We start from the raw sequence: 72089 nt of genomic DNA on the forward strand, positions 1-72089 counted from the left end.
AAAATAAGGTGAATCTTGTTTGCTCAGTAGAAGAATTTGTGAAACTAAGCTTTTATCAGTTTTTGATGTGGGGCGTGGGGGAGGGGTGGAGGGGTCTCTCGTAATGTGTTACTGCTTTCACCAGTGCTTTTACGTAAAGGGAACTTCAAAATGAAGGTCTAGAGAATCAGAGGTGCATGCACTCACTCTGTATTTATGCCATTGCAGAAGAGTTCTAAGGCCTGGCGTAATAGAATAAATAATAATTAAACTTACTCAGTTATTTTGTTGTTGTTGTTCCAGCCATCTGCGTAAAAGCCCTTCGTGTCCTGAACATGAAAAAACAAGCACAAAAAACCAGTCAGTTTGCCAAGGTCAAACACTGAGTCCATGGAGAGGTGGAAATAGAATTGCTATCTCCTGATTTGGTTTTTGCTGCTCTGTGTGGTTATGGGCTGTTCACTGTTCAGAGTTTGCTGGGTTTTGCAGGTGGTATCATGTCTTCTCTCCCTACTGCCACTGTGAAAGATGGTCAGAAGGTATCAGGCTTTCTTAAGTTTTTAATCCGCCTAACAGAAAGGTATGGTAAGGAAGACTGAGTGACTGTATTCATAATTAATGTGTTTTGGTAATAGTGAGGGATATTAGACACTAGAGAGTTGCTGCTCTTACATAATTGAGACATAAAAGCAATGTATAGGGCATGACCAGTGGGTAAATGTGGCATGAAGAAAAATGACGTGGTGCTGCAGTTGTTGTAGCTGTGTCTTTATACTACTTGAGAAATTATTCTGTATAGGTATTTATTTTGAAAATTCAAAATATTTTACCACTTTCCAAATCAGCCAGCCAGTTCTGGCTTCAGTAGTGAGTGTAAGAATTCAGAAAAGAAAAAGCTTTATTGAAAGACTGGTGTTATTCTGCATGTGTGTGTTTCTTTTCACGCTTAGTTTTGTAGTAGGTATACAGTGATGACTAGTAAAATCCTTAATAATGTAATATCTTCCAGAAGTGAGGGGGATATAGAAAAACTATTTTGGACATGTCTTTTCTGTCCAAGTATTTTTCTGGCCAAATTTTTTTCTTCTGCTGTTCAGTACTTCTTTGCCAGCACTGAGTCCTGGGGTGTTGTTTTTGGTTTGGTTGTGTTTTGGTTTTTTTTTTTTCTTTGCATTCCAGTTTTGGTGGTTTGTTGTTTTTTTTTTTTTTTTTTTTTTTTTTTTTTTTTTGTTTTTGCGTGGTTTTTTTTTTTTTTTTAGTATTGCGTGGCTTGTGTTGTTTTTGGTTTGTTTTGTTTACATGTGCATTACAAATCTCATTAAGCTATGCAGAGCAGTTAGTAAAAATGAGTGTTTGGGATCAGACTTCCTCTTTGGAAGAGGCTTGTAGCATGCTTGATGCATTGTGACAAACTTGCAGTCAGCACAGATAATACTAATTTTGAATCCTAATCATGACGTAAAAGTTTGAGGTGTCTTCATATAAGTACTAAATTTACAAGACTGGCTTCCAATATTAATTGTTTTGCTGCTGATTATGAAGGTGAATATGCCTCTTTGTTTGCAAGAGTGATAGAGCAACGTATTATGTAGAGGTAGAAAATAGGGAGTTCTCTAGATCTGAAGTAATTTTTTGCCGTAAAGGTAATCAGAAACAGGAAAGTTAAGGCATAAAAACTTATTCTGATATCAATTTTGATTATTAATACAGGTGTTGGCCAGGTTCATGTTCAGTTTTGAAGACACAGTAAATAAGATTTGTGTTTGCGGTGCTTACATTTAGATAGCAGCACTCTCAAAATACTAAGGACTGTTAAAACAAACGTGAGAACTGCGCTAAAACAAACATCAGAACTTTTTGCATTTTTATTTGCAGTGGGCAAAATACCTGTATTTCACAATAGTTACCAGCCAAAACAAAGGCGTTGTTATGAAACAATGTTTAAAAAAGTCTTATTGAGAAGTTTTACTCACAGTTAGCTTGTTGAAGTGATAAATCATACTTCAAAATGGGGCAAAGGAAAAGTGGACCAGGCTCTTATGGTCATTTGCAAGCGTTAAAGGCTTCTGCAATGTATACCATAACTTTTTTTATTGGGTCCCTTGAGCTGTAAGGATAATTGTTCTTCTTTTTGACTAGCTGCGGCACCTCCATGCAGCTTTTGAGACTGCAGTAAATACAAGACGACTGCAGAACATATGCTGAAGGTACCTGTCAAGGCAGAGTTCGAAGCAAGTCCTTGTGTGAGTCTTCCCTGAATCTAGGCTGAGTTTTCATATGGAAATGAAATATATAAGAAAGAAGTCTCTGGACATATCCCATGGTTTTCCAGTGTTTCATCCAGATAGCTTTTCTGGAGAAACTCTTCATTTTTTTTTCATTTTCTGTTGTTCAATACTTAGCCAGCAGTCAGAAAGCCTGAACTGACTCTCAGCTGTTTCATCTTGTTGCTGTATGGCACTTAAAGTTAGCGGTAGTCTGATGAGACTTGTCAGTTTGCATAGTCATGAAAGCTGTATTGCATCAGTTCAGATTTGAAAGTTTTATCTTTTTCAGTTAGAACTGTTCTTAAAAAACCCCGAAAGCAACAGACCTGTGTTTGCCAGAAGTTATTAGGCAGCGATGAGTATTACATCTGTAGAGATAAGAGACTTCTTCACTTACTGGAAGTTTCCTCTGTGCTTCTGGTGCATAGGATTCAAATTGTGGATATGGTTGTTTAAGATACTTCCTTAACATAGATTTTACTGGTGGCACTTTTGATACTTTCTCTGTTGTATTCAGTATTCTCCTACTTAATGTCCTGGTTTTAGGCAGTTCAGTGATGGTGTTACTTTTTTTTTTTAGGATGGAAGGTACTATTCTACCAGTGTCCAAATTGCTTTCCTAACTAATATTTTTTCCTTTTTGTTTTGACATTAGTTGAAAAGTGTGTATAGCCACTACTTGACATTCCTTTCCTCTGATTCCAATTTAGATCCAGCCAATTCTGCTTCCTCTTCTTGTATATACAGCATATTGAAATTATGTTGGGTTTTTTTATTTTACTTACATACTTTGTCTTATTTCCTCCTGAATTTTGTGAGCAGCCCTCAATTAGTTTTGCTTCTACATCTCTCTCTCTCTCTCTTTTTTTTTTTTTTTTTTTTTTAAGTGAGTAGTACACCAGAATACTTTCTCTCCCCTTTTTTTCTGGGAAGTTGTTGTAGAGGCCCTATTCTCTTTGTTCTTGAGCAGTCTGTGTTCACTTACCTTTACTTAAAGCAGTACTTCCAGAATACTTCCCAACAGTGTTGCTCCTTACTCTGGATCTGTCATGTTCCTTTTTCCCCCCAAATTTTTGCTGTTACTGGCCCTGAAAGGCTTGTTGTGTACTTAGAGCATCACCACCGTTATCTACAGAATGGGGAAGTCACTGTTACTACTCAACCAATGTGATAATCTAACAACTGTATGTTTTAAGTCAAGTCCAAACCCTATTCCTTGCTTTTCTGGAACTTGGAGCTTGGCCATGTCAGTGTCTTTGATTGTGAGAGGGAATATCTAGCAAGCACTGGTATGTTCCTTGTCTGCCAGATAAAGAACCGGTGAGGATTGGCGAGAAAATAGAATCTAAAGAATTCAAGAACCCCAGATATCTTTAGTAACAAAAGACAAAACATTGGTACAGAGAGATGAATAAAATTAAGTTATATGGGGAAAGCAAGAGAAGACCCTAAGTGTTAATATTGTGAAGGCAGGAAATGTATTTAGGAGGGCTAGGAAGAAGACATAGTAGAGGATCACTTTGTTTTGGAGAAGTTTCATTAGTTCTTTTCACTACCTTTTTCTCTTTTGACATGTTTTGGTCCTCTTCATCATCTTAGAAGTGTATGGTAAGCTATAACTATTTTGTTATCCTTTTGCTACTCCAGGAGGGATGGATAAAATAGAACTTCAAATGAATTCAGAGACTGCAATCTGTTGCTGGTGGCTTTGTAGACAGTATACTGAAAGCTGTGAAGAAACAAGACACTTTGTTCTCTTTGGTTCATTTTAAAAATAACAGAACCGGGAGAAAGGATTGTTTTTGAAGTGATGAAAGCAAACAAAAGAAGTCTGAGACCAGGTTTTGAAAGCTAAATTCTTTAAATAAGCATTGCCCCAAAAGGAGTGTGTGTATACAGATAAACTTCAGGTTATTGTACAGCTTTGTCATAGAACTCGAAGTAATATTTACTATACAAAAGTTTCTCCTAACATAAGATGGGTAAAAGAGCATGTGTAACTTTCTGCATAAAGTTGTAATTTTTCTTTGTCCCTGGTTCAGTGGTTGAATACAAACATTAGATTTGCTTTTCTTGGTACCTTTTCTGAACCTTAGAGAGATAGTATTCAAACTGGGGTGTTTTAACATAGGTTAAAAACTCCCAATTTGATTTAAATAGTTCTGTCCCACATTTGTTGTTCTCATCAGAGAAGAAATCTTTAGTCGTTTGTAGATTTTGTGATGCACTTGTCATGAACTTGCCTGCTGTTGTTGTATCACAAAAAAACTATGTATTTGAGAGTTTGACATCAAGATGTTCCTGAAGTAGATGTGTAACACTGGTGCACTTTTTCTTCAAAGAGTGAGCTTCAGTTTTCTCTCAGTGATTAAGCAGCTCATGTGGCCTTTTGACTAAGGTGCTCCTCCTCCCTTAATTGCGACAAAATTTGAAAAGTCAAATAGGCATGTCCTTTGGATATCAGAATTGAACGATCATTCCAGCCAGTGAGGCTGGATGTGTGCAACCTTTCTCCTTTGGTAAAAGGAACTTTCGAACATTCAGTCTTGCAACACTGGGCCATAGTTGGAGAAACAGGAAGCAAACACTTAAGCTTTGTCCCAGATCTTCATTGCTTCTTCTGTTTGTGGCCTCTTCCTTTTTTCAGCTGCTTTCTTAATTTCTGTCTTGGAAGCCAAAAGTAACTTCATGCTGTCCTCCTAAGAGTTGAGTAATTTATCAGCTTCTCCTTTGCCAAATAATCTGTGATGGATTCCAGTACATTTTCTTCTGCCTGAGACCATTTATTGCATTGTCCACTTGCTTTTGCCTTTTTGTTTCAGTCCTCTTGATTCCTTATTCTGCCTGTTTTCTACAGTGTCTACAGTTAATTGTAGCTGTTAGAAACATCTTCTTGAGGACTCTGAGCAAGAAGTGCCCTAGGTCTTGGCACAGTGTCATTCCTGTAAGTAGCCTGTATTCACCTATAACTCATACTGCTTGCAAACTTTATCTGCTGTGTGGCATGCAGGTTCAGGGGCACTAGTATACCTGAAAGGATGGACTGTGTTGGTTTTCATTACAAAACCACTCAGGATGACTGGAGCTCTCAAGACCTCTGTATACTCCATGTGTATTCTGAAGAGTGGTGCCCTGATGGTGAGTATACTTAAGGTTTGTCCCAAGGTGTGCTGGAATGGTCGATCAGATCTTCTAACTATTAAAAGTAGCATTGTTGGGTGCTTGTCACAGCATTGTTTGTGTAGTTAACAAAGATGTATTTCCTAAAGAACATTGTGCTTTGTAGTTGACAATCCCTAGGGGAAACTGGAAAATCCTTTTATTGGGGGGGAAAAAAAAGCAAACTTAAACCAAGCCAAATAAAGGCAAATCCCTTCCCACCCCCAAAACAACAAAAAAAAAACAAACCAAACCCCCCCAAAATAACCAAACCTCAGCTGGATCTGCAGCTTTAAAAAAAAAAAAATCTTGTTCTCAAAAGTTAGAAACATTTGGTAGAAAGGTCTATATTGCATAGTACCAGTGCAAAACTGCTTGGGACCCTCAAATGTAGATGCTCTGTTTTCTTATTAATTTAAATTAGCTTTCTGAAAAGCAAATACATGACTAGTAGCAATTAATTATGCTTTCCCTTACTGTTTGTAGTTAATTTTATTAGTAAGTGTTTGTATTATCATACCGCACTTGACAGCTAGCTTTCTGTGCGTACCTTCAGACAGCTGTGGCATTCTGTTGCAGCGCTCGGGTCAGCAGTGAGTGCCTGTGGCTTCCGAGCCGTGTGATTTGGAGGCTTTTTCAAGTGTCATTCCAATGTGAAACTGGCTTTGCTGACGTGTTAAAACTGAATTTTAGTTCTGAGGTGGGGTGACCCTTCAAGACTGATTGTACTGATGATGCCAATTTGCCTTGGGATTCCCTTGCATGTACAGTGTAGCCCTGGTCTATAGCAGAACCCTCCCTTGGTTCCACTAGTCTCTAAAGCACATAGTATGTGTTCTTTACTATCTACAGTATTCTTGGACCATGTGAGGTCCAGTTATTAATAAAAGCTGTGTTCATTCCTGGTGTCAACATTGGGCTCAGAAATCCTCTGAACTGAAAATAGTCATAGACAGGAGAATGTTCAGCGGAAGTACCATTTAGGCTTGTCTGGTTCTTACTTTTATTTAGCTGTCCATTAATCCTGCTGTTGGAGATGGACAAATGGATTGCTGGAGCCTTGGCCTGAATAAGAATAACCCCTAGAAGTGGGAGCAGAAGGCCCTGCAACTCTTGGTGGACTGTCTTACCTCTGCCCTTGTTCATCATCGTTGTCTCAACTTGCTTTGCAGCAGTAAAAGGGAGTGGAGGGGAACGGGCAGGCAGTAGTTTGGGATTGGGGAAGAGAATGGAATCTCTGAGTATGAAGGTAGATGATGGTCTGTGTATGTGTGTGGAGGCATCCTAATCTTTTGTCTCTTAATTCCCATGAATTTTCTACTACTTTGTTGTCTGAAGAAATTTGGGAGGTCAGAAAAGTAGATTTTGCTATCTCGGTGTTGAAGTTTTTGTCTGGTTCTTAAATTTTTTTTTTTTTTTTGCTATGGTCTAGAAACATTGAATGGCTTTTCTGTTTTACACATGTTCTTGTATTTAGCTGTAGGGAAGTTGGTCTTTCTCCCCCCAAGGGAGTTTCCTGTGTATATGTAAAAAATACAAAACAGAAGTGAAAAATACCTCAGGCTTCCAAACCTGCCACTCACATTTGACTTCTCCCACTACCCTTCTCATCATAGAAACAGTCCAACAGTTCGTCTTCTGTCCCCATAGCAATACCATCTATTTAAAGAGCTAGACACCATCATAGCTAATATGGTAGGTAACTTGGCACACAAAATTATTACAACAACCTGTGAACCACTGGGGAAGTAAAAAAAAAAATAAGTTACACAGTGATATAATTTTCTGGTGTTCATTAAATTGACACAGTGTTTTATTGGACTTTCTTCAGGCTAGTAAACATAACATATTTTGAAACCTGTTCCAAGAGGTTTATAGTAATAAAAAATATAGTATGTAGCTCATAGGGTTTTTTTCTTTAAAAATCCACTTAAGGCAGGGGCCCTGAAATTGTGTGTAACTCAAGAGTTAATGTTTTGCTTCATAATTTATTGTTGGAAATTCTGGAGACCCTCTGCTTACAATCTGACTGTAGAGCAAACAGTTGGTTTCTGTATTTCTTACGCTGGGGTGAACAGCATGTAGATAACAAATTGAAAAGATTTGTAAGATGAAATGCTGGTATTGTATTCTATATGCATGAATGCTGTTTTGACAGTATTTAAACTTTCCCATAACCATGTAAGACAAATTAAGCACTTTAGGCATTCTGAATTTTCTTAATTTGTTTAGATTGCATTTTGCATATACTATTGTCAAGTAACAGGGTGTTTTTGGTCTCCAAGTTGTTCCGTAAGCAGCAGGACCAAAGAACTTGTGTTCCTACACATTTGTGCCCTATATGGTGAGGAAAGTTTATGGGACAATATCATGAGCTCCTTCATCCCTAATGAGCAAAGCGTAGCTGTAGTATAGCTAAGGCATATGCTTACTGTCTCTCCAAATGGCATATGCAAAGTGACCAGCTGTGAAACAGTATCTAATTTCCAAGTTCTGCTTGTCTTTTTCAATGACATCAGTGTTTTGGAAATGTCCATCCAGCCTCCAGTTTTCATAAAACTCACAGCAACTTCATTGTCTTTAAAAACTCTCTTCTTTTTTTCTTCTTTTTAAACTTAGTGAGAACTGATTTATGTGTTCCAAAGTTATTGCAGGGATGGCTAATCGGCATGAGCTTCAGTTTTTAGTAAACTGGGAAACTAAAGCAGCAAAGGAGTACTAGCTGTTAGTAGAATATGAAGCTTTCCCTGTAGACATCTTAGCATGTCCATATTTTCCAGAATGCATTAATGCCTAGGAAGAGAAGATATCGTCTCTCTAAAATGCTGAATTCTAACCCGTAGCTTCCAATATAGGTCATCCTCCAGTTTTCTTTAGGATGAGACTTTCTTGTTCATTTATCTTGGCTGCACAGGCATCTGCATGTTTTAATTTAGGTGTTCAGCTTATCTAGCTGGTTGCTGAACCTTAATGATCACATTTGTCCATGATTTTCCGATTTTTCTTGGAGAGCTCAGCCTGCTCTGTTTGAAGCAGCAGAAGGAATTGCGGGAAGGAGATCTCCCTATTGATTAGTGTGTTCCATGTACTACACAGTCGACAGTCCTGTGTTGGCAATCATTTCTAAACTTGTCGAGGTATGATTGAGGTGGTGGTAGCTGCTAACTGAAATGACTTCTTAAATTTGGTTGTTTAGTACTTCAAAAAAGTTTTGACAATTTACTTTCCCTTCTGGCCTGAATGTACTTGAAAGGATGAGACAATGTTTTTAAAAGAGGTTGGGTTCAGAGCTGAGCAGTTGGGAGTCTTTGCAACACTGCTTAGACACGCTTATCATGCAGTAGAATCCTTACACAAAAATTTGTGCCAGCACAGGCACTATTCTGGGAAACTAGTGTTCTAGCAGTCACAGGTTCAAGATCATGCAGAGGTTAATTGCTGTTGGGTAAAACTTTATTTTAAAATACTAGGTCCTTAAACACTTTGAATACCTAGGTCAAATAAAATTTGTTTCAGAAACATTCTTGTTTTCAAGTTGGCTTTATAGTTTATAGTGTGCCTCATTAAGATGCAGGGAGAAGTTTTACCAGTAATTTGCATCTGTGTGGAGTTTAAACTTGACAAACCTGAAAAGCAAGCCTACTTGAATTAAGTATGATTCACACAATTTCCATTTAAAAAAATGGACAATAATAACTGCTTTGCATTTGTGCTCCATGGATTTTTTTTTTGTATGAAAAATGCCCCATAAAAGTTATTTGAGTGCAATAGGAGCATATGTAACTACGTAAGAGAACTGTAATATTATAATACCAGAAGAAAGGATGAGAAGGTGTTAGCCTGCTGACATCCCAGACACGTAATCTAATCATATGGTTGTTGTAAATGTACTGAGATAAGGAGGAGTAAAAGTGTATTTTTGGAGTGTCTGTTTAATTCTCTTGTTTAGGGATCATTGACCCATTTGCCACAACAGTTATTAAAAGTATCATCATATTTGGTGATAGGCATTGTGGAGATTATATTTCTCTAGCAATTTGTTCCTAAATATTTGAGTTTTGCAATTAAAAATAGTAGTAGTTGAAAGGCACTTCTAGCTTATATCATTTAAACAGAAATACACTTCTTGTTATACATGCACTATTTTCCACTTTTTCTTTCAATCATCAGGTATTTCTTAAATGTGAATCTGAATTTCTGTGTCTTTCCTGTGTGGGAATGCTCTATGAATTATTGCAGGGGCTGTAACTGAAGTATAAGTTAATCTCTTAGAAACATAGAAATAATGTACCTATGAATCAGTTCAACAACAACAACAAAATCCAAAGCTTTTAAATCTTTTAAAACGTTTATTGTTTTATTAAAACATAGGTTTGTCAACTGCAGAAGGAATATCACCTGATTTTACTCTGTAATTATGTGACTTTAAAGGTTTAAGAATAATTTGCTTATATAAAATGTTCCCCAGTTGGAGACCTTTAGCACAATCACAGTGAAAAAGATTGATGTTGAAGAATGGCCTCCAAATGATTTAGCTGTCCTAGAAAGTTGAAAAAGCCTTCTAATTCTCCCTCTTTTCTGGGATGTGTGTTTATTGCTGCTGTTTTTATATTCATGGGATGATGTATTCATAAGCTTAATTACAAAACAATATACTTTAGATTGGTTAATTCTAGGATACTGACAGCTCGTTTTGCAACTGCGCCCAGTTAATGTTAGTGTAACCACATAATTCCTGGGTGATGTAATAAGAAAACATCTGAAATCTAGGAAACACTGTAATTTTGTAAAACAAGTTGCTGCCAAGTACGGCTTTGTATTCACAGGTTTTGTCATAATTTTAATGTACAGAAGAGATTAATTTTATTTGCCAATTTGGAAATTACTGTTTGCATGGATACCTGCTTATGAGCTGATAACCTGTTCTCTGCTTATGTACTGATATCATTTGTGAATTGGTTTACAAGTATAGGATAAGTGGATGAGATGTAGTTGCATAGGATTAAGCTTATATAACTATAGCAGTTTCCTTTTAATTAATATAAGGAGCTGCTTTCATGTTGTATTTTGAAGGATTACGTCAATATGGAAGTTAGAGTAAGAAAGGGCATGAAAGGAGAGGGTACAGGCCTGTAATAACTTTGTTGTTTTGTTTTTTTTTTTAAAGAAATATTCTGCAGTATAAAATGTTGACTCAACTGAGTTGCTGGAGGAAGGAGATGATAGGGAATTATCCCCATTTCCTAAAGGTATTTTTTACAAGTGTAGAAATATGGTAAAGGGTTTTTAAAATGGCTCTTTAAGCTTTTACTTTGGTGGGCTAAGCACTATATATACTAGTGCTGTTATGACTTACAGTTCCCAAAACAAGATCAGTAAAGGCAATGTATGATTTATTTTTTAATTATATTATTTAAAATACAATGAAGTGGGTCTAAACTGAAGCTACCAGGTGCACCAGATTTCTAATAGTATGCTGCTACCAAAGTGGGAGGTCGCATTCTGCTCTGTTCCTGTTGATTGCATTGTGGTTGGTGCTGGCACTCTCTGGGTTGGTGACTGAATCAGTAAAATAGACTTTCTTTCCTTTTATGCCCCTCTTCCCCCAAAAGATAGTTTTTGTTCTGGGTTACTGGTTTGAATCTATCTGTGGAAAGGTCTGACAAGTGCTGGGTGGAAGTTGTGCATGTAAAGGTAGCCAGGGGGAAGCTGGCAGGCAAGACCTGTGTTTGGTGGTGACAAACCAGCTCAGCTGTCTGTGAAGCCACAGTCCAACTGTGAACCTGAGTGGCTGGGACACAGACACGTTGCTTACCCTGACCTAGCAGAGAGGTGGAAAGGGCATTTGAGACAGTGGTGACTTACACTGTCACAGCAAGACTTGTCAGAGTTGGTCTGCTTAAACCTTAGAGATGTTAGTATACTTAACTGTCATTTTGCATTAAGTTCTGACTGCATTTGGGGTGAGAGTCTTATAACTGTCCTAAGCTGAACTTTGACCAAGGATGTTAGCCTACTGGTAAGGTCCCTTAATTATGCTTAAGACTTGTTTTTTGTATGTCATTTTCCTTACTGAATTTTTCTGTGTTTTGTTTTCTTACATATAATTATTTTCCCTGAGAGTTAGAGGCTTGCTAGAGTGTAGGAGAAAGCAAGCTTAGCTGCTCCTTCTGTGTCATCTCTTTTGGCTTCTCTTAAAGTTGAATTTGCTAAGGTGACTGAACAGCTTTCTGCAACAAAACCACTGGTTTCCCTCTGTCTCCTGCTTCCCAGTGTGGTAGTGGTGTGACTGATTGATGGACTGAGTTGGCTCCCTCTGGAGGTCTGAGCTCTGCAGGTGGTGCAGAGGAAGCTGGTTGGGGAGCTTGGAGCAGGACAGTAAGCCTCTTAGAGACAGATTAGTACATTCTCCTTGTTTTTCTGCTGATAGGAGGAAGTTGCTGTAGTAATGAAGCTCCTTTGTTTATGTGGGTAGAGAGTAAGGAAAAGCACATGGAAGAGTGTTTAACCTGTTATTTTAATAGAGCAGTGGTTAGAAATTTTGAGCTGACCAATGACTATCCCAGTCAAGAACCTGTTATCTCTTTTAAGAGGTGTTCAAAAGAAATACATATTTGCCTTTATGGTTAGTGAGGTTAGGCTGGCTTTTTGAGAATCTTCCTCCTTTGCAAGTTCAGTATGGTTCTTTACCACTTCCTTGCAAAATCATTCACAATTTCTGCTTCTGTTATGTATTTTTGGCATTACAGTGAATGGTAGCAATTCAAAGAAAACAAGGAACCTTAAGTTTTTGTGCTTCGTTTTTATTCACTTTTTTTTTGTTAAGTTGCCTTCTGCACAGAAGGTGAATGCTTATCATCCAGTTAAGAATGGGAGGTATATTTAAAGAGGGGAAACTGTTCTCTGAACACTGCAGACATTCAATCATTGAAGGCAAGGTTGAGCAAATCGTCAGGTACTATAGTATAGTGGAGGGTTCCTGCATTGGCAGGAAAGTGGTCTAAAAAGTCTCATCTTGTGTCTATTTTGTGACTTGTCAAGTAATCAGGCAACAGAGGTAACAATCAGTAGGTTTATTAAAGTTGATTCCTCATGCATCTAAAAAAAAATAGTTCTTCAGACTAAATCTTATTTGCAATTATGACCAGATGTTAACTGTTAAAAGCACTGTTCTGTTACTCAATAGCTCTGGTCTTACCATATTTAGAAATTTAATTTCTGAAAAGATAACTGCTTGTTTTTTAAAAGTTCACTGGTACTTAAATTATGGTTAGTAGAGCACATAGAATCACTTTCTTAAGAAATAAAATTCAAGTTCACTTGTGAAGTATCTAATCACAGGTGATGTGCAAGGTGAGATCCAGGGGAAAATTTACTGTGCCAGATGGACAAGAAGAATCGTAATAACCGTACACTGAGCAAAGTAATTGTCAATGAAAGCTATGAATGTTGGATGTTACATGTGGAAGCATGCTTCAGACTATTTTTATGTCATTAGAAATTAGCAGTTTGCCGTTATTTTAGTAGCCAATTTTTGTGAACTATGTGTAGTTTTAGTTTTTCTTAACAGTCACTCTTTTTTGGTTTAAGTGGATGAAGGTAAAACTATTGCATAGGGAATGTGCAATAAAAGCTAAGCCAAATTATATTGTGTTTTAGGGACTGAGATTCTGTTGGCATGCTTGTTTTTCAAGCTGATAACTCTTTCAGCTGCAAAGTTAAGTGTGTGCAAATCTGCAGTTTCCACTGAACATTTGAGCCAAGGTTATTAGGGAGTCAATCAAAAAGAAATAATAGTATGTGAATGTAAAGAAATCTTAATAAATGGAGTGATTTTTGATGATGTTCTTCACATAGTACACCATTTCAACATTTTAATGGCATCCTTTAAGTTTATATCTAGGTTCTTTAGTATACTTGATATCTTTGGGCTGTTGTAGCTTCTTGCAGCAGGTTCCTGCAGCAGGAAGCGAAAGCAGGGAAAACACATCTACAGGCACTTTCTTGTTCTTTGATAAGCTGTCATTACTGACTTTTTTGCCTTACTTAGTGTGACAGAGTTGTGTGAGTTCTGTCTGGATTTACTGGACAATTTTTTCCCAAGTGTAGGTAGACTACTAAAATAAGTGAATTTGTTTACTATCTGTAAGTTGTTTAAATGTGAGCCTATTTACTGATCCGGTGCAAGCTGTATTTAAATTGCACTTGTGGTTCTGTGATTTTCTTTTTATGGCGATTGGAGAAGAGAGAGGACAATAATGAAAGGAACGTGGGAGGATGAAAGCGGGTCAGAAAAGGGAGAGGGAGTTTCTAATTGAACCAGTGACTTCCAGTGAGAGGGCGTGACTAAATGATGCAGAGCTTTTTCTATTGTATTTATGTCAGTATTATTGATATAGTGCCAAAAGTGTATATAGTGCTGTACAGTAGAAGACTTGTTTCAAAAATGTAAGATGTTCCCTGTGCTGGAGGACTTAAATTCTTTAAGTATAAACTGGAGCAGTACAGGATCATGCAGTACAAAGATGTGGTAGTGCATAGTTGGTGGCATTCACCCTGGAGCAGGTGGGTCTTTTTTTTTTTTTTTTTTCTCTTGAAGAGAGGGAATGTTTTGTGTATTGATCAAAAACTTAATGGTTTTGTGATTTCAGGGGCTGCTGTGCCCCCTACTTCCAAAGAGCCACAGTGCAGTTGGACCACCCATCATTCACTCTTTACAGAGGAGAAAAGGAATTTAGGGGTAAGAGAAGTGCTAGCATTGTTCATATCCTTTAGACATTTTTGCTTGGTGAGGTTTTAATTAATTTTATCTCCTTTTGTAGGATGGATAAGAAAGAGGGTGCATTGGATCAGTAGTATTTCAAAGCAGGTTGGCTGAGGTTGGCTCTTTGTACATTATATGTGAATGTGAAAACTGTATTTATCTTTAAAAATGGGTTAGCTTTTAGTTCAACTCCTACTCTTCAGGACAAAGTCTTTATAGCAATATTTATTACAGTAGACACACTAATGAGAATCAGGGCCTAAGTGCTGCTGGCAGGCAGAAGTGAGAGTGAGTTGATGACTGCATGTGACTCTGTTAGTGTGTCTGTGTTCATCCTGAACGATGAACCAGCCTGCAGTGTGATGGGTGATCTGGAAACTGCTATTTTGCTGACTTCATCAACTCTAGAGAATCGTGCTTATGAACACACTTGCACCTGGAGGGAGCAACAGGGGAGATCGCTGTAATTTCTTCATCAGTTTCTGTGCCTCAGGTGTGTGATAGTATAAAAAAGTGTAAGAGCCTCTCAAATGCAGCATTTATCTGTGTATTTTATGTCATGTTATATGAATTGAAGTATGTTCCTATCAAAAAAAAAAAAACAGAATACTCCTGAGATATATAAACATCAGTGCAAAGTAATGGACTTGCATAATCATAAGTGTCTCCTGCACCTTTCTTAGGACTGAATAGTGGCCACAGCAGTATTTTTATTGAGGGAGTAGCACAGCAATGACTTCTGTGGCTCTTCTGAGTGAGAGGAAATACTAGAAGACCATAAAATGTTTAGGGTATAAGTAGTCTAAGGATTTTAAAAATCCTCTTTCTAGGATGCTGCGCAGATAAAGCCACAATAGATAGCGATGCTCAGCTGTGTAGGTTGCGTCATGTTAGGCCATATGGTGTTAAGTCACAACAAACTATAAAGATCAGAGGAGAGCAACAGAAAAAATACATGTGAGACATGGGGGGGGGGGAGTACCTGAGAAAAATAAATCTCCTCATAATTTTGTGAAGAGTGAAGGTTGTGTGGAATTGTAGGCTGTGGAGCATAGCGTGGCTGAGAGAAGAATAACTTCATCACTTGTCCTTTCTTTTGACAGTATAAGCTTATTTATTTTAGTTCTTTCCTTTTAGTTTGTGTTTCTGGTGTGTTGTGAAAAGTTCAGTTTGAGCATAAATAGTATTAATTGCTTGTGTTTACTTCCATTTTAACTGAATTAATGTATCCAGTTTTGTCTCTTTAATATGTCAGAACTTGTGTTTTAAAGATGTTTTGGTTTCTTAATCATGTGTTAAACCTGTGTAGCATCACTTCTTTGAACTGTGCATTTTTACCATTGGCAAATCATAGCAATGCCCTATTTTCAGCTTCATTTAAAAAATAAAGGATATCATTGTGGAATAATTCACACTTATAGAAATCAAATGCATCAATTGTCTCCAACAGCAAACAAATATTAAAAGTGTTGTGAATCAACCAGCTATGTTTAAGGTGTATTTCATAGACCAATCATAGCAGAAACCACTGTATGAAATTTTGTGGTCTTTTTTTATATGCCAGCTTGTGCTGGATCATAAATTACCATTTTTTAATACATAGGAATTCTCTTTGTGTCTGTGAAACCACCAGATGGGATAATGTTTCCCAGCATAGATGATCTTTTCCGTTGGGAGATTTTTCTAAAATGTTTGTGAGAGAATATGGTTGTGTAGGTGAATGCAGAGAAAGATTTTCAGCATTTGCATCTTGTCTCTTCACAGAAATCAGAAAATATACTTACATTAACAGAAGGTTCTTGTGTTTTAAAATGTACATCTGCTTCTTTGTTGATGTAACATGTTATTCTAAATGTAGAAATCTGCAAAAAACAAAACCAGACTGATGTGGAGTAGCTGAGTCTTAGCATGCAGGCTGCATTATACTGCTTAACCTGTATGAAATCTTTTTAATGAATGGAAGATTAAGTGATAGCTTCTGAGAACTATTCACTGTGTCCTGTACATGAGCACTGTTGTATGTATGTTAGCTTTGATAATTTTAAGCATATTTAAAGTCCATGAATATGAAATTTCCTCAGTGCTGCTTTAGTTCCTCACTAGTTTGTCTTTGTTAAGAAAATTGGAGCTGGAAGTGGGCAGAGGATAGAGGATGAAAAGGAGAGAAAGCAGAGTCCCAGCATGCTACTTGAATCCATGTCTTTTAGCTTTCCTCAGATGATGTCTCTGTTAATGGCTGAAAGGGACTACTATTATTAATCCTCAAACTGCAAATGTGAAACTGCAAAACCTAATATTTCACTTCCCTACATCTTAGATAACATTAGTAGGCCAAGTAAATCTAGTGCGCTCACGTACTGGTGAACTTGCAGTACACCATGTTTGTTATCACAGGTTTGTGATAACTGATTCACACAGCAATTTGAAATAAATTATTTGAAAAGTATTTTTTTCTTACAGTAGAAGCAGTAGACCCAGTTATGATGAGGGTCATCTTCTGCTAAAGGCTGAATGTACATTTGAAACACTTTGTAGCTTTCCAGATATGTAGCAGTTGTTTTAAAGTTGAGGGAGAATGATAAAAAATACCTGTAAATGACTTGTCTTATTGTAATTTCTTTCTTTCTAAGGTTTTTGTCTTGCTATCCAACCCCAAACTGTTCACATTCTTTCACAAGTTTCATGACTACGTAAGAGGGTCTAGGAGAAGGTTGCATCTGACAGTTGGCTGTGTTTTTGGAACAGGGATTAAGTGAAGCAGAGAGGTTTCTTTTGCTACACTCCAAACTACAATATACCTGTAACAGTTGAAGCGGCAGTATTTCTTCCTCCCCAGTTCTGTCACACTTGATGGCTTTTGGGATACCAGCTATTTGGTAGATATTAGAAATGTTGGAACTTAACTTTAGCCTCTCACTAAACTTCATTGTCACTATATATTGTTGGAGAGCAGAGGTTGGAATTTCTTGTGTTCTTTCTTTTTGAATTGCATAGTGTATTCTGAAACTTCTCTAGAGATTTTTATATAATCTGAAATTCTTTTCATTAGACTCCTTCTGTTTCAAGCATTGTTTCCCTCAGACCTCCTCTGAGGAAGTGAAAATTTTCTTTAGTCACTCTCTTCTGTATTTCATTTAGTATTCTTAATCATCTCTATCCCCTGGTAAGCCTGTGCAAAGCAAACTGTGTTTGTCTCAAAACCCATTTATGTGACAGGGACTTGCCACTCAGTCAGTCTCCAGGTCTTATGCTGCCCTGGATTACTGATAGACATATCTTATTTCTGACAATGTTGGGAGGTTTATGCTTCAGGAGAACAAGCTGGAACAATTCCACTAAACATTTACAGGATAACTTTCTTCCAGTGAAGTTTTCTTCTGAGCACTTGTCCGGTGATTGTTTCCAGAATTCATACTAAGGTATTGCAGTCATCTCTTGTAGCTTAAAGAGTTCCTTTAATGCGTTCTGCACTGAATAGTGTGATATATGCTCTCATGTAACTGGATTAATAAGGAATTGGTTTTGTTATTCAGGAAAAATGTTAGGCCCTTGCTAGATCAGTCAAAAGCACCAAGAAGTGTGTAGGTCCAGTTGGAAATGATTTGACAGTTGAACAGTTGGGAGTGAAATTTTTCCAATGAACAGGCATTCTGTGCATTTTCAAAATCTGTCACTTGTTTCACATGTAGAAAGCATCCATTTTTCTTGAGTTTTCTCATTGTGCTGGATCTGGGTGGGATGCAGTTAACTTTTTTTCATAGCAGCTGGTATGGTGCCACACTAATGTTTTACCTGTTGCTAAACAGTGTTTGCACAGTGTCAAGGCTTTCTCTGTTTCTTGCTCTGTCCTGTGTCTGTCCCCACACGGTGACTGGGGTGTTCACAAGACTTTGGGAGGGGACACAACCAGGCAGATGACCCAAACTAGCCAGAGAGATATTGCATACCATATAGTGTTGTGCCGAGCAATAAAGTGGAGAGGAGTGGCGTTTAGAGAGGTTACCCAGCTTTTTCTTAGGAACTGGCTAGGCATCAGTCTACCTATGGGAGGTAGTGAGTGATTGGCTTGGTTTTTTTTTTTTGTTTCTCTCTTCTTACAGGTCTTCTTCTTTTGTTAAACAACTTTTATCTCGATCTAAAAGTTTTCTTGCTTTTTACTGATGCTTTTCTCTTCACCTGTCTGATTGGGTGGGGGGGAGTAAGCGGTTGTGTAGTGCTGTGCTGCCTACTGAGCTTAACCCCAACACTCACAATGATCTTTTCATGCTTATGTAAGGCAAAAGGAAAACAAAGAGATGTCAACTCAGATCTCAGCACATGGATATCTGCTACAATATGTTTTTGGATTTTTCAGGGTAAGGCAAGTATTTTGCTTTTATTTTCAGTGTTGAAATCTTTAAGACACCATTAAAACTTCTGTCACGAAAAAAGGTGACAGAGAAAGCAGTAGCTATAGTGTATTACTAGTCTTTGTATATTCTGGAGTTAAATTTAAATGGTTTGCCTTGCCACAGGCTTTTCTGGTGCTTCATCTCCCATAATGTTTTCAGGCCCATTCTTCTCACCTAGCAAGTCTTAGTTTTCCACTCATGTCTTCCGTTCTCAGTCCTCACTCTTCCTGCTATTCCTCCCCTGTTGGGCTCTCCAGCATGCTTGCTTTCTGCTAAAAATCCTGCTGTCTTAAAATTTGACAACTCCCTTTTGCTTTTTGCCTCTCTGGAGACCATTATTTACAGAAAGATCCATGCTATTTCTACTAGATGCCAAAAATTGTGTTATTCTATGGGTCAAGTAAGATAGAATTCTTAAGGCAAATTGCTAAAGTTTGCCTACACTTGAATGTTTTGGAAATATTTTTTCAGGCTTCTGTGCTCAGTTAGTAAAGGTGAAGGGAATTTCTCAGGGACTGTAAAAGGATGTTTTTGGCTGAAGGCCAATACTGGAAAAAATTGAAGTTCATATTCCAGGCAGGAGAATGCTAGAGAAGTTTAGTGACCACAATATCTTCAGTCAAAGTTGAGGATGGGACAGCATCACTGAATAATGAAACAAACCCTCTCCTCCTTTTTGTTTTTAAATAATTTTGTTATTGTAAGTGGCAAAACTGTCTTGTTTAATTTTTATTTTTTATTTTTCCTTCCAAAGTTGACTTAGCACATAGAACCACTAAAAAAAAAAATTAATCCAAAACAGTTAAGTTTATCTTATTGGTGACTGTATCACAGAAGAAAAAGTTTGATACTTTTAGTAGGGACATATAATAACTGGTAGATTTTCTTTGTCTTTGTGCTCCTTTGTAGACGCTGGAAACAGTGGAAATTCATGCTCCTGCAGCCATAGAAAACTAGTACAGAATGTATTGTATCTGAGCTAGGAATTCCAGATAGGATTTGGAATTCTGATACTTTCTGAAAACATTTGAAACTTACCCTATATGTTGTGTCATGTTTTGATCTAACCTGAGAATGTGAAATTTTGAGCACAGCTAGTTAGTGTACTTGTAAGAAGAATGTGCGCTTGTTCAGTTCCAGAGTTACCTGAGGGGCAGTAAAGAGGTACAAGGAAAAATAGTAAGTTCACTTCACATTCTGTGAATGAGGAAAAGATGTTTGATTTGAATGCCCAGCTGGGACTTGCTAAATGAAAAGAATGGACTTGAAAAGAGTGATGATTTGGGACATGATGTGGGAGAGAAGTTATGCCTACACAGTGCAAAATGTGCAAGTGAAATTAATTTATGCAAAGCGTCAGAAGACAAATGAAATACATGAAATAATAGAATACAACTAGCAGTTGGAGAAAATAGAGGACTGGGAAAAGAATTATTAGAACAAGTATAACTTGCTGCAGCAGCAAATGATTGTGGTGTGACTAATGCTCACACTCAAGTTTGCAGTGCAGTGTGTTAGGGAAATAATAACAAAATATAGTTTGCGCTGAATTCGTTTTGTGAATTGAAACTTGATTGTATGTCCAGAATTCAAATACAGAACACCTGAAACAGTGCTTAGTCTTGGATAGTAAAATAAGAGAAAACAGGAAAAGAGAACTTGGTGAGCGTTCAGATATAATGATATATAGCTTATAATTGGGATTTCAAATTATGTATTTACTTTGTTTAATAACCACCATAGGAGTAAAACCAGGATACATTTTTAGTTTCCTCTCATGTATATTTTTTCTTATCTATCAATCTGCATATTTGCAAGGTGTAAACAAAGATGAGGAATAGAAATACAGAATATAAAAGGACATTCCAGAAAAGTGAAATCCAGGGAAGACCTACGCAAGAAAAATGTTGCAGTCTGTCATCTCTGACAGGTAACCTTGAAGTGTCTGAACTGGCTCATTTTTCAATATGCCAGTCAAATACAGAAGTTTGAAATAACAGCAATCAGCTTGTACACTTTCTGTAATTTAATACAAAACCATAGATAATGTATTTCTTGCACTTTCAAATTAACATCAGAAGTATCAGTCTTTTCTTCTATGTGGTAGTTACTGATAGTTTTTTGTACTTCAGTGTGCGTTGTCTGTACAGGTATCTATATCAAGTTGCAAACATGGAGAGTAAACCAGATGAAACATTAAGTGAAATGCATGTGTTGCTTTTTTTTTTTTTTTTTTATTTTTCATGTCTTGTTTGTATATCTTGAGTTTTGCAATGTGACTGAAAATCTAGCATCCTGGATGCAGTTGCTGCTGTGGAATATATCTAGTTCATAGGGCTATACATAATGGGCTGTGCCTGCTAGTCATCCGTAATGGACGATTAAGGAAAGAATATGAAAGACAGGGTAAATGTGGACTGTTTTTTTTCCTTCTGGTAACTTCTTTACTGCTGTTAGAACATGGTTCAGGTTTTCCTGAGAACAAGGTTGTAAAAAATAGGTTGTTGTGCTTAATAGAAGCTAATGGAGTTCTGTACCAGACTTTTGAGTCCATTTGTGCTTTCAGCCTCCACAATATCCTCTAGCAATATGTTTCACAACTTAGTTATAACAGTGTTTATAGAGCAACGAATTTTTTTTTGTTCTAAAATAAAATTTTCAGATCTTAGATTTATTTCCTTATTTCTGTGTTTGTGAGAGAGAGAGAATAACCGTCTCTTTTTCACATTTTGCATGTTTTTTATTAGTCTCTTACATCTTTACATCCATTTCTCACTTTTCTCTCATGCTCTCACTCTCACTAAAGGCTAAAGAGTGTTAGCCAATTGCATATGAAAACCATTGATCATCCATATTGACTTCTGTATCTTTTATTACTCTGAGATAACATTTTTCCACTATGTTTTCAGTGAACTTCAGGCAGTTTTCACAATTATGGGTATGTGACAGAATAATACTATGACATGGTAATGTTTGTGTTTCCTGTTCCATTCTTAATCATTCTTTAATTCTAACTTTTTTGACTATTAAACTAGGGAGGTTTTTTTTTTACTGGATGTGTAAGAACGGAGTGTCAGTCAACCTTATTCATGCACATATGGGTCACATATTTAAATAAATTTATTTATAGCATTCCTGTACAGGTCACATTAATTTTTCCTAAAATATAATTTTCCCTCTGAAAATGTCTACTAATCTGAGTGGTTTGTAGGTCAAGTCTTAAGAGTTCTTAGTTCTGAAGAATGTTTATGGGATATTTGAAATTATTTTGAGGTGGTACAGGTTCATTGATACCAAGGCTAGGGTATATAACCAGCAGTCATTTGTTAAGATGACGTTATTGAGGAAAAAGTAGCTGAATTTAATTCAGAGATAGTAAAAAACTGGACTTAAGTAAATATGAATATATAGTTTCTTCGTATTCTAACTCTCCCTGTAATGTATATTGAAAGAATAATAAAAGATATGCCAAATTTAGTTTGCACCACCTCTTTGGAACGTTCATGTTGCTAAGGGTTGTATTTATATGTGTTCACAAGTAGATTTCAGTGACATCATTAACTTTATTTTGGATGGAAGAGGTGAGGGAAAGCTGGCATGTGATTTATAAAGATACTGCACTGAGCATCAGATGGTCTTGAGTTTATACCCTGTGCATCTCCAGAATGACTTCAGTGCTTTATCTTTGCCTCTGAAGAATGGGGTTTTTGGTACCTTTTCCTGTGCTGTATATTTAGGATTTGACTAAAGAAGAAGCTAGGGTTTATTTCTTCAAGTAATTGCAGCTGTTTTGTGTAGATACCTTGTTAGTAAAGCTATTTTTAAGACACCAGTTAAGTGTACATGCAAGAGGAATGTGTCTGCAGCACTGAAGTGTTCGCGTGGATAAATGTTGCCTTAGAGGAGTGTAAGATGTGTCTGGGAGGTTTTTTTATGTTAGTGCAGTTTCTGATGTACTAGCGTCCTCATCTTGGATTGGATCTGTTGGCCACAGTACAAGCACATGTGGTGTGTGCTCCCAAATAGGCACCTCTTAATTTTTTTTCACAGTGAATTAAAATGTGCAAAGGGATTGAAACAAAGACTGTAATTCTACTCAAAATCAGGCAGCTAATCTATAGGAATGTTGTTTGTCTGTAGAGTATTGCTTAAAGGTAATCTAATCAGTTGTCTAGTTGGTGAGTCACAGACAGGTGAATCCTCTGCCAGATGTAATGATGCTAGCTCCCCAGGGGAGAAGGGAATAACTACACAGATAGTACTGGGGAGGTGGGTCACCCTGTTATCCAGGGAAGATCAGAGGCACAGGGTGTGCATGGGAGACGAAGCTAGGCAGATCCTGAAAAGATAAGTGGTAGAAACAGAAAGGCTTTGGGATATAAACTTCGTGCTGCCAAACTGCAAAACTCTTTGGGTTTTATGATTACCTTTCTGCATTACAAATATGACAATGCATTGATACATGCCACAGAGAAAAAGATAAATCAAGTACGTGTCCAGTAGACCTTGAAATTTAAAATATATAAAAACAAATCTTGCAGCAAGCATTTTATTTCCATTGTTTCATTTAAAGATAAAATAAAGCCAAACAAGTGAACAGTGTATTAACAGCAACAAAATAAAATGTAAAAAGAACTTCTGTCTGGTCAGAAGAATAAATTTTAATTTCATTGTTTAAACTGAAAAATACAGTTTGTCTTCTTTATTTATTCAGCTCATCTATGTGGAGTGGACTACCAGTACTTTAGAAGAATAATTTCTCAAGTCTTGAAAAATAACTTCAAAATTTACTGAATATTCTTGTTACTGTCTTTTTAGAAGTGTTTTTCTGCTCAACTGTATAAATGGCAATAACCGTGTATTTTTGGTTTGTACATTTGTAGAATTACTCAAATAAAATTGGAATGTATCGAATCATTCCACCACCAGTTGCTGCAGAGTTCAGGACAGATACACGGCACAAACGGAAATTTCTTGTCACATCATTTAATGATCAAGTTCTTGTTGTCCCAGGGAGCCTCCAGCACCTGTTGCAGGGCAATATTAGGAGAGGGTTTTTATTAGGTTTTTTTTTTCACTATTCAGGAAGCATAAAGGGAAAGATATGCCCACTTATCAAAGAGTTTAGGTAGGAAGTCATCAAGATTTTTATGAACACTGGCATAAGAAGCAGTAAAGTCTCTTAGGCCTCAGTTTATTTTTAGGTAGAAAGGTCTTAAGCTAAGCCTGTTTGTGTTTCATTTGGTGGTTCTTGGTGGTTTTTTGTGGGGTTTTTTTTCCCTTTTTGTCCTCATTTTAGTTTGTGGGTATACTTTCTTACCAGGTTGGTTGAGCAGATGTTTATTGCAGATGTACATTGCTGGGTACAGTCTTCCCTTTTTCAGGTCTTTTACCTGACCATTTAGATTTAATCTGAGGATGTTTTTGTTAATTAAAATGTTTGTCCTGTGTAAATCCAGTGTCCTATGTAAATAAACACTTTCGTGGAAAGTCTTAACCTAGTGTAAGGAGTGTGCTCTCTCTCAAGAACAGTGTTAAAGCACTGAAAGAAATACAGCTGTCTCACTTTATAGTTAAAAAACGTTAAGTCTATGGCAGGATATTTCTGGATCATGGTTGGCTACATTCCATGAGAGAGATTTTTCTAATAATTCTGTACTGGCACGTATGAAATACGTTGTCATCCTTTTTGTAAGAAGTGATTAAGGAAAAAAGATTTCCGAGAAATTGTCATGATGGGAAGCATTCACTGGGATTTGTCAACTCAGAGATAAGTCTGTTAATTTCTGTATGTTGACAGTAAGGGCTTTTTGTTGGCACTTCTGGTCAATGCTATGACAGAGATCTCCTGGTTGTTTACATACTTGTGATATCTGAACTTTTAAAAAGTTATTCAGAGAAAAAGTAAATGTGACTTTAGCAAAGAAAGCTATCTAGTGTTCCAAATAAAAAAAAAAAAAGCTGTTGTGGGAAAAGCTGTTGCAAGGAGGTGGTTGATACTTTAATAGCAATCTATCTAAGAAATTACAAAGAAAAAACACCAAATTCCAATACATTTTCAAAAATTTTAAAGTTGGGATAGTATTTCACTGTAAAACTTTGACTAAATATTCGTGTTTTCAATTAGCAACTTCTTATTTTTTCAGGAAATTTGGAGAGCGACCTCAACCGAAACGGCTCACAAGGTAAAAATTTTAAAAATTATTTTTTTTAACAATTTTCTAGAGTTACCCGTTTCATTCTCAGAATGTTTTCCACATTAAATTGTGGCTTGCTAAGTTCTAGAATTTTCAATATCAAAACTTTTCAATCATTGTATGCAATCAGCGGTAGTAAAATTTTGAACAGTGAGTGGCTTGTTTTCAGTATGATACTCAAAATGCCTTTTTAGAAATGGTATTGACTTCACATATCAGTTATTGTAGATTTTTCAGTAGGGTGTGAAACTGCTTAGTTTTAAATCACCAGGAATGAGCCAGTTTTATTTTCTTGGGTAGAAGTGTCTTGTAAGGTCCCAAAATTCAGATATTATGTTACTGCTGTCATGCAGCAGGTAAGAGAAAAATGAACACAGTGCTGCCAAGGAGTGATCTTAACCACTTTTTGGTGAAACCTAAACAGCCGGAGATAGCATCATATAGTACCATCAAGTCAATCCATTCTGAAAAGTGTTTAGAGTGACTGGAGTGATTTCCTCCTGATCTACCGGAGAGGTCTTTATACTAGAAGCTGTTAAGTAGTCACCATGTTTTCAAACTGTTGTAACATGGTCTATGCAAATATTTATTGTTCTGTACCACAAACTGTGCTGGCTATAAGTAACTACTAAGTTTAAAATTCAGTTTGCTTGAAGTACAAAAGATGTGCAGTTTTTTTATAGTTTTGTGTGGTAATAGTGGTGTGTGAAGACATGGAAATCCATTGTCAGTCTGGCCTACTTCTGTTTTGAATAAAATTATGATGCCTTGTGTAAAGCACGGGGGCAGGGGGTATTTATATTTTGTATTGGCAGTATCTGTCTCATTGCATTTCTGGATAAGCTTCAGGTTAGCTTGTGTCATTGTTAAACTTCATTTCAATGCAAAATTGATCTATGCTCACTTAGAAGTAATTGAACAAACGTGGCTGTTTGCTGTTGGCCTACCTCTCTTCAGGGATATTTAAAGAACAAACTGTTTTCTATCCTGAGCGGTAACACCTGTTAGTATCGCCCTGACATTACTGTTAGAATTATTTTCTATGATTTAAAAAGAGCAAATAAAAATAATGGCTATTCGCTATAAAGTCTTTCAACAAAGTTTTCTATTAACTATGGTGAATCTAAACTTCCTGTGCAGGATTTTAGCTACTACTACATGTGCCGGATACTCTTTCCGGTCAGTACAGGGTAGGCATCTGGGAAAGCTTGTAAACCTTTTCTGTACTGATAGAGGCTGGAAACCAGTAACCTAACTTTTTTTCCTTTGAAGAGAAAAATGCTGAAATGGGAAAACCATCACACAAATTTGTGTGTGATTTGGTTATGTAATGCTAAAAAATGTATCTATAAACCCTCAAAGGCATTTAGTTCAATTATTGGAAAATTATTCTCTTTTAGTCCCCTTGTCTAATAATCTATCCATCATCATACAAGCTTCGTCAGAACAATACTACTTTGTTCATATTGTGCTAGTTGATTTTTAGATGTAAACTACAATAGTACTCACTTCGTGGGGAGTTTTAAGATTTGATTAAAAATGTCATGTTAGAATTGCAATGGTTATGTGTTTTCTTTATCAGTGGGAGGGGCTGGAGAAGAACATTCCTAGTTCTCCTAGGAGCTTGGATTGTACAGGTCTGCTGTAGCAACCAACCAGTAGAAAAGGCAGAATTTCTTCCTCATAAAATGCTAAAAAAAACTTTAGATAGCACCTAGCATTTTTGTGCGTGGGTTTCTGGTTTTTAGTGGGTTTTTTTAAATAGTAGTGATGTCAAAAGTTTTTAGTATGACAGATCTTCTTAATTTAGTATGACAGTACTCTGAATAGATTATTTCAGATTTTCTGATAAAACATTTTTAAACAACTTAAATGCAGCTAACATCTCATAATGAAATGTATAATAATAATTTCACAACGAATTATGTTTATGCTTTACAATATATTCTTAAACAATGATTGTATATAAAGTAACTGTGAGCTCTGAAACAGTTCTTCCATTTGCTTTATAGATAAACACCAGTTTTACCAATGTCAAATGTAAAGAAATGAAGTTAGTCCAAATTTAAAACACTAATTCAAGTATTTTCTCTGCTCTTATATCCTGCTATTTGCACAGAAGATCTAGCACACTGATCACTGTCTTATTCAGCCTTCAGAAACGCAAGAATTTACAAAACATCATTAGCAGAGCAGGATTGTTGCTGTTGTCCAACTGCCCCCACCCCCATCTACTTGCTTTACTCTGTGAAACTATTTGTGGGGATTTCTTTTGAAAAAAGTCTTGTCAACAAAATATTACTTTTTATCTTCCATCTTTTTTTACTGGAAGTGTTTGGTTTTCTGTATCTGTGCAAAGGGAATTCAACAGCTTGGTGCAGTTCACAAAACAAAACACCAAAAAAAAAAATCTCTCTTCTGTAGGGTTTCATCTGTTCATATAACTTCCTGTTAAATTCAGAATTCATTTCTCCAGTTGATGACTTTGAAGATGAGTGCATTGGTGGGCATTCAACCTGCAAAAGCTCCTCCAGGGACTTAAAAGTGTTCCTGTCAGCGCTGCAACACAGCTAAACCCTAGGGTGTTGAATTTGGCATGCTGCTTAATGAACAGTTAGATTATTATACATAAGAATGGTAGGGTGTGTTGGTCTCTTCTCTCAAGGAATTGCTGTTGGTGTATTTGAGGTAATTATAGCTTTTATGTGATGTCTGTCATTACAGTGATGAATGATAGAAATTCTGTAATTTTTTTTTTTTCACCTGATTGTATGCAGGAAGTAGAGGCTTTCTCTAGAAAGCTAGATGAAACAATAAGCTGAAAAAATTCTTTTTCTTAGTATCTTCACATCTTTATATAAAAGAAAACTTTTATATAAATGTTGTGTTGATTTAGTTAATATCTTAAACAAAATTTCAGAGCAGTTTGTCATTACCATGAAAGACTAAATTGGTTAAGGAGAAAATTGAATTAATAATGTGTTCTAATAAAATATTTGTGGCATGGTACTTTATAAATTTGGACTTTGAACATGGTATGGTGATTGGCGTTGATACGATTTTGCATCACAAGCATCTTTTTTCCTAGAAAATGTGGTAATTATAAATTACCAAAGACATCTACTGCTAGCATCATGCAAGGTAGTTGCTTCTTTTTGCTGTGTAATTGTCTTAAAACAAACTCATCTTGACCCTGTTAATGGTTGCCTTTTTTGAATTTCGTATATTTAATGGGGTGGTGTTTTGTTTTTTTTTTTTTTTTGTCCTAGAGTTGTCTTTGGATTATTATAATTATCAACAAAACCAAAAGAACTTTCGAAGCTCATTTTGTCTTCTAATTTTTAGGGAAGCAATGCGAAATTACCTAAAGGAGCGAGGTGATCAAACAGTGCTAATACTCCATGCAAAAGTTGCACAGAAATCGTATGGGAATGAAAAAAGGTAAGTCTATATTCTTTCCTGGCTTTTCTGTACAGCTCCCTGCTAGGGAAACAGTAGTGTGTAGTCTGGTGTGTAGTACATTGCAGAATTCCTCAGATTGCACTATAGTCTGAAGAAACATAAACCAAAATGTGTTGTCATAAGTCATTTAATTATCTAACAAATGCTCCAAGCCTATGACATTCAGTGTAGTGGTGCCTGTTTGTACCAACATGTTCTCTATTTGTGGGTGAAGTTTGTTCTTCCATTGAACTAAAATAGCTCTAATTTTAAACCTTCCATTTTAAATCTGGAGTAAACAAGGTGATTAATGGTGACTGTTTGTTGAGGAGTTTTTTCATGAGTAATTTCAAGTTAATATGAGAGGTAAATTGCTAGCCTCAGTAAGATATTTCTCTGAGTAAAGCTGTAATAGCTTTAAAGAGGATGACAAGTCAGTCATAACCATAATTATGATAAACATTCTCTCATAGAAATCAATATAGTACAAGTTATTATAACAGGTATTTTTCTAAGGGACAGAATCTACAGGAAGACATGATGATGCTTTTTAGGCAAAGGTGAATTTCCAGCAGTCTTCTCTGCGGTGGTTTTATTGCATGACTAGTAGAAGCGAAGAGGGTGGTCCTTCATACGCAGATTCCTAATCTTCTCATGATGAAATAGAATTTTCTTGAAGTATAAATTATACTTTTCTATCTTAAATTTAACTGAAATAAATGGAACAGTATTTGGTTAGTTTTCAGATACACTGTGCATTATTACTATTTGTTAACCACAAAAGATCATATATTCAGCACATTAATGGTTTTGAAGTTTTGACCTTTCTTTCACCACTGTTGTGCAAGTCCTGTTAAGTCATTATGTTTTTTAGTTTTATGAGATTTGAGATTTTAGTATATTAAGTATCAAAGTGTTAGAAAACATCAATGTTAGAATTAAGCCTGCAAAGTTCTCGGCTCATTGCTACCAATATAAATCACACTTGCTGATGTCTGTGAATCACAGAGACACAGACTATATTTTCAACTGTTCTTCAGTACTCTGTGACACAGTATTCTGTGTCTTTCAATATGCCTGTTTTTTTCTGTTAGCCAGTATCTCAAGTCCTTTCTTTTGGGCAATGTCCAGGTTCTGCGGCTCTATGGAATTGTTTACTCAAAGTGCTTTTTAGATTTTTCTGAAATTCTTGATGAGAATGAAATGAGAAGTCAGTGAAAGAGGAAGGAGGATGGGCACGGAAACAGACAAGTACACTGTGTATTTGCTATATAACTGTACAGCCTTCTTGCTCACTGCTGCACTTAAATGCAACAGGGTTGCAATGTAACTTTTAACCCTTTGCAGCAAACTTAACAGCTGGAAAGATTTATCATGACAATACAGGGACCTCTGATTGTATTGTCATTCAAGAGTTGCATAGTTAACTCATCACTGCAGATGAGTTAAGCATATTACTCCCAAAAAAATGAGGGGTGTGCCTGCAGATAGGAAAGTGACTTTCTAAACAGTGTGTCTGTAGCATCAGTCGGTTTGTTCTCCTGGGGCCAGAGCAGTTTGTGAGGGCAGGAACATTTTGCGAAGCTGTCCTGTGTATCATTATTTTGGAGAACAAATTGCATCAGAAGAAGGGAGAAAATAGGGATAAAAAAATAAAGAAAAACAAAAAGTAGAGAGATGTCATTTTGATTATTAGAAGTTCCATTACTGTTTGGAAAACTTACATAAGTGTTCTAAAAAATACAGGGCAAAGCTTCAAATTATTTGCTCACAGTTTCTGAAAGTTCCTGTGTGCGTTTCATAGCATTGCCATAAATTCCTATTGCCTTGAATATACCTCTATACTTCACTTGAATGCTGTTAAAGTCACTGTGGCACTTCTGTTACTAAGTACTGATAATGTTCGGTAAACTAGTCATTGATTTCTTGCTGCTTGAGAAGATTGCTAACTGGAATTAGGCATTCTTTTGCCACTTCAGATTTTGTGAGGTGCAGTTCAGTTGCCTGTATCAGTGCATTTGTTCATGAAAGGTATCTCAGATTCGCCTCGTTAAAATGGAAGCGTGTCAAGTGAGCATAGAGAGTTTCAGAGCTTTGCAGAAGATGACTAGGAATTAAAATGGTTGGATGGTTGTTATAAAATAGTATGATGGTGAAGTGATGGCCACTCTGGCATGGGTATGAAATCAAAATTTGGATTACATACTAAGATTTCATTTTTCAGTTTAAATATTTTAATTTTACTTATGTTTAATGCGCCATTTAGGCTGTGTCTGGTGTTGTTCTGGTAGTTTCCAGACTGTTAGCATCAGTTAATGATGTCCTGTTGTTATCAGTGTAAAGAAAACTGGTTACTGAATCCTTGGATCCATACGTGCTCTAAGGTCCTTAGTGAAACTCAATGATGAATTAGCTTTTTTTTTCTATTTTTTTTGAGTTTTTTTAGTTGCTTCTGTTTTATTCGTAGCAGAATGTACCCTTTGGTTCTTTATATTGCTGGACTGAGCAAAACTAGTAAAGGTTTAAGGCTACTTTGTGCAACTGGTCAATCAAGTTTTCACCATTTTTACATTAAATACCATTTCTGAAGTGAGTTGTTTTGCGTACATCTGCTTTATAGAGAGAAATGTATTTCATACCTGTTTTTATGGAGAAATTTCATGTTTTCTACAGGACTTCCTTATGGCATGGATATAATCTGGTTAATTTTTGATCCATAAAGAATAATTAAAACTTTAGCACAATAACTAACTTTCAGTGTTTTGATGAAGCTTAGTAGATGGTGAAATACTCTGTTGAAAACTCACTATAGAAGACATGGGTCTCGCCTAGAGTGGTCTTGTTTAAATGGGCCTCACTGAAATCCAATTCCAGGTTGCTGCCAGATGGATGGAGACTTTCTGGATTAATTTGAGTGCATTCTTGATATTTGTCCCTAAATAACAGTAATGAAAGGAGGCTTCTTTCTTTTTTTGATTGGAGTTGTCTTATTAGCCTTTGGGAAAACAAAGGTAATGTTGGTTAGTTTAACAAAGAAGCCTGGAGGTAAGAAGCTCAGGGATGGACTTTAGTTGAATTCAACACTTTTTGCTTAATGTTTCCTGTTGGATGGCTGTCATCTTTCAAAGGCATTCAGCTGATTGAGACTCGGGTGATGTTTAGTCCTGATGAGTGTGGGTGTTTGGCTTGTGCTTCTTGTATTGTTTCAATATTTACCATTCACTGAGACTTCTCTCCTCAGAGTCTGAACAGTGTGAACATTCAACAGTTTTGAAGTGTTTTGGATTCCAAGACATAGTTCGTCAAAGACTGTGAGCCAGATTGGTATTTATGGATTACATGCTGTTCTGAGTTTAAACACTATCACTACTGATTAGCCTGAGAAGGTCTAGCTGCATCTTGTTTTACAGCTGTTAGTGAAGCTGTAATTTCTGCTCAAATACTTCCCTTCACTGAACGGAATGTGCCTGCCCTCTGGTTAATAATCTTGTTATTGAGAGCAGAGCCTTTTCCAGGGCTTACCCCATGGCTCCACATCCTTACAACTCGAGCACCTAATGATTTTTCATTTGTTGGTTGTTATATTGAATTCTTTAGTGGATGTTGTTAGTTCTTTCAGCTCCTAAGATGGAAAGAAGACTGCCGAGTAGTTTCACACCCAGAGCAATGTGGGAAATTGACAAACACACCTCCTACCTAGACCAACTTGGAATTGACCAACAAGTACAAAGGAAAAAGTTCCCTGCTAGTGTCACCCAGAAAACCAGCTGGTAGACACCTCTAAATCCTCCTGAAGGCAAAGACTTCTGTAAGACGAACACAGGGATGACTTGGATGATTTGAAAAAGCAAACCTTTGTGAACAGAAGCCTGTGGTTTGAAAAGAGCATAGAGTGCGCCAGAACTAAGTAGCAATGACATGAACTGATTTTATTGTCCTTTCTAACCCTTGCTTCCTGGCAAGTTCAGTTAGCATAGCTTCACTACTTGAAGTACCATGTTTTCTTTCAGTATCAATTGGCCTGAAATGACTGAAGGAATATTGTTCTCTCCTTTGGTGATCGTCTGATTTAAAACAATACTTCAGGCAGTTCCGAAGACTCAACCTATTCTACTTTCAGTTTTTGCAGTCAAGACTCAGAAGCTACTAGAAATTATCTTGTTCTTCGCTTTAAGTAATTTGGAATAGAGGGGAGCATCCTTAGACAAATGTCAGCTTGGTTTTCTTTCTGTGGAGAAACATTCAGTTTTCAGTGGTCTGATGGAACAGATCTGTCGAACAGATGAGTAACAGCTTACTTCTTTTTGCTGTACTGAGTTACTGAGCCTGGAGTGTAACATGAGGTTGGTAGTACTGTGGTCTTTCCTCACTTGAGCATCGCATGAAATTGTACTGTAAGAAGGCACTATGTGGACACCCTTTACTTCGTGGGGATTGATCCTCTGACCTCTCCTGGCTAATATCAGTCCCAATGTCAGCTTCATTTAAGACTGCCTGTTGTTCTAATTACCTTGATCACAAATTCTTGGAATATGCATAGGAGGAGCATCACAGAGAGCCTCTTCTAAGAAACTAGGAGCCCACAAAAAAATGTTGTAGAGGTACATTAAATACATGAAATATTTTCAGAGACCTGGTATCCTAAAATATTATCCTTTGTATCTGCAGGTAGGAAGCACTGAATCTGCATCTTGTCATGCTGTTCTAACAAGTGTGGAATAGGTTTTGTCTAGGAAAGACATTCCTGGTTCTTATGCTTCCAGTAATGAAAGAGCTCACAGAGTTGACCCTTAACAGATCTCATCTGTTTTTCAGATCAAGTTGTTAGGTATTTACCTCACGGAAGACTGCTAATGGCATAGAGAAGAGATATTAAGAGAATATGTATAAATCCATTGAGGAAATTACATCCTACATGATTTTCCACCATTACTTCTTGTACTGAAAATTCTGAACAAGCTCAGAACCACCAACGTAATTTTGCTATAGGTCAGATTAATACTTCAGAAGAGTTTTTACCTCCTACTCAGTCTTACTTTAGTTTTGTGGTTAAAGAAAAAAGAGTGGTAGGCCCTATAAATCAAAGGTCAAAAGAAGAGTATTTTCATTTGTTCCACCAAACATTGTCCTACTTTATTTCCCATCAGTAATACTGGAAATTGTTACCTAAATTACTTTAATTATTTTGGGGAGGTGATTTTCTCTTTTCTTTATAGTTCTCTGAAAGCCAACCTCTCCCATAAACATTTTCATTCTTATTTACATCAGAAATGTTTTATTAATGAGAGAACCTGTTTCCAGCAGTGATATTATACATATCAAAGACACTTCCTTTAATTCTCTGAGAAAATTAGAAATATGAGGATACTCATGGTTTACTCACACTATATTGGATAGAAAATTTATAGTTAATCTCTTCTATACATGAGTTTCGGGGATTGTAAATATGATGTAAAAAGCCCCCAGACTGTACTTGACTGTATCTGAAGGGTCAGTAAGAGCCTGACACATAAGAAAACCCATTCAAGTTGTGAATATCCAGACTCCTGCTTCTTGTTTGGTAGTTTTAACCAAACTTAAAATTGTCTCAGCTTCAAAAGCTTCTTTGTTTGGTAGGTCATAGTTTTCCAAGGTTTTTCTCTGTGTTCTAATTTAAAAAGAGCACTTTAATTGTTGTGGCTTGTTTTCTCTTCATCAGTGGGTTTAAACCTGTATTTTATAGGTCTTCATTGCCATCTAGTGGCCATAGTTATTCAAAGGACTTGATTTAGAATAAAGCTGAAATGAAAAAGAATATGAAAACAGTTTGGTATTTTTTCCTTGTCTTCTAACTGGTAAGATAAATACAAAAAGAGTACATGAGGAAGAAAGGTAAATGTGTGATGTATGCTTTATGGCATTATACCTGCTTGGAATACAAGGGGTTTGGTTTATTTTTTGGGAACAGCTTATAATTGTTGAAAAGAAAATTAGTGGGATACATCCATTAACTCTGGAAGGATCTTGTATTCTCATTCCAGTTTGAGAGTTCAGAAGCTGACTATATATGTGGTGTGCTTTTTCTAGCAATCTGAGTTTGTTTCCAAAGGATCAGCTCTCGAATAAATGCATCTGTTACTTGAAGTTTCTTCCCAAAAAAATATAATTTCCTAACCTTGGAGTTAGTTCATAAACCCCCATTTGAAAAGTATTGTTCATAGAGGACCACCGTCATGTTTCTCCTGTCTGGGATGGCAAAGTGAAGGAGTCCTAAACAGTACTTTGGCATGGTCATTGTCCTCACTTGACCTCTTACCAGTCTAACAAAAATGTGACTCTTATCCTCTAGCTTCTTTCCAACCCGCAGACATATATTTGTGTATATCTCTATATTTTTTTTAAAATGTGATCAATTGTCTACAGTACAAATTTTCTCAATGTAATGCTAATACTGTTCTTTCTTACTTTGTTTTGGTTTTCTGTTTTCCTAAAACGTGCCAGAAGTTGCAGCAACCAGTAGATGAGCCTCAGAATAGATTTTTTTAACAGCGGTTATGGTATTTACATCTAGATGTGGGGTGATATAGGGCATATGAATTAGATTGGTCTTGTAGAAAGTACAAGTACATAAACCTTGTACTTTAATATGAATTTTCTGATCTTGCAATTGTCATTACACTGTCTCCCTCACAAACATAGGTCCTCTTAAGATCATTTTTCCTCTGGGGTAGAGAAGCATTTGAGGGAAGTTATGTCATGACATCTGTGCTGTTTGAAATAAATGCAGTTGAAAAATAGGAAATGCATTCCTGGTTTTAAGCTGAAAAATTTGTAGTAGGAAGGGGAGGATTTAACTGGCATGTAACAAACTCATGGTGTTCCCCTACTGCATGATTCAGTATGTTCATGAAGAAAGCTGTATCAGAGGTCAGGTAGAAGAAGAAAAGCAAAAGGCATAATAGCAAGCAAAAAGGGGATACACAGTGTGTGCTGTTTGATAGCATTTATCACTGCTTACTATTTCTATTCATGGTGATTTTCAAATTTCAGAACTTCTATTTGTACAGCAATAAAATTACAATAACTCTATCTAGTGTAAGATAACAGTAAATTTTAGTTTTATGATTAATGGCTGGGCTAGTGGAAGTATTCTCTTGTGCTGCTACTGTGAAAGTGTTAAACTACCTCAAAAACAAAATTTATTGTTGACAAGTTGACAGTTCCATCAGGAAACATCTGCCATGCAAATTGTCAAATTTCTGCCTGGTTCTCTGTGTTCTGCATTTTCAATTGGAAGAAAAAAAAAATCCAGAGCCTTCATATGACCCATAAGTAGCCCGAAGAATAGCATACAAAAAGTTAAAACTGATGCAATAAGCACATGAAAAAATATTAGTTGTTAAACTTGGAATAGTGTGCCTCTACAGGTGGCTTTCTGTTAATTCATAATTCATTATTTGTCAAAACTTCCATGCTTCAGAACAGTGTGAAGGCAATAAAAGGAGCAAATAATTGTTATGACAAGTCTTTGCTGAAATAGATTACCATAATGGAGGAAATATAGCATTTGTTTCTATTAGTTTAGAATTCTTAAGTTAAAAAGCAATCTGTGGGAGCAGTTTCACAAATTAATTTAATGAGCTTCTCAAGGATGCAGATCTTTTGATGTCACGTAGCAAGCTACTTTCTACAAATTCTCTTTTGTATGCGGTCTTTTTTCAAACGAGAGCACCATACTTCTGAAATATGTTCATAGATACTTAAGCTATATGCATATTGGTATATCATCAGTTCTTTTGTGTTTTAAAAAGAATGAAATTAAGTGACAATTTTTCACTGTGGATTTATTAGCAAGATATAAAGTTTGATTTTTTTTTTTCCTGCAGGTGGTAATTTTTGCTCATTATCATAACCACTAAGAAGTTTTGAATTGAGTAAAACTTGAAATTTGGTTGTTTGTTTCTCTAACAAATAATATACATAATTGGTATTCATTAACTTAAATTACCACACATCTTGGCATTTATTTGTATGGGTTCTTAATATTTACATTTTATTATGTGATTATAAACTCAAGGCTTTCATTTCATCTATTAAGAATTTCTGGTACTTAGAAAAGAATTCTATATCTGTTAAATAAAGGTAATTTTGATGAATAGGTGAGATGAAGTCTGTTAGACTTGATTTTCATACTAAAGCTGACTTCCACTAGTCGAGGCTTATATGGTGTTTAATACAAGTAATCCATTAATTCAGTTGTCCAAGACAAATTAAAAAAACAAAATCATACCGACCTACCTACCTGTGTAAGGTCAGAGTCATCTTTGGATTTCAGAAATGCCAAGTTGTGTATATAAATGTGAGTGCAAAGTACAAATGGGCTGAGAAAGCTTTGGGTACACAGTAGTTTCTGTCTCAAGAATTTTCTTGAAAGCTGTGTGTAATCTCATAATGCATTTTTAATTTTCAGGTTTTTTTGTCCTCCTCCATGTGTGTATCTTATGGGCAGTGGATGGAAGAAAAAAAAAGAGCAAATGGAGCGGGATGGTTGCACTGAGCAAGAGTCACAACCTTGCGCCTTCATTGGAATAGGAAACAGCGACCAAGAAATGCAGCAGCTGAACTTGGAAGGAAAGGTAGAAGAATTGTAGTAAACCCCTTGGATTACTGCAAAGGATGTTAATAGCTACATGGTGCATATGTCAGTGAATACCCTTGCTTATTTCTGATAACTTCTGTTACACTGTAGCAGACACTACATAAGTGGTTTTAAAAAATCCCTCAAAAATATGTGGGACAATTGAATAGGTGGATTTGGTTTGTGGGATCGTAGCAGGGTACTAACCTTTCATTTGTAGGTTGTTGATTCAGAGTCAGTAAACTGTTAGGTTATTTGGTAGGCAACAGTGGTTAACTGAAGTAAGGTTTCTGGCCCAAACTCCATGTCCCTCTCCCTGGCCTGAATGAATGGATAATCTCATCAAGGAAGTATCTTAACATCTGCTTGTAGAAGTGGTCTTTTAAGTCCCTTTGCATAAAAATACAATTAAAATATTATCTTAGTAAATTTAGTAGATTTTTTTTTTACAGTGACATAAATTCGTACAAGATCTTTTTGAAGATATTTGTGATGACTTAAACAGTTCGAATAGAGCTGGTAGCAAGTGAGTCCTCATTTTAGCTGGTTGTTTTATTAGGCAGTATTTTATAGCTACCTAGTATTTCCAGCACAGTCTACTTAGAAATGCTTCATATATTGCTGAATAGGAAATGAATAATTACAGTTCTTTTTGATTTTTTTTTTTAAGTTCCTGTTGTCACCTAGTGAAAGTAACTTTCTAGTGTTTCAAACTCCAATCATTTCTCGTCCTTTCAAGAAAAGTTTGGCTTAACACATTTTCTGCACAGGCAGACTCTTGTGCATGCCCAGTGTACTGCCTGTGTAGCCCTACTCAAATGTAATTTTTAGTAGTGCTCTTAACCACTCGGAGATGGCTTTGACACAGCTATAGTCTCTAATCGTCTGGTTTCAGGTCCTGGCAAGGGTCTTTAGAAAGATGCTAAAGTACTGAAGTCAGGTGCTAAACTTCATAAAGCTAAACAGTAGTCATAAAAGATATCCCAATGGAAGGGATGCAAAAAGCAGTTTTTGATCTGTTTTAGAAACTCTTGCATTGGTTTTCCTATTTTGTTCATAACTAAATATGCATAGTTTCTTGAACTGGATTTACTTGAAAGAAGAAACAGCAGTATGTTTTCACCTACAGAATTATTGCACTGCCAAAACATTATACATATCAGACTCAGACAAGAGAAAGCACTTCATGTTATCGGTAAAAATGTTCTATGGCAATAGTGATGACATCGGTGTGTTCCTCAGTAAACGGATCAAAGTCATCTCCAAGCCTTCTAAAAAGAAACAGTCACTGAAAAATGCAGACTGTAAGTATTTTACAGTTCTTTATGTAGCAATTCATTTTGCCTCCTACTAATTTTTTATTACGTATTCTGAGGTCTGACTACAAAGGAAATGCAATGAAATTTTCATTTTCTGTTTTTTTTTTTTCTGATATATTTCAGAACTGTACACATCAGTGTATTTTAAAGTATTCTAATATAGGTAGGTTACACTGTTGAGTTTTATGCAGTCACAGTTAATTATTTAGTAAATATAAAAGGTCTATGGAAAAAAACCTTTATTCTGAGGAGTGAATCCTTATAGACAAATGCATAAAGAATGGTCTACCTGAGCTTTCCAAGCTGTTGCGTCTCTTAAGCTACTATGATTTGTGCTTAGGATGTTTTGATCAGTGTAAAACAGATAGCTTTCAGATTGTGATAAATGAGTAGCATCATGTTATCCAAACTGCACTTCATCACATCACAGCCACCTTCTTACTGTCTCATGCCATTTTCATGTTGTTTTCATTTTTAATATGTTTTGCATGGTTCCTTTTAAGTAATTGGTTAAGAAATCTGCATGGTGATATTTCACCCAGATTTATTTGCTTACCGTGTTTTTCAGCTAAAGATATCTCCGGTGCTAATGTAATTGGGAGCATTTTTGCTTTTCCTCCAAAGATTTTGCCTGCATACCACTGGAGCACCTCAAGAGATACTCTTTTTTTTTGTTTGTTTGTTTTTCTCTTTCTCTTCACTAGTGCTTTAAAAGGCTCTTCCATCTGTGTTGGGCTGGAACCCATTCACCTATGGAATGTGGATCTCGGGGCCGCTAGCTTGCCACATGACTAAAGGCAATCTGTTGCTGTGCAGTTCACCCCCGTGGGCTCAGAGTATGCACTGTTGACTTTGTATTCAGACAGATAGTTTTGATGGACAGTGAATATGAACCAAGCATTCTTCAATAGTAAATATGAACCAAGTAGAAGAAACATGCCTATTTTGATGGCAAAATGCTAGTTGCTGATTTTTTTTAGGGGAGCAGACTTAGCATTTCTATCTCTTGAATTCTAAGTAAGTTCAGTTCTGAGAAAATTTCAAGTTGCATGGTTACAATTTTACATAGTTATGTCTGTCTTCCTGTCAATTGATTGTGATTTGTAAGAATTATTTTTCTTTATACTTAAAATATACTTCAAATGATCATTGAAAGTTGTCTGAGCATTTCACAAGGGCAAGCTAAAGCTTCTGCTCAAATAATCATTTGTTGGCGAACTGTGAACAGAAGGAGTTTTCAGCTGGCAAGCACTGGTTCATTTGGCTAAGTGGCAAAATTCTGTGAACTAGCATGCCTTTGGAGAACAGCCACTATGTATGTTATCCCACTTGTAATTTTGTGATTATTTTTGGTCTGTCACAAATATAAATATTTTCTAAATTAACCAATAGTTGAGAATTATTTATTGATTTCCAGTATTCATCAGTGTGTTTTACTGTATTTGTGACTTTTTGTTACTTTTCTATGTAGTAATGAAGTAATTCTATAATCTCAAGTCTGTATGTGTTCCTTGCAGTATGTATTGCGTCAGGGACAAAAGTGGCACTATTTAATAGACTTCGATCCCAAACAGTTAGCACCAGATATTTGCACGTAGAAGGTGGTAATTTCCATGCCAGTTCGCAACAGTGGGGAGCATTTTACATTCACCTCTGTAAGTAAAAATTAAGAAATGTATTTTTTCATCTCCCTCCCTCCATCCCCACAAAAAAAAGTCCTGCGTTTTTTCCTCCATATTAATTGCCCGTATGCAGATTTGTTTTGTTGCTGAGTGTATATTTCATGTAATAGTGTAATGTTAAATGTTCCTCTTATTGAGGAAAACAGTGGTTAAAACAAATAATGTAAAAATTCCTCTTTCATACAGTGGATGATGATGAATCGGAAGGAGAGGAATTCACAGTGAGAGACGGCTACATTCATTATGGGCAGACTGTCAAACTTGTATGCTCAGTTACTGGCATGGCACTCCCAAGACTGGTACAGTTTAATTTCTCCAATGCCGTAATGAATTTGTAGATGGCTACTTAGTGTAATTGCATAGTTGCGCTTGCATTGTTTAAAATTTTTGTCTTTGCGTGTTTCCTTTTGGTAATACATGCTTTATATGGAAAATGGCATTCATTTTAATGAAAGCATATTTTTAAATCTGCAAATTAATTCTGTAAGCAAGAACAACTTGTAAAATTAGCATAGGAAATTTTTCAGAATTCAAGCCTGCCAAAGTAAGTTAATCTGCAGCCTGTCCTTAAGAAAATGTCTATTTTAAAAACAGTAATGTAGGTCCAAGTGCAGCTGAGTACTTTAACTATTGATATTGACTAGATGAGTAAAGTCTTTGCAGCCAATAGGACTATTCCTGTTTTTTGAGTTCAGCACAGCTTTAAAAATGCTCTTCTGATTTGAATCTAAAAGCATTTCTGTGTACTTCTAAGGATACATAGTTATACCAATATCAGCTTGCAAAAGCATTTTGGACATTTATTAATACTGTCTGTTTTTAAATATGGAACATTGGAAATGCCTTTGGAATAACTTTTTTTAAAAAATACACAATTTCAGCTGTTGTCTTTGTCACAGATACAAAATTGATTATAACCAGCTAAGGTTTGAGAACAAAAAAAAAAAAAATATTGCAGGATACACAGTAATGGTTTTTATAAATAAATTCAAGTATAATTATAGATTTTGTCCCTCCTGTTTTATGCACTTGATGCCAGCCTAAAAGGAATTTTATGTAACTGGTAATAAACAGTGCTTCATATGAGATCTTCTGTGAAATTGTGGTTTGCCGGCCCAGTATGAACTTCGTACAAGGCTTTCCTAATTCCACTTTGAACTAGAAACAATTTATAGAATGCACCAACGTAAAACAAATTTTCCCTGCAGGCAGGTTTTTGTTCCCCTTCCCAGACTTATTTTACCAGGACTGTAATGAGAAATTCTCTCCCAATATCAAACTTAGCTAAAAAAGAAGATAGCCTGCTCAGAGTAAATGAGCATTTAAATATATCTCTTTTTTTTTTTTTTTTTTTCATCACATGATTTGACAGAAGAATTCAGACCTGGGTACTATCAATATGGTTCAGTACACATGGAATTCAGTAAGAGGTTCTCACTCTATCTGTGGGCTTCACATTAATATTTTCCTATTCCTGAAAGGAGATGCCACCTTTTATGATTCCAGAAACCTTTTTTGTAGCTAGAAATAGATTAGAACAAATTAGGCTAAAGGTTCCTGTTTTGTTTGCTATCCGGAACATTTTTCATGCTGCCTTACAAACTTGATTGAAGGTGATGCGATTAAAAGGTAACTTACATTTTATAGGTTAGTGCAAAGAACTTTGAAGAAACAAGTTAACCTTGAAACTTGTATTGCTAATAATGCCATTTGTTATCATTAGAAATCCCAGAGGACATGTTTGGCTTTCTGATTTTCGGCTTAGAAATCTTCAAGCACCTTGGTTGCTGCTTCTGCTGATGTTGCATAAAATGAAGTATTAAACTTTTTGTAGAAGTTGAGTTAAAATTCCAAGCTACAGATTTCCACTGTCTGTAAGGGAATAACTTTTTCAATATTTAAAAATAAATTTTAAAATAAATTAGCAAAACGGCTCTGAATTAAGTCAGCAGATATTTTTGTACTGAACTGCCAGATGTAAGGAACAATTGTTCTTTGCAGTTGTCTTTAAGTAATGTTTAATGGCCAACTATTGTTAAGATATGCTGTTATTGTTGTGTTTGCAAAACTGTACTTAAGGACATCTCAATACATTTACCACTGAGTATAGTTGGATGCTATCAATGGTGGAAGCTTCATAGAAGTCTCTTAATACTTGACCTACTGTTCTTTTGTACCAGGAAATGGAGCAAAAGTAGATTTTGCTGAAGCCTCAAGTTTTTGCCCCACTCTTATAGCAAAAAGGATAAAATACATACGCATGCAGTGCCTTGAAGCTCTAGTACTGAGTGTCACTTCAATGTTGTGTTGTTGTTTCAAAAACATTGAGAATTATGAATCTAGTGTTGGTATTAAAACAGGAGGGATGGAAATATAAAAATTACCTTTGACGTCCTTTACTAACAATATATATGTCATCTCCAATGTAATGAAGTACAGAAATTGTCCTAAATATATATGTACAATTTTCATTCACAGATAATTCGAAAAGTGGATAAACAAACAGCGTTATTGGATGCAGATGATCCAGTATCGCAGCTCCATAAATGTGCATTTTACCTTAAAGACACTGAGAGAATGTATTTGTGCCTTTCCCAGGAGAGAATAATCCAATTTCAAGTGAGTTATTTAAAAGTATTTCAATAGATGAGAAGTGTGGTTGTGAAGTTTTCCCAAATATTCCCAAAATATGTATCAATGCCAGTTTTGCAGTTGGTTTTGAATGTGAGTCTAATATTCTGTTTTGAAAAGACAGGGGATGGAAAGCAACAAACTTTATCTGTCCCTTTCCAAATCTCTTTTTTTCTTTCCCCATAAGCTTCTTCCATGTCTGTCTAGACAATTAATTCTATTTTCTCCAATGGAAGAGGTGGTAACAAACTGGGAACTTGTGCATGCAGTCATGATACTGTGGCTTAACATGTTGATGTATGGCAGTGGAGTTACACCACTTGTGTGTCTGTTTCTAGATTACAGCAAATAGGAGACAATACAGTTCATGAGTCTTATTCATGATGAACTTTGCTGAGTAGCACTTTCTTCCTCTTGACTAAGAGCATAAACATAGACAGTCATAGCAGTTGACCACAGTAATTTGTAAGCCACAGAAATGTGATTTGTCTGTAAAGACCGCAGCTGTCTCAGTCTTGAAGTATTTGTTTCTCCAGCAGGTGGAGAAAAGTATCCCTAGCAACTTACTGTAACAGGAATGAACCCCTAGGGAGAGCTGTAAAAAAAAAAATTTACAGTGTACAATTGTTCTGACAGCTAATACAATATGCTAACAAATTGTGGTTTTGGTCTTACATATATGTTAGCATGCTTTTAGCAGACCTTCAGCATGGTAATTCCCATCAGAGTAGCAGGACTGACCAAGTTCAGGCCTACATAAGTATTGCAGTTTTCTTTAAGCGTGAAGGGCAGCTCAAATAGCAAGGGGTATTGAGAGATAATGCTGTGCTCCAGGAAGATGGGCACACTGGAGAAAGACTTGGGACTTCCTTAGGAGAACAGCTGCAGCTTCTTGGGTAAGAAAGATAGAGGTAGGTAAGAGGGGTGCTAACTTTTTAAAGATTTCCCTTAGTTTAAGGCAAGGGACAAGAAGGATGGGCAAAGGGTTAGTTGACTTCTATCCTCAATTGGAACAATGGAAAGAGAATATGAGAAGCTTTGTTTATATTTCAGGAAATATATTCATGACTTGTGGCTCAGAAGGGAACAGATCTTTTGGTTCTACTCACAGCACATAGCAAAGATATGTATATCAATATACTTTCTGTAAAGGAGAATGAACCTTCATCAAGAAGAGAAAGCTATGAAATGGGTATTGTCATAACTCAGGATGAGCCTTGCTATTTGATCTTTCTCCAAGTAAGGGAGGGCTGAATGAAGAAGCAACTCCTGCTTCTCTGATGGCTGCCTTAGTTCAACATCCTGGAATTGCCTGTGTGGATACCAGGACATCCTACCACTCTTCAGTTTCTGCAGCACTCATCAATCTGACAAGAGCTCTGAACTTCCCACGTGGACAGGGCTTAGATAAAAGAACAACCCTCTATTCTGAATTCTTTTAGTGGAATAGGTACCTGCTGCTTCTCCTTGTTGAATAAAATTTGTTAACTTGCATGTGGACTGTTATCACTCTGTGTGTAAGTGAAGTCATGATGAAAGATAAACTCTTTCTGACAGTGGCAGGAGAGAAATCCCATTTTATCCATTTTTTTACTTATGGACCAGAAGACCAAGACCAGAGAAACGAGCATATATAGCTTCTTTCACCTGCCTGCTCTTAAGGATTTGCTGTTGAATACAGCTCCTGTAGGGGGAATCTAGACAGACAGTAGTCACTGTAAAAAAAAAAAAAAAAGAAAAAACATGTCACCCCAAAGTAAATTTGGGTTTTTTTTAAGTCTCTCTTGGGTGAATGGAAATAGCCCATTATAAAGATCTTGGAGGCTTAAAGCGGAGAGGCTGTAACAAGTCAGCATGAACCTACAAAAACCTTGAAATTCAGTTGCTGAAGTACCAGACAGATCTCTCTTTAAAAATGTCCATGTATTCCAGAGAATACAGAAAGAATATAAATAATGCCTTACTGGATCAGAGCATAGTCCGTATCTAACAGCAGCAATAGGAGGTGGTCCTTACAGAAGGCAGACAGACCTCATTACTTACTATATGTGGTCCAATGCAGTTGTACTCTGCCAGCATCCACACTTCTTGTATTAAGGGCTGTTAAAGGCTGCATCCCTGACTCTGTCTTTTGTTATAATTTTGTAGATCTATAGTCCATCAGTTTGATTCCTTTTGAGTGTGCTGATGATCTCTATTTCTGCAGTATTTTGTGGCAGAAAGTTCGAGGTTTCCTGTCCTCTGTGTAGTACACTTTTGCTGTGTTTGTTTTGAATGATCTAATAGTTTCACTAAGTGATTCCTGGTTACAGTTTTGCAGGATTTAGTGAGCAACAGTTCTGCATTCACCTTACCCATCAACATCTTGATTTCTTCTCTCCATATTGGAAAGTCAGTCTTTTCAGTTTCTTCTCATAAGGTCAGCAGCATCTTGGTGATTGTAGTTGCCACTTCCATACCTTCACTTTTTTCACCTTGGCTTTCATAGATGAGGAGACCAGAACTGCATACAGTATTCCAGAATTGGGTGAAGAAGGGATTTACACTGGCAAAATAATACCTGCTACCTTGTTCTCAATATTTTTTTCTGAGGGTGTCCAACATTCTGTTGCCACTTGCAGCTGCCACTGCACATTGAGCTGGTGATTTCAGAAAACTGTCAGTGGTGACTCCGGGATCCTGATTTGTAACTACTCGTTCAGTATATTATGGGGATCATTTACAGAATTTTTCTTTAGAAACCTCACTTTTATCTAAATTGAGGCTCATTACCAATTTTTGGCTTCTGTGTTCATTTTCATGTCCTTCTGGACATAAAATCCTTGCAATTTTAGCAGTATTTAACTACCTGGAAAACTTAGGATCATGCAGAAATTTGAAGACTTGACTTTACCAGCACACTGGTGAGGACATTGAATAAAACTGGTCATGGCACCAGTGTCATGGAGGGGACGGGGCTGTTGGCTTTTGTGCGTTTTGAAAGGAGAATGACTGTTAAGGTCTACCTTTTGCTTTGTGCTTTCCTTTAATTAGCTTTCTGTTAAGCCCCCCTCCCCAACTTTTTCTAACCCTTATAAATTAATTTATTTAATATCCATTAATATAGAACTTTCTTAAGGGTTTTTTGGGGGGCAGGGGTTAGTGGTGTTTGTTTTTTTTTTAAACCCAGATATATTCCTTGGATTCCTATTGCCTGTGTCCTTGCTGTGTTTACAAGTTCTTGGGGAATTCTGTCCTTTATCCGTTAATCTTGTGTAATTGTTTGTTTCCCATCCTGTTTCCATGTGAAGCCAGTCAATAAATGACGTAATAGCATGGTTTTAAGGCATTTCAATCTTCCAGTGACACCTGTTGAGAAAGTTTAGTTATAAAAGGAAAAGAAGGAAGGGGGAAAAAATACCTGAAGGTAAACTGCTGTATTTGGAAGTGATGTGGAGGAATGTTTCTCTAGAAGAGGAATTATAATCTTTCAAGGATTTCTGTGAGAAGGAGCAGGACTTTCAGAACAAATCCTGTGGCATTTGCCTTCCACTTTGTGTCAGGGATTTAGCAGATCTGAAGAAGCCAGTCCAGGATCTTGTATAGAGTCTTTCATTTTTGATATCCATGGTTTTATATGTCATGAGTTGAAGTATGTTAGTCCATGCCAACAGGAATTGTAGTAAACCTGTAGGAAAAATGTCATGCATTGAAATAGTATATAGCAGTTTCTCTTTTGGAGTTGGGCTAGTAATTTAGAAGCTCCATATGTTTCTAATAAAAATGTCAATTGGATCTTGAGCTTGGAAAGGTCTGTAGTTACTACCCTTGTTGCACACTTCCCTTCAGTCCTTTCTTACATGATCGTATCAGAATGAAGAATGCATATGAGAATGCGGCTTTCATCTTAACTTCCTTTCATCTGAGCTGGTAAATTCATACTAATTGAAGTTTAACAATTTTGAAGAGTAAAGGTTATGACTACATACCTAGATCTCATTAAACTTAATAGAAGTAAACAGAATAAAAGTAGAATTTTTGAGTCCTATCTCTTCTGTGCCTGTGTTTTACCTATATACAATTTCCTTATTGGTTGCTAGATGATGGAGTTGTTCAGAGAGGTTTTTGTTGCCATAAAAATAGTTTTCAATGTATTTCTATCTGTGTATATATGTATGTTTACTAATTTAGTAAATATTTAATAATATTTACAAGGAGACAGTGAAAGCTTTTTGACTAATTTTCAAGGTGGTTGTTTCAGCTTCTCTCCCATGTCTTTGTGCAAACACTGAAAGTAAGCTTGTATATTCCATCACTTTGTGGATGGTGAAGAACTCTAAAAAAGAAAAAAAAATCTTGGCTAAATGTAAATTGTAACTAAAGAAAAGTATTCCACTTCAGTCTGTAGCTGTTTCAGTCACTTAATTATAATTGCATTAGTAAAACAAGATCTATTTTAGAGTAGCTACTTCTAGTTGCTGTAGTGTGTTGGTTAATGGCTGTTGAATAATGTTAAAACTCTGAAAGCTGAACTAAAGTAAAACTCCAAAATACACAGAAGGTTGGAGAGGTGACAGTATCATAGGTGAGAGTTACAGTCTTCTGAGAAGTTTTAGTTTTCTGCTAGTTTTGCTGAAATGTGTGCCGCTGTTTCTCTAGGGACATTTAGTTGGAGGAAAAATATAAGGAAACATGTTTTTGAAATAATAGACATTGTTACTTGCTGAGTTGGTTTTTAGCTCTGTGACTTGGCGAATGAGTCTACGGGTCAGATTTAAAACTTTTATTTCTTTCTAAGGCCACTCCGTGCCCAAAAGAACCAAATAAAGAAATGATTAATGATGGAGCTTCTTGGACAATCATTAGCACAGATAAAGCAGAATACACATTTTATGAGGGGATGGGACCGGTCCATGCTCCAGTAACACCTGTGCCTGTTGTAGAAAGTCTCCAAGTAAGTTTTCTTTTTTTTTTAAATAAACTTCTATGTGAGATTACTTGTGTCATACTGATTTAACCTTCATGGTGCCTTTGTGGAATACTGTAGGAAAACATTCTTACTAGCTTTATAAATAGGAACATTACTTTGTGTTGAAATAATTTTTCTTACCTACATTTCAGAATACATGAGCCTATCCATCCCAGGAATATTAATATTGTTCTATACATTAAGAATTTTATTTCTTAAAATACTATGGTAGTGATATCCTTAGGACTTCTACTTCTGTTTTATTATTTAGAAATTGATTTTGGCTCTTTTAAAACAGCCAATTATAGAGCAAAGAAAGCCACACTGGAATCTTATTAAGAAAATCAGCATTCTGCTGTGGAAGAACCTGAAGCTCTCATTCATTCTCACATTCTCTGAAAGATTCTTGATTCTTTGTTCTTTGTTTTCAAAGGTTTGTTAACTTCTCTTCTAAGTGGCCACCATCAAAACTTAGAAGTTCCTTCAGTATTTCAAATTAATTGGCAGTATCTTTTTGATGTGTTCCTTCCTTATGGTTCAGTTATGTAGGTGTGTTTCTTTCAGGATTATCCAGCTACCAGAAGCAGCACTGTTTACAATTCTTGTATCCATGTGAAGAATATTTTTCTGTGGTGGTTTTTTTTTTTTTTTTTTTTTTTCTTGCCTGAAGGGGGTGTTTGTTTTTATTAATAATTTATTTTGTGGATTTTCTTCTTTTTTCTATTCACTCGCTTTCCAGTTGAACGGTGGTGGGGATGTAGCAATGTTGGAACTTACAGGACAGAACTTCACTCCAAATTTACGTGTTTGGTTTGGGGATGTGGAAGCTGAAACCATGTACAGGTACAGTATTCCTACTACTTTTATGCTGGATGCTTTGTGTATACTTTCTGCCCTGCAGAAAGGAATCTGGGAGTGCTGGTTGACAGTAGGCTTACCATGAGTCAGCAGCGTGCCCTAGCAGCCAAGAGGGCAAACTGCATCCAGGTGGTCAAAAGAGGTGGTTGTCCCGCTGTATTTGTTTGTATATATTGATGCAGCCTCACCTTGAGTACTCTGTGCAGTTCTGGGCTCCACAATTTCAGAAAGATGTTAAGGTACTTGCGTGTGTTCAGAAGAGGGCAACAAAACTGGTGAAAGGGCTGGAAGGCATGTCCTGTGAGGAGTGGCTAAGGACTCTGGGCTTGTCTAGTTTGGAGAGTGGGAGGCTGAGGGGTGACCTCATTGCTCTCTACAGCTTCCTGGGAGGCGAAATGGAGAGGGTGATGCCAATCTCTTCTTCCTGGTATTGTGTGCCAGGACACACGGGAATGGTTCAGAGCTTCATCAGGGGAGGTTCAGACTGGACAGTAGGAAACATTTTTTTACTGAGCAGGCAGTCAAACATTGCAACAGGCTTCCTAGAGAGATGGTTGATGTCCCGTGCCTGTCAGTGTTTAAGAGGCATTTGAACAATGCCCTTAATAATGTGCTTTAATTTTTGGTCAGCCCTGAAGTGGTCAGACAGTTGGACTAGATGATCGTTGTAGGCCCCTTCCAACTGAACTGTTCTGTTCTATTGTGTTCTTTAAGCTTGAGTTTTATTATGCTCGGTTGACTCTCTTGTTTTGCAGATGTGCAGAGAGCATGCTATGTGTTGTTCCAGACATTTCTGCATTTCGAGAGGGTTGGAGGTGGGTCCGTCAGCCAGTCCAGGTTCCAGTAACTTTGGTCCGTAACGATGGCATAATTTACTCCACCAGCCTTACCTTCACATACACACCGGAACCAGGGCCACGACCACACTGCAGTGCTGCTGGAGCAATCCTCAGAGCCAACTCAAGCCTCATGGCTTCCAGTGAAACAAATACAAACAGTGAGGGAAGTTACACAAACGTCAGCACAAATCCAACCAATGTCACATCATCTACAGCAACTGTAGTTTCCTAACTACTGTTGTTTGTCTGGACTTTAACTGACTTTTAAGTGCTACAAGTTCAAGAGAACTGAACAATTTTTGTGGTTTCATGGGAAAACACCTTTCTGTTTTAGCTGATATTATTTGAACCTTGTTACCTGCAAGTGCTGATCTTAAATATCGAAGCCACAATAAAAAAAAAAAAAATCTGAAACATAAGAACTTTATTGAAAATCTATTTTTCAGCTGTTTTTTTTTTATTGGGCAAGAAACAAAAAATGTGGCTGGGATACATGTTGAGCAAACTAGAAAACATGAACACAACATAGTTTTTATGGACCAAGGAACTTGTATAAGCTTTAGTATAAAAGGTACATTTTCACCATACCTTTTTTGTATCACAACATATAGTACACTTTTGTTACCAAATAGTTTATATTTTTTTTTCCTCTGAGCTTTTGCTCTGAAGTATATTCAGGTTCCAAGCCTGACCATGCTTGTATAATCTGACTACCATACTCTTCCAGTTTTAAAAAAAAATATATATTTTTGGTCTGTGGCTGGAACTGTTCCTTTTTTTAAACTGAAGTCTTGTGACTTTTTATGAACTGAAATTGTTTTTATTTCAGCAAGTAGAACCTTGTAAAGGCCAGCATATTTTTTTTAAGATTATATGAAGTCTGTGCAAAAGCTTTAAAAAATGCCTCTGCCTTGCCTGCAATACATGCAATGTATGTTAACTTTAGTGCTCTGTTTTCAGTCATTGTTAATAGTTATTTCTGTTTTCCTTTTTAAAATATGTATTTATAGTGATAATTCATGAGGTTCTAACAGTACATGAGTTTTCTTTTTTTAAAGTGGCATCTCAAGCAGTCATATTAATGATTGTTCATGTCACAGGCATACATTGATGTTTTTGAAGGGTTGTTACTGGGTTACTCCCCCTCTTCCTTGCTCAGTCATATTGCATCTGAAAATGTTTCAGGATCTGTTCAGGTTTTTCTAATCTTGTACATAATTTGTATTAAGTGTAAGTTAAATGTTTTATTTTGAAAGTGGAATGTTCCCAATAACTTCATTTGGCAGCATGTCTTCTGTCTTGTTGGCATGTAACTAAAATACCATGAGAAGTATGTGCTACAAATGGGATTGGTGGGTGATGCCCTTCATCACTTGAGAATCACAACAAGCATGTTTTTCTTCATACTGTTCAGTGAATTAGGCCAGACTTTGGTGTAACACTTGTATTGAGAACGTGCTTTCATTGTGAAGTGATCATACCGTAATAACTAGAAGTAAATTTTATTACTTAGAAATGGGCAAATAGAAAATGATAAAAGCACTATGAAGAAGTCAACTCCTCCCATCCTTCTTTCCTGTTGGTTTCCCTTTCCCTGCCAACAGCTTGTGCAACATTCAAGTCTTCTCTCCATCATAAATCCAAGACTCATTTGCACTTTGACTTTGTTGGTTGTTGCATTTGTTTTTCATTTTGACTTTGTCATGTTTTGTCCCTCCTTGTAGACCTTGCCTGCTTCATCTGTATTTGAAAATATACCCCAGTAGTTCATTTGTAGTCACAGAACTGGGCATAGACTCATAGGACAAGTTCTGATAGTATGATCTTCTACTTTAAAAGCCAAAATACAAATTTTATGGTGTGTTCAGCCTTTTCTATACCTTGAAGCAAGAGCCACAACTGCTGTGTAAATGTGAACCTGTGGCTTCCTACAGTGCATTGCTTACAAGCTTATCTGTTGACCACTTTCATAGGGTTTTTATTTCTGACCACTTATTCCAGTTTCAACACCCACCACCGTTTTAAAGCATTTGCCTCTGCACCATATTTGTGTACTCTGACGCTCCATTCTACTTGTTTGCTTTAGTGCTCCATTGTGTGTGTGAAAACAATGTGGTTAAAGGAAGAAACTTGTTATAAAGCATATTTATCTAATAGTAAAATCAGTGCCACTGTCCTAAAATGTGCTTGTATTCTGCCACAGGCCTTCATAGTTGCTGTTCTGTATTATGAAACTTATTCCCATGACATAGTTGCAATGCTGGTTGTTAGCAGTAGTGAATACTGCCTCACCTCATCTCTGTTTCAGTGACCAAGGGCAGAATTCATTGTGGCCTTATCTCTGTTTTAAACTGTTTACTGGCGTTTACTTGCAAATCTGTTTACCTTTGTATGTGCTATAAAATTTTGTTTTAATTGTGTTGTGGCAGGAATCATTTCACAGGGTTTTTGTTAGAAGCTCGTAAGTATCTTACAGTATGGCTTAATTCAAGAACCACAGATTTACATCACTAATTAGACTGAGTTAAAATAAGCAAGATATATATCAGATGTAGAGGGTATTCAAGAACAGACCATGATACCCACACCATACCCAAACCATAACAAACCTCTTAACATTCAAAGACTATTTAAAATAGCTTTTCAGAACTTGGCACCTGCTTTTATACTCGTTATTTTAAAATTTTTACATATAAATGCAATACTTTTTATATTCAGTTCCTTTACTTGCAGTAATTTTGCCCAATAGATATAATATTCCTTGACTTGTAAAGAACCTAATGACTTAGCCTAATTTCTGCTGTTATACACACTACAGCCAAGTGGGTGAAAAAATGAAACTAGTACATTCTACTTTCAAGACCATGTTAAACCCCATTTTTCCCTTGGGCTTGTTGTTCCATTGTTGACAGTAGTTATTCCGTAGTACAGAAATCATCCTCCAGGTCCTTACTGTTGTTAAGATGTCCGGTTGTTCAGATATATTATCTTCCTGAACGTTTTCCTATGGGGTGATATTGTTACATTTATTGGCCTTGTGAGCTGTTAATCAATTTTCATGATATTAACAATATCTCAAGATTTTAGAATGTTTCAGTATGAAACTATTATAACTGTTCAAGTCTAGCTGTTAAGTCTGCTATTAATTCTATATATGTAGAAATTGAGTCTGTGTTCAGAATGTTGTTATAGTTCCAACTATAGGAAGAAAAAGCAAATTAAGTGCTCAAATTTAGCTATGCCTTTTCTTGTTTTCTTTTGTTTGGAACTGCATTTCAGAATTCAACACTAGCCTAGTCTTTAATAACAATAACCTGCTGCTGATGTTTTTCCTAATTATTTGCCCTGAGGGCATCCCACAACTGTGTTAATAATGGTATTCTGTACGTCTTTTCATTGCACAGACTAACAAGATCAGAATGGTTACCTGAAAATACATGAACTCAAGACATAAATCAGTGAGTTCCCCATATGCAAAATATTAATGCCAAGTGAAACACATTGTCTGTTGGAAGTAAGCTACCCACTTGTAGATTAAATGACTCCATAGAGGTGTCCACCCTGAAACTAAGACACTCTTCAATTATTAACCATATTATTTACTTTCTTTCAAAAAAGCAGCTGTGTTTATGAGTACTGAACAAATGTGTGTACTTTCCTGTGCCAGAATTTTGACTTTGTTTTCAAGCACTGTACTGTGGGATTGAGTGGCAGCTTTGTTAGAAAAAGAAGTATATTAGGGTTTCTACTTAACCCTTTTAGGACTGAACAATTTCTTCCCTTTAGAAGCTGTAATATAAATGAGCAGTTCTAACTTTGTAAACATTCTGTCTGTGTTCAGCGCTGCATTTGCCCCATCTGGAGGTGCTATGCTAATGTCATTTTTTAAAAAATCCTGTAGCACGTGTATACATTCAGTCTTAAAAGGGTTATTTTTACAAACTGTGCACCTGTAAAGTTTCTTAGCAATAAGGTAGAAAAATGAGCAAGTTTTTACCATAATTTTGTAGAATTAAATGCTCAGTTCCATATTTCATCAAGAAAAACCCTGCAATATGGGCAGTTCTGAGGATTAAATAAAAGTGAAATGTAAACCACGTAAAAGTGTTTTTGTCAAGTGTACTCTGTGTGTGTATGCGCATATACTATTTGGTTTCATTTTTTTTCTACAAGGCTAAAGATAAAATGCCATGTTACTGTTGATGTGACAAACAAAATTGAGCATCTGTATGGTGATATCATAAAAGTAGTTATGATTTGATCCGGTGCTGAAATTTGCCACATTTTTGTGGATTTTTTTTTCTGTGTTAACCAAGAAATGTGTTGGGTTTTTTGTTTTGTTTTGTTTTTCAAATGAACGGTGACATCATCTGTGGAACCAGAACAACACAAAAGAAGACCAACTCCGGGAGTGGAAAAACCGTCGGTAGTTGTGAGGCTGTGCGCACCGGACTCCACTTAAATGGGATATGGAATGTCCACCCAAAAATCTAAATTGGTTTCATTATTGCTTGTATTATTGCTGGAGTTAGATAAGAAACTGCTTTTCCTAATAATGTAAAAAAGCCCAAACCAACCGGTTCACTTTTTTTATATTATTTATTAAATAAGAAAAAATGAACTGTGTTCAATTGTTTAACTTCAGCGATTTTATTATTGCAACTAGCATGCGTGGCTTATTTTCTTTCTTTTCTTAGTTGCAGACTGATAATTGTTTTAGTTGGTTAATAATTAGAACTAGAAATTTGGCAAGCTAGCTTATTTCTTATTTTGACAGAATACTCTAGTAGGGCCATAAGGAACAACTAGAAATTATGTGCTCTTTTAGTTTGCAAGCACAAGTGGCACAATCACTTGAAAAAAGTTTCTGAGGTGGGAAGTTGACACAGCAGAGAGGGAATTCAGAATAGCAGAAACCTACCATTGTTAGTTTTGTATTCAACTAATACAAGAACTAGTAGTTTATCCATAAGACTGCAAATGGGCCAGAAATTGTTGTTAAGAAGGTGTGGCAAGAGCAAGAGAGAGAGACTTCATTGGAAAAAATAGATCATTTGACTATAAGGAAGCATTGCAGATATTTATTGAAACATCTGCAGAAGTGGATGCCATTGTTATTGACACAAAATAGTCAGAAACTCAACACTGGTTGAGCTTCTGCTGTTTGAAACTGGGACAGTATGGGCAGATTAAATTTCAAAATTATTTTAAAAACTCACAGTCTGTTTCTGGAAAGATAAATTGATTTTTCTGGAACTGAATATAAATTAGATCTGAGGGTTTTGCAAAGAGAACTGTAACTTTCTAAACTTTAGTGTTTGTATAGTTGGAAGAGACTGCATGGGATAGTGCTGGTTTCAGATGAAGAACTACAGATATAAAAAAATTCTTAATCTAAACCTTGGTAATTAGCTATATAGATAGTCTCAATAATAAATCCTGGTAAAATCCTGAGTAGAGGATTGAAAGGAGAATGTTGTGAAATTATTTGGCTAGAGGAAAGGATTCATTTGGAGGATTACATGCAATATATGCCATTTTAGAACATTCAGAATTACAGAACTGGGACAGGTAGTTTACCTTTCACAGGGCCCTATTTACATTGGAGTTGCATGCTTCTGAGAAAAAACCTGTATGTGCTCAATTAGTGTGTCCGTAAAGGATATTTGTTTCTGATATCCAGTGGCACGTGCTTAGTGCAAGGCCAAAAGCATGAAGAGTTACAGCCCTTATTATTTATTTAAAAATGCTTTTGTATTGAATATCAACGTGTGTATGCTAAAGAGAAATAAGTTGAGGAAGTCTTGATTCTCTGTAGAAGCAAACGTGCAAGCTAACTGCTGTCTGAGAAAGATCTGATAAAGCCTTCTGAATTCTGACATCTTTCAGGTTGTGCCATCTCCAAGTATGGAAAAGGATGGTTGAAAGTTTGCTGTTGTCTTTTGCACGTGCTATTGCCTTTGTGTTCTAGTCTCAGTTCCCTCACTTTTCATGTGTACTTTTCCAGATCGTTAATTAGTTTGCAGTTTTTCTCAGTGTGTGAATTTGCTGCATAATTTAGGAGAGAGGAGTCGGTGTTAAGTAAGGTGAACTATAACTTTTGAGACTATGTGCTGTCAACTCTCTGTGCTGTTTCTACTGTTGTGTTGTGGGGTTGGGGAGAAAGAAGTGTTGGTTGGGTTTTTGTAAGCTGCTTATAGGTACGTTGAATGGAAGTTTCTACAGACCTGACCTTAATGATCTGCAGGTCTTTATCTGAAGGTGACACACGTAATACGGAACCATATAAAGGTGCCTGTGAATCTTCATCTGAATTTAGAAATTGTTTTCTGATTATTCATCTTTTAACTATATTTGCTGTCATGTTGCCCCCTCATCTGTGTTCATTAAAACCGTAAATCCTCTCTGCTTTTAACTAAAATACCTTCGTTCTATTTGCTGATTTGTTCACTGGGGAATTTGTCCATTTCCACCTCTGCGAATCCCCGCAAATGTGTTTCACAGGCAAGATGGGACCTTGTACCGTTTGAGCTACTTCTGTGCCCTGCCTCCATCTCTTACTTTCTACTTCAGCTTCTCCTGAGTGACAGACTTTGAGGCCTTTGACATACAAATAATAATAGAAACTGCATTCATTTGTTCATTGCTGTACCAGTACAGTGAGACATTTATAATAAATTGGTATCTATTGGCCATCCTTTACAGAAGGAAGGATTTCATTACAGAAGCCACAGCCTTACAGATCATATCATCAGAAGCTTCTAAGAACTTCACAGTTCTGCTTGAACCATAACTTCAACAACTGTATAAAAGATAGAAGCCTAGATCTATACATACCATGTTTTCAGTCTTGAAGTTGGCTCTTTTAATAGCCAACTGCTCACAAGCATATAATTAGTTCTTAAAATCTCCAAGTGAGTTTAATTCTGGTTTGAGCCCAGTGACTTTTTTTTTTTTGAGACAGTTTGTTCTAGTGTTTCTTCTTAATTTTGATAATTCTGATAGAATTGTACATAATTGTACATAATCTGTTTAGAGCTAATCCAGCCCAGGCATCTGTGCTATGGAATGGGTTGTGAACCTGAGATCCACATTGGTGTGTTCATTACACATGGCAAATGTGACAGCAGTGACTTCAAACTTGTTTTTTGGTCTCTATCCGAGATGACTTTGCATGTTACTTCTGTATGTACACGTAGTTGCAGAACATAGTTTGGTGTGACCTCTAAATATTTTTTACCTGCATAAACATGTCTCATGCAGCACCATGTAGATACACACACACACACACAAAAAAAAAACAAAACCCAAAGACAGAGATGGTTGGTTTATATTTGGTTAGTTCCATTGTTCCCTTTCATCCCCAGTAATCTATTATTATAATGTCTTAAAATATGTCTTTTTCCTATTCTTGTACTTTCTTCTGTTTGTTCTCAATTAGGTGTGCTTCAAATTCCATTTCAGTTCTCTCACAATTTTACTTTGTGGAAATTGGCAAAGGACCGACAGAGGATTTATGGTGATTGAGTTTACTGCCCTAAAAAATGTAACTGGGAATTCCCAAAAAAATAGAGAAATTCAGCAACATTATTAAATTCTAACATGAAAGAAATCATTAGATTAGGAAATGGCATATCTGACTTTTTTAATGTACTCATATTGTGGTCTTAACAAAAGGTGTTTCTGTGCTTTGCCTTTGAAAGCAAGAATTATAGATTCCTCACACTGTTTAACATAATTATGTAGAATTCTTTGTTTGGAAGACTGAGAAAACAAGCACCTCAACATACAGACAAGGCAACTGCAGATTTGCCTGTTGATGTCAATGGAGATTGTAACACAGCATCTACTTTCTTCTTTCAAGGGAAGAAAGTAAGCAATCCCGTTGCTCCTTTATCCTGCTCATATTTTGTAGGTGTTGCAGCCTGGTTTGTGTAACAGCCATTTCAAGCCTTGTGATTACGTATATTTGCTAAGGTGGCACAGTCTGGCAATCTGCAGTAATACAAAGCAGAATGCTGTATGAAACCATAAAAAACCCAAAAGTGTTAAATCTTGTATGGACAAAGTAGGCAACGAACACAAAATTCTTGATGAAGTAGTAGCTTCGTTCATTTTTTTACGAATGAAAATGTCTTCTGGCAGTGCTGTGCAGATTACTGATTAGTTATTACAAATTTCAGAATAAGAGTTCCAAGCAAATTAAATTATTTCTGAAGGGCCTGATGTGGATTAACCTTTGTGTGGGCATGTGTATCTGTTTTGACCATCTTTTTGCCACTGTACTGCTTTTTAGAGCATGCCAGGGTTTAAGGAGCTGTCTGGGTTTTGGACTCTATTTGATGTGATGGCTTCGGTTGTGAGACTGATGTTTGTGTTGCCTTCCCAGTTAAACACATTCAGAAAGTTTTAGACTTCTAAATCAATTTTTGGTAAACAGTTTTAACCTTGGAGATTTAATAGACATATCGAACAAAGGTCTGAAAAAATGGTTAATTTACAAGTAATGTTGATAAGGATAATTCTTTCCCTTATTTTGGGAGGATAAATGCAATTGCTGGGTGTTTAAGCTTTCAAATACATCTGCACTTTCTACCAAGTGGTTCACTTTTCAAGTTAATAACAACTTTATGATATGCATTCAAACAAAAAATTTAATGTGATTTTTATTGTTGTTTTGTATTTCTGCCTTCAGATACCTTGGCTCTTAAGCTGACATGAGCCAAGTGTGTTTCATCTTAAAATTTATAATCTGAGTGTCTTTATATCCTGGATGTCTTCAAAATTCTGAAATTATAAATTTAGATAAAATTCTACTTTTGCACAACTTACTGTCAACTTACAAGTAAACTTACAGAAAATACCAGCTACCAATATAAATGTGTTGAATTAGAAAACAAAAGAATCCGTCTCTTCTCATTGGATGTCAGGATGGTGAAACAATAAATTAGGCTTGCTGCCTGCGTGGGATTATCTCTACAGCAAGGAGAAAATCTAAATATCTCATACATTCATAGCTTTTAAAAATTATATGTGAATCTCTGTTTGCAGCTTGTTCTTCCAGCTACCTTGAGGAATACAGTTATGAAATATGGGTGCAGTTTTTGCCGTTCACCAGCTGAGATCTGAGAAAAGTTTATTAACCAGTTTCACATTGTATTACAGTCTAACTTCTCTTTCTCTCCTCTGTACTTTCATCCTGTTTAAACAAGTAAATTCTTCGCAGCTGATCATGTTAGAGTGAACACTAACAATATTGATATTTATCTCTTTTTTTAATTCAGTATTTATGTGCCTATGAAAATGTTCCTTTCTCTTAAAATGATGTTTAAATGCTAGTCAGCTTGTGAAGTGTTCTCTGCAAAAGCACTATGGCATGTTCCACGCCAATTGGAGGACATTCATAGTCCCAATACAGTAATATCCTGATGCACAGGCCATTTGTCCAGGCCCCAGGTGGGGTGGAAAAATGACTTTAAACCTTAAGTTAAACATAAGTACTGCCAAATTATTACATCAGCTGGAAGGAGGAATGTTCACACATGAAACCCCTCTGTCAAGTATCAGTTAGGGCATCGCCTTGATGGTCAGAACTTATGAATAATTTTATTCTAAAAGCTAATGTTGTAAATTGGGAAAAAAAAAATACAGATGTATTATAATAACAATTCAATAAGCCGCTGGACTCCAGCAGAACTGAGTTACAGTCTGTTGCTCTCTAGCAATTCATTAGTTGTCATTGGTAGAAGTCAAGTGCCCAAGTATAAGATATCAAATCATATACAACGTATCTATTCTGAAAACTCAGGCATGTGTGCCATACAAGTTGAAATCATCTTGAATTTACCTGATCCTAACCAATTTGATGTATTTTACAGGGCCATATTTAAAAAAAAAAAAAAAGTCACCTGCTCAAGTTCCTTGCTTTGGATGCAAAGTTGGGACATGCATAGTTCTCTTGCATCCTTCTGAAGTACAGTAGTAATTTCTCTAGGGATTTATAATTGTTTTTCCAATTGAGAATAGTTTATAGGCATTAATAAAACCCCAGACCAGAGAGGCTATAAAGTCTGTCTTACAGGTAACTCTTTAGTGGCTCCCTTTCACCTGGAATGGAGCAAACTGAGGTTTAAATCCTTTTGCTGAAGCAGGAACAGGAAGAGCTAAAACCTGATTCAAGTTGTCACATCTTGCTTCACACCATGGAAAGAGCTGAAGGGCGCAAATGAAGAAACCGAATTGTGCAAGGTGGTCCAATACTTTAGAAAGGCAACTTGTCAGAAAGGACACGGAAATCCTGAAATATTAGTAAAATTAACCTTAGCTAACCTGGACGCAAAGCAGCAGCAGTTTTGTTGGTGACCTGTGTGTGAGAGCGTTAGATCTCTTTTCCCCATGGAAAAGGGGAATTGCCAGAATTAGTCACAAGAGGTGAAAGAGAGAAGATTGTATTAAAACTGTGAAACAAAGCAAAGGAAATTGAAGCCAGATATGAAATTTTGCAGTATTTTTTAAAAAGTATACGTAAAACTACTTGATCGTGTAACTAAAAAGCAGGTGTTTCCAAGTGTCCCTTCTTCAAAAGCCCTCCCAACTGCTATCTACGATAACTGATCACACAGGTGGAGAGAGTCTCACAGACACAGGAAAGTACTCAAAAGCACTTGCACAAATATGTTCCTCCAGAGAGGACCAAGGACAAATGTAAGTAAATAACAATTCTTGGCTCAGCAGCAGAGCCTGAAGTTGCACAGATGGCTATGTTTGAGTCCACAGGCATATGGAAATACTATCAAAGTTCTTCAGTTTGTTTTATGTAGTAGTAGATTAGACAACATTATTCAAACTAAATTTGGAGAAAGTGCAGATGCAACATGAATCAGTTATAAAATTGCATTTTGGTAAGTTTAGGTTAGAAATGTTGCTCTTGGTGGAGTTAGGAGAATAATTGAATGTACAAGGCAGCATAGCCTAAGCAGAAATGTAGATTTAGAAATTATTATCCAGCAAAGCCAACTGGTAGCACCGCGATGCGTAACAGACTGCCACTGTCAGTTGTCGGAATGAGACAGAAGCCCTGTGGTGAAAAAGTGCTTTAGCAAAAGGGAGATGGGGCAGGAGAGGCAATACCTATTTCCTCCTGCAGAGAGCACCGCTTTTTTTGTTTCCAGGATGCTAGTGAAGAGTAGACCATGTCAATTACTGGTAACTATTAAGTGTAAGCACCACAGTTTGGGGGTAGAGGAGGGTGTTTTGTTTCTTTTTTTAAATAATGCTTTGATCTGGTTTTTTTCTACTTACCTGACTGCAGCTGGGTTTTATGGTTTCTGAGACCTTTGTCACTTCTAGCTCTGTCTGATGGAGTGCAGGGTCTCTGGCTGCCCCCTGCCATGCCCGTGGTAGCAGAGATGGGGTGAGTCTGTGTTGGCTGCTGGACAAGACATGGAGGTGCAGCTCTCAGTAGGTCCCATGGATGTGCAGTGTTCTGGGGATTTTTAGGGTATAAGGCTTTGGGGACAGAGGAACACAGTGTTAATATTCTCTTAATTTATCAGCTAGACTAGAGCATAACAATATTGTGGCAGTGTAGTTAAAACTCCTCACGGGAGAGATGCCTGACTCTTGCAGGCGCGATGTAGCACGCTCTGCCTGCCCCCAGCGCTTGGGACGCAGCAGGTTCTCTGAGGCCCTCAGAGCACTTCTCGGGGACCCCTGGCTCTGCTCGCCTGGTCTGTCCTGGCAGAATCGCCTCAGCAGCAAAACCATATGCAAAGCCAGTACAAAAGAAATTCATTCCAGAATAGTTGTTTTCTTTTAAAATCTGCTGAAAATGAGTGCTTTTGTACCTGAAATGAAGTCTGATTTCCTTCGTCTTGCTGCCTAAGGGACCTTTTGTCTGCCCCTTCACATACAGGGCACAGCTGCCTTTTCTCTTGTTCTCAAGAGGGTCTTGGCAATCCAAACCCAAAAAGTGTTTGCAATAATTTTCTCTCTCCCTAAATCAGATCACGTTGTCCCTTCCTACTTCTTATATTTTTTTTCCCCCCACTCTACAAGGCTGAAATGTTTCCCGTTCACCTTCCCTTCCCCTCCTCCCCCAGCCTGTGTTTGGGCTCTACAGAGCTACGTTGCCAGCTGCAAGTGCATCAGATTCAGCTTTGTCTTCTGTCATTGTCTTTCTAAACATTTGCTCTTCTACCGGTCTCATTAATCTCTTACAAATCTCAAAAAAGCCCTGTAGGACCAGGCTGTACACCTGCAGCTTGCTTGCTCTCTCTCTTCCTTTACCTTTCTGTGCAGCCTCTGTACTTGGAGGCTTGTCAGTCTTGGCTTCAGTGTGTAGCAAAGAAAGTCCTTCCCAGTTTTAATAAATATTTGACACATTGGTGCAGTGGAGGAGTCAGGTTGGATATTATACACATTTGATCTCTTGTGGAAAACCCTGCCTTTCAATAAATGTTCTTTGAATTCCCACCAGCTTTTACTTTTCAGTGCTTGAAAAAAGGAAGGAGGTGAATACAACAGGAAAAAAAATGCTTGAAAAACACCAGGGAACACACAGCTATGCCTGACACTCTCTCCTGGGCTGTGTTGTGCTTCAGTCAGTTGACACTATTTGAACAGCTTTCTTATTTTATAAACACAAGGGCACTGAGATGTTTAGTGGTTCCTTTTCCTAGATCTGCAATCCCACTGAAGTGAGGCCTTTGTCTTTAGTGGAACTTTTCTTACTAAATATCCACTGTGAAAACCTGTCTCATAGCCGAGTATTTGCTTTAGTCACCACTGATTTTCTTGTAACTCAGTTTCAACACTGACTACATCTGGACTGCAAATAAAAAGCTCTTTGTCTGCAAGACAAGGCAGCTTCCTCGGCTTGCAAAGACCTCTCTCCTTCCCCATCGGGTGATTAGAGCTTTGTTAAATTAGTTGTAGCACCCTGGGAAGCTAGAAAGGACGTGAGGTTGGGTTTTCAGCAGAAGCAGCAGCTGCACCCTCTCTGATCCAATTACTTAGTTTCAGTGCCATAACTGTAGTGTTATTTTTCATACTTGCATGTGGACTGTGGCAGAACCGTCTTTTGGGGAAGCCACCAGAAAAAGCGACTAAAAAGGCAACGTGTCTTGGATGATGTTACTATCTTTATATTCCTTTACAATAATAGCAAGCCAGTCACAGCGACCCTGCCAGATGCCACCACGTGGATGTGGACTGAGTTTTGGGCGAGTTTCAGAGCAAGGAAGCAGTTCTGGTTAGTCCACATCTACCTTCAGGTTAGCTATGAAATCCTGAAGATCTCAGGTGCTAGAAGGCCCATAGCAGGTTTGTAGGAGTCAGTGCAGCATTGCCAGATGGCTGGCCAGTTCTCTCTTGGGTATTGTCATCTGTTTATTGCAGTTGCCCTTGTGGTTTCACCTCTGTCTGTCATTCTTCACTTGGTCATGAATTAATCCTCTTATGAGTTACTAAATATTCTCAAAACAAGGACCTGAGACACTCTACATTTTAACTGAAAAAAAAAAAAATGGCTGTGACAGCAAGCCGAGAACATGAGCGGCCCCTTGTCTTTCCTATCGATTTAGGTTCTGTATGTGTGACTGTTCTTTGTGCTTGTTTTCTAACACTGGTATAGCATTCACAGGAGCTATGCAGTGATTTCTCATCTGTTTTAAATCAAACTTGGTATATAAGTTGCATTTTTTCATTCTATCAGGAGGTATTTTTAAAATTTTTAGTAGCTGCCAAACTAGCAGGAAATCAATTAAATGGTTTTTACCCCACAGGGGTTATTTCCTACTTGATGTTTGCTACCTGCTGATGCTAATGAGGATGCTTTGTTCTCATCTCAAAGTACAGTGGACAACTGACATCTCACAGGCTCAAAATTAGTGTTTTTTGGGCATAACTGGGAGGGGAAGCCAAAGAAAACTCTTCATGCCATCATTATCTGTAGAGATGCAGACAAATAACTCCTAGCAGGGATGATTTGCCATTAGGCAAGCAAAGCAGGTGCTTTACAAGTCATCATTTCCTTTGCATTTTTTTTTCTTTGGTATGTACCCAAGGCAGCCTAACAAGTGTTGCAGGAGGGAAAAATAAAAAGGTAATGCTAGAAATGGGTCTTTTTATAAACCACCTAGGCAGAAATGCTGGCATCTTTAAGGCACACATTACGATGATGTGGAGGTAACTGGTGAGAGAAGAGCCAGAGATGGATTGTGCATAAAATGCTGGAGCTGTTTAACAAAAATGGATAATGCATGTAGAAAAATGGATAGGAGAACTATGGTCAGAGGGTGAGCAAACTGCTGCCCTACATGGACACCTGAGTGAAGTGTGGTTTGGTTGGTCTGTGTCATATTTTAAGTGAAAGAGCAAGACATTTTGTTTTAAAAAAAACCCCAAAAATGCACCAAACACCAAAGCAAAACAAAATAAATCCCAACTTTTTTTTATACTCTCTACCACTCTGTTTCTGATGCTGTAATAAAACACAGCCTCTCCTTTCATATAATTCTTACTCAAAGCCATTAAGTTGTATCTTTCTTCACTTTCCTCTTGAGAATAGGCATCTTTTGCCACTAGGAACCCTAAGTTTAGCTCAACATTCATTCATCTTAGACCGAGGAAAAAAAAGAGGCATGTTTACCAAAGTCCTGAGACATGGAAGAGGAAGTACAGTCCTGGAATCTGAAGACACTCCTAGTTTGTGTATCTTGATTTGTATAAAAAACCATCAGCTATGGAAAAATGAGTATCTGAGAAAATACAGGAGCTGAGTAGCTATTAAAATCGTCTCAGCACCTAAATGAATACTTGCAAGATTAATGCTTCATGAGGACAAAAACTTTCAAAAAAACTGCATTCACCATCACAATCATAGGATTACAAGATGGTGTGACTGCAGTCAGTAAATGCCTACCCCATTCTTCTCTGTGCGTAGTGCGACTGTATCTGCCTGTAGATTAGTTTTGATGCAGAAACACTAGCAGCGTTATACCCTGCACTACATGGTGGTTTATCAAGATTTTCCTGGCAGCCTCTGACTGTGAGGTCCTGTGAAAGGTGGCTGTCTCAGATCAGCCCTCTGTCCTAGTCCGGTTGTGTGCATGGTCTGAGCAAGTGCCTGCTTTTAGGGGAAATCCTAAATGCTGTTAGAAACTGTGCAAGTGTGCGTCTATTTGTAATGCTTTGGCTGCAATATTTGTGTATTGTATTGTTTCAGTGTCATCCAATCCTGAAACAATCTCTTCCAAGCCAGGAAACTGTTGTGATGAGCCACAGTGTGTGAACGCAGATTGCACCATCCCCGAGCTCGGACGCAGGAGGAGCAGGAGGGGATGGAGGAGCAGGCAGGACCCCAGGCAGCCTCATCACCTCACCAAGAAGGCCTTGACCACTTTGTAAAAGAGGCCATGATTTGTGTAAGGTGGGGTGTAAACCTTTGGTAGCTGCAGTTCAAATCCACATGCTGCTTTTCGTTCAGAGCATCTGTATTTTGCCTTGGCAACTGTGAAATACATCCTTAATTTGACCACCCACCCCCCGCCCCAAAGTGCTGTATTGAGCAGTATTTTAGGCATCTGTCTTAAAGTGTGCCCTAATAATAGAGGTTGCTAGTACTAATGACAGAAGTAGCAAAAGAGGACTTGGATGTTGTTTAGCGCTATGGTTTTGGTTTATGGACTAGTATATACTGATGTTTGAGCATGCCAGGAGCCAGCGTTCAAGAGAGACAATGTGTGAACTCCGTTGTAAGGTTGTAAGAGGCGATTGCAGAACTGTTGGGTTGTGGGCAGGATTGTTGGAGCAATGTGTTTCAGGAGTCTGTCAACCTGAGGTGATGGGGGGGAAGTGAAGATGAGAGTGCTTTCTGGGAAAGTAAATCTGGGAAGAAAAATAAACCTGTCAAAGAGGAAAAAAAAATCTAGCAATTGGTGGGGGGAAAGTAACCTAGAAAATGGGAGGGGTACAGAAGAAAAAAGATGGTGACATGCAGCTGAAAGGGATAAGAGAAAGACAAAGGGAGAAAAAGACCTGAGAATCAGGGAAGAAGGGGGAAGAAGAGAAAGACTCCAGAGGTCTGTTGGCATTATGTATCTGAAATTTATTGTTTTGCCATTTGTCTGCTACATGTGGGAAACAGTTTGCCTTTAGGTACTGCCCATTGTAGACATAGACCTTTTTGATAGGATTTCTCCCCCAAGCCCCTATAAACTAATGATAAAATAAGGAGACTTCATGGGCTCTTTGGTTTTGGTATGTTTATTCCACCTCTGCTCATTGTTGACGGTACATTTCTACTAACAGCAGTACCTGAATTACAGGTGCTGGGACAATTCCACAACTCTTTAGCAATGAAAGGGCAATATTTGGAGCCAGGAATGACTTCTGCAATGCACACATCAGGGAAAATGGCATTCAGATGCATTCAGGTTGCGGAAAGGCTGAAATTTCCTGTGATAGGAGACCAGGGCAGAAGAAGACAAGATGACTGGATTGCAATACTGAATTTTAAAAACTTAATTCCTACTCCTTGCTGGAATTTCGCTTAAGGCTCGTGACTTTGGGAGCTTGGACAAAGAGTTAATGTGTTGGTTTAAAAAGAAAAAAGGTGTGTAGGGTGCAATGTAAGGGAAGAGTGACAGATGCACAGACAAGCCTTGGACAAAAGGAAATGTGTCTGTTCTGGCACATTTCTAACCCTTCCTTGATTCTAACCGCCACTCCATCAGGATCTCCTTCTCCTGCGTCCCTCACTTCATCACCTCCAAATTGTGCTCCCTGGTAGTCACGAGTGGAGAATCAATCAGAGACTCTGCTCCTTTCAGACACAGGTACTGGAGGCCACGGGGGGCCTGTGATCTGATTATGGCATTGTAGAAAATAGCGGTTGCCTTTCATCTGAAGCCACTATCCTTGGACTAAATCAGTGGGAGCAGGTGAACTGTGCACATACTGCTATGTCGGCTCTAAAGGTACTGGAGAATCTACATCTACAAAAAGGGATTTGCATTTAAGGTGCATACAGAGCTGTGAAGGAGGCTGTCTCGCTGTACAGCGCGTAGTCAGCAATATTCACATCCAGTGTACTATGAAAATGTGATTTATTATTTTACAAAACCAACAATTTTTATACCATGTCCTATAATAAAGGCAGACTTTCAAATGGTATAAAATACTTCACAAGTATTTTTTCTGCTCTCACTGTTCTGCATATATCCAAAAGTAGTTGTTTGTTCCTTCAGGTTCAACACATAGGCCAAGTTTGTAAGAGGGTCTCATCCTGCATCCTTAAGTGAAGTAAAATTTTCATTTCACTGTTACGAATTAAATCCCATAATTTAATTCAGTGGGTATTTGCAAAAGGTCAGATCGATGTCAGTAGTCTCAGCACCGTTGCAGGAACAGTGCTACTTTATGAGGAACAGTGCTGCTTTATTAATGTGGCAGGCAAAACATTGTTTCTATGGATTGTGCATAAATAGTGTTTAGATTTTTTTTTTTTTAATTTCCTGTCTGTGGACAAGCTGGATGCAAAAAAAATAACAGCCAAAGTTATGTGCTACATTGTATGGGTAAACCATTTCAGGCAATAACTGAATGCAGAACATGGATGTGGGTGCCTGGAACTAAACTATATTTCCAATTTAAAATCATTCTGTAAAGAGATCAGATTTTCCTGATTAAAAACCTTGAGAGTGGCTATATTTAATATCCACATCTACATTCCATGCTGTGCTCAAATTTAATCTCTGTCTAATAACAAGTTTTTAAATTATATTGGCTCAGCTAGAAGATAGAAGCATCTCCAACAGGATATTTTCACAAAACAAAATAACTTATATAACTTCTCCTGCCGAGCTCCAGAGAGCAAAGAGCACAACCTGAACATCCACACTCACCCGTGCACTGCACAGGAAAGAGCCTGAATTCCTTGCTCAATAAACCACCAGTAGTTACATCATCCAAAGGTTTTTCTTCTGTGCTGAGTCTGTTTACAAATACCTGTATCTAGAGAAAATAATTGTTCCAAAGTCTAGAAAAACTATGTTTTCTGGCAAATTCTTTCACCATTTGCTCATTTTGTCTGCTGTTTCTGCCCTTCTACATCCAATGGCTTCTATTTTCATGTAGGCAGTGCCACACTGGGAGTGACTGTGAATATATTTGTGAAATGTATTACTACCGTGGCCATCGTCCTATGTCCTTGAGGTCTTTTCCAACCTTTATGATTCAGTCCTCTGTCTTTTGTAAAATCACCTCTTTGCCTTTATCCCAAGCATTTATCCCTGTGCTTCCCAGTGTGACAATTTCCACGTGAGATTTTGGGGCTCACCGAAGACCCTGCCACTTGCACTCATGGGTGCTTGCACCTGCACAGAAGAAAGCCACTTCTTTGTGCTTGTTCTATGGGTTTTATTTAAGCCAGAAGCACATGCCTCTGTCTTTTGCAAAATCACCTCTTTGCCTTTATCCCAAGCATTTATCCCTGTGCTTCCCAGTGTGACAATTTCCACGTGAGATTTTGGGGCTCACCGAAGACCCTGCCACTTGCACTCATGGGTGCTTGCACCTGCACAGAAGAAAGCCACTTCTTTGTGCTTGTTCTATGGGTTTTATTTAAGCCAGAAGCACATGAAATTATGTTAACTTATGTTATTGCCTAAATGAAGAATGTGTTCCATCCACTAAGTTGCCAATATTTATTTTAATTTTGTTAAAAAAATAAAAAGAAAATATTTTACTTAAAAGCATTATTTTGACACAGACACGACCATTCTCCCCACCCCAAAATTATTTTTTAATTGAGCATGACACCAAAATGATCTCAACATGTATTAGCTCAGCAAAAATAATGTGAAAAAATACTACGAATGTAACTGAAAATTTTTGATTATGAGGCATAGATATTAAAGTGAAGACTGCAATACAAGTATTCATGTTTGAGGAAAGTCTATTAGTGTCTTGGAAATTTTAAGAGATACTGAGAACTGCAGCTGAAATCTGAGCTAAACTGTTGATGTAAAGGACACCAATTTTTACAGGAGAATTTGTGACAAAGAGAGCATCTTTTAAAGCTTTTTATAAAGTCCATTATCTTCAAAGAGCCCTCTTTCTCCTTTGTACTTTTCAAGGGAAAGTGATATAAAGCTCGGATAGTGCGAGCATCCATTTCCCATACAATTCAGACTGCGTTTACTGTCAGCTGAAGTGTTTCAATATCTCAGAAGTAAATCGTGTTCAGCTGGTGCCACAGTCACTTTCTGAGACCAAATGATAAATATTTGGATTTCTGTAGGCCATTCATCGCCTCTTCTGGCACAGCTCAGGGGGGTGCAGATGCATTCATGTGCGTGTAAGAACATTTGGAGAGTGAAGCCCCTGTGGTCTTCCCCTCCTCTTCATCACCAACCTCTCCCCGTATTGCAGGGGGCTTTTGCTTAGCACAGCAGGCAAAAGTGGCTAGAAAACCCATGCGGAAACGTTTGTTCATAAAACAGTATATGATAGGGTTCACGCAGGCAGAAGTGTAGGACAACAAGTGGATAAAGGAGATGGGAGCTCCCGAGAGACGCTGGTCTGCCGAAGTGGTGTCAAATGCACGCCAGGCATTGACACTGAAGATGGGAGTCCAGCAAAGGAAAAACAAAATCACTATCACCATCAACATGCGGATGACGAGTTTCTTGGCCATTAAGTTGGCAGAAGAGCTGCTGCTTCTCACCCTGTTTATTTTGCTATGGCTGGTAGCAGAGAGCTGTTGCAATGGCATTTTCCTTTTTCTTTTGTTTTTGTTGAGGTAGCATCCATCTCCATCCTCATACTTGGTGCTGCAGGTACTTATTTTTCTTTCTGTGCGTATAAATTAGTACTTAAATAGTTGGCAAAATATCTCTGAACAGTGAGTTAAAATACAAAACAAAGTAAGGAGTCTAAGTCTAAATAAATAACAAAGTTCTTGGCTGAACAACTGCTGCAAAGAAAACGTTGTCCTAATTGAGTTAGTTGTGTATCAGCTGCTCTGCATCTGCTCTCTCCCAATATTCTCACATCTCAACTCTATATAAATTGATGCAAAAGATGTAAGAACACGGTTTGCTCAAGTATTTACTGAAGGTAATTTTCAAAATTGTGGTGTTTATTTACAGAAATGGTCCTCACCTATAGGCAAAAAAAAATTTTGATATTTCTGTAATAAGCAAATTAGAAATTTAACATAACCTGCCCAGAGTCTTTGCAAACAAGCCGTAGGTGAGGAATTCTTTGCTCATGAATAATGGAGTCACTTCAATCAACAAATGGACCTGTCAGGTTCACGACCATAACTGACTACAGTGATTGTTTTTGCAAATAGAAAATTTTGCTTTTAGTAGCCTCAAGATGACTGCTCGTATCTGATTCCAGCTCTGGAGTCCTCAGCACAGGAAAGACACGGACCTGTTAGAGTGCATCCAGAAGAGGGCCACAAAGATGGTCAGAGAGTGGAGCACCTCCCCTATGAGGACAGGCTGAGAGAGCTGGGGTTGTTCAGCCTGGAGAAGAGAAGGCTTCAGGGGGACCTTATAGCGGCCTTAGCGTGCCTAAAGGGGGCTACAGGAGAGATGGGGAAACACTCTTGATCAAGGAGTGTAGTGATAGGATGAGGGGTAGAGGTTTTAAGCTGAAAGTGCGTAGATTTAGATTAGATATTAGGACTAAATTTTTTCCTGTGAGGGTGGTGAGGCACTGGCACAGGTTGCCCAGAGAAGTTGTGGATGCCCCATCCCTGGAGGTGTTCAAGGCCAGGCTGGATGAGGCTTTGAGCAACCTGGGCTAGTGGAGGGTGTCCCTGCCCATGGCAGGGGGCTGGAACTAGATGGTCTTTAAGGTCCCTTCCAACCCAAACCATTCTATGATTTTATGATCTTCAACTCTAATTTAAAAACCAAAAGTAAATGTCTTGTTACCTCGTGAAGATTTTCTGTGGCTGGCGTCAAATTTTATTCCTCTGTAGAGTTCCAAGGAAATGAGGCCATATGCAATCATCATTATAATCCCAGGTATAAGAAAGAGTATGAGTAGCAAGAAAGTGTACCTAAAGAATCAAAAGACAAACTGTGACAAGGGAACAGCACAAACACAGAAAAACTCCTTTTTCTCCAGATGAGAATTTGAGGGATGTGGGGAGGGAGGGTTTCAAGATTTTGCTGAAATTTTTTTATGCTGATATGAAGCATCATTTTGACAGCTCTGGAAACTAGAAGCTTTGCATCTCTTCTCCTCCTTCTTCACCCAGAAAAGTACAGCAGCAGCAAGGCTAATGCGGCTGCAAAACATCCGTTACCCAACCTCCGCAGGCCCAGAGGAGGTGGGTACTCCTGTGAGAGGGGCAGAAGGTCTCTCTGCCCATGAAGTGCAGCTCTTTGGTGTAACTAGATAAGTATTGGATGCCCTGTAGCTTTGAATGATGCAAAAATTGCCTTGAAGAAGCCAAATGAGCAGCTGCTGTTTCTCAAAGGAGCCCCTGGTACTGGCAGTCACTCCTTCAGTGAGAACTGACTCGCCAAGGGTTGTGGCACTAACGGTCAGGGACGGAGTGGCCACGACCTGGGCTGTCATCCCTGGGGACATGCAGAGGCCCTGGGGAGGCATCCCAGGGCCAGCAACTCTTTCACTAAAGGATGCATCTTTTACTTGGTGGCACATGTGCTACTCTCCTAGGCAGCTTCCCTAATGGGATTAAAAGTTGGGGAAATCTTTCTGTCTAAAGGCATTCACGAGCCTACATCCCTGCTGCTCCCTGGGACTTCGGTGCAAACTCACTAACACACCTGGGAATCTGCGACGATACCACGGAGAAGAGAATTTCACCCTGCCACCTCCCTCCTCATCTGTACTTGTACTGCAAAGGCAAATACCCGAGACTACCGAAAGCATGGATACAAATTCACTGTATTTGTGGATACACCATACTGGTGCATACTTTGATCTTATTCCCAGTTCCAACTGACCTTCAGTAGCCAAAAAATTCTTACATCTTCTCAGTGGTCAGTCATTGTGCAAGGACACAATGTCTAAATAATATTGCTGCTTGATAGCACTACTATTTACTTACTCTGCCTGGACAGGTAGGACTTGGAGCTCTGTCTCTCCCCTCATTTCTCTGCCCCTATTCTCTGTAAATGACCACCAAAAGGGTTCAGTTCTCAGGAAGGGCATCTGCAATCTCTGCAAGTTTTCATATTCTGCACACAGATTTACACTTGCATGTGTCCAGGTTTTTCAAAGATTAATCAAGGTTTTCTCTGAAAATATTTAAGTTTACATATAAATGAGTGAAAGCAGTATTCCTCCTTGAATAGTGACAGATGCTTTCTTTACAGCGGCAGTAGGGGCTTAGCAGACCATAGTGTGAGAATCATTTCCATGTTGAGTATCATTCCTCTGACAAGGGAAAAGTCATACAAGTGTCAAAATGTAAGCAACTTAAATTTTTTTTTTTTTTACTTCTCAAATAAGCATGATAGAAGTGTAAATGTTTGCTGAAGGTTAATACTTGATTTTCAATAGGCTTAATGCTACCATGAAATCCTATTTTCCACCAGATAATTATGCATTTGCTAACAGTCAGTTATGTCTTACCAAGACTGCTGAATGACATCACTTGGCCAAAGGAGCCGACACATGTTTGCAGTGGTGTTGTTATACTTGGTAAAAGGTACCAGTTTGCTGTAGATTGGGTATGGTGACATGATAGTAAAGGAAACACACCAGGTAGCAGCAATCACTTTCAAGGCATGAGATTTTGTCTGCCAGACCCTGGACTGCAGAGGTTTGCAAATAGCACTGTATCTCTCCAGAGATATGGCAACCAGGTTGAATGTAGATACACTTACAGAGACACCTATATATATAAAATAAAGAAAAAGGTTATTCTCTTGCTTAAAATGTTTGTATTTTTCAAACAGTCTTGCTAACTTTCTGTACGTGTATATAAACGTAAAAATATAGCA

At 37.4% G+C, this 72089-nt stretch overlaps 2 protein-coding genes across 2 annotated transcripts in view; one reads left to right on the forward strand and one right to left on the reverse strand.

Annotated features, from left to right (window-relative positions):
* Window positions 1-24707: 24707 nt before the first annotated feature.
* RBPJ (recombination signal binding protein for immunoglobulin kappa J region) lies at window positions 24708-49538 on the forward strand. The gene is made up of 10 exons (XM_010086620.1): window positions 24708-24745; window positions 28103-28198; window positions 36648-36813; window positions 37945-38119; window positions 39652-39789; window positions 40003-40115; window positions 42295-42435; window positions 47225-47380; window positions 48135-48238; window positions 49009-49538. The coding sequence occupies exons 2-10, from the start codon at window positions 28110-28112 to the stop codon at window positions 49322-49324; spliced, it is 1398 nt and encodes a 465-aa protein (XP_010084922.1). The 5' UTR covers window positions 24708-24745; window positions 28103-28109; the 3' UTR covers window positions 49325-49538.
* An 18884-nt stretch (window positions 49539-68422) lies between these two features.
* Window positions 68423-72089, reverse strand: part of CCKAR (cholecystokinin A receptor) — a 6821-nt gene continuing 3154 nt past the window's right edge. The window contains exons 3-5 of the mRNA XM_010086621.1: window positions 71719-71980; window positions 70044-70171; window positions 68423-68949 (exon numbers count right to left, since the gene is read on the reverse strand). Of these exons, the coding sequence (XP_010084923.1) occupies window positions 68423-68949; window positions 70044-70171; window positions 71719-71980 (917 nt within the window). The remainder of the gene's footprint in view (window positions 68950-70043; window positions 70172-71718; window positions 71981-72089) is intronic.

Source organism: Pterocles gutturalis, unplaced genomic scaffold (genome assembly GCF_000699245.1).
Source record: "Pterocles gutturalis isolate BGI_N339 unplaced genomic scaffold, ASM69924v1 scaffold13306, whole genome shotgun sequence".
NCBI lineage: Eukaryota > Metazoa > Chordata > Aves > Pterocliformes > Pteroclidae > Pterocles > Pterocles gutturalis.

Coding starts and splice junctions, on each gene's coding strand:
- RBPJ (XM_010086620.1), top strand. CDS start 28,110: ATGCGAAATTACCTAAAGGAGCGAGGTGATCAAACAGTGCTAATACTC. Junction 28,199..36,647: donor TCGTATGGGAATGAAAAAAG/GTAAGTCTATAT, acceptor TTTAATTTTCAG/GTTTTTTTGTCCTCCTCCAT. Junction 42,436..47,224: donor AGAGAATAATCCAATTTCAA/GTGAGTTATTTA, acceptor TTTCTTTCTAAG/GCCACTCCGTGCCCAAAAGA.